The sequence below is a fragment of the Hevea brasiliensis genome, chromosome 8 (genome assembly GCF_030052815.1).
Source record: "Hevea brasiliensis isolate MT/VB/25A 57/8 chromosome 8, ASM3005281v1, whole genome shotgun sequence".
NCBI classification, from domain to species: Eukaryota; Viridiplantae; Streptophyta; class Magnoliopsida; order Malpighiales; family Euphorbiaceae; genus Hevea; species Hevea brasiliensis.
In genome coordinates, this window is record NC_079500.1 from 90,688,557 (window position 1) to 90,760,645 (window position 72,089).

At 32.6% G+C, this 72,089-nt stretch overlaps 2 protein-coding genes and 1 long non-coding RNA gene across 7 annotated transcripts; all 3 read left to right on the plus strand.

The window, feature by feature from the left end:
• Nucleotides 1–7,372: 7,372 nt before the first annotated feature.
• On the plus strand, nt 7,373–10,523 carry LOC110671762 (GATA transcription factor 8). 3 transcript variants are annotated; one of them, XM_058151618.1, is made up of 4 exons: nt 7,373–7,654; nt 8,188–8,253; nt 8,590–8,894; nt 9,298–10,523. In XM_058151618.1, the coding sequence occupies exons 3-4, from the start codon at nt 8,637–8,639 to the stop codon at nt 10,093–10,095; spliced, it is 1,056 nt and encodes a 351-aa protein (XP_058007601.1). In that variant the 5' UTR covers nt 7,373–7,654; nt 8,188–8,253; nt 8,590–8,636; the 3' UTR covers nt 10,096–10,523. The 3 variants fall into 3 exon arrangements, with proteins under 3 accessions (XP_058007601.1, XP_058007600.1, XP_058007602.1); XM_058151617.1 differs by having other exon boundaries at nt 7,482–7,994; XM_058151619.1 differs by lacking the exon at nt 7,373–7,654 and adding an exon at nt 7,685–7,815.
• Nucleotides 10,524–23,865: 13,342 nt separating this feature from the next.
• LOC131182346 (uncharacterized) lies at nt 23,866–26,000 on the plus strand. The gene is made up of 2 exons (XR_009150686.1): nt 23,866–24,463; nt 25,802–26,000. It is a non-coding gene; the product is annotated as an uncharacterized LOC131182346 (long non-coding RNA).
• Nucleotides 26,001–61,580: 35,580 nt separating this feature from the next.
• On the plus strand, nt 61,581–64,878 carry LOC110672583 (auxin response factor 18). Of its 3 annotated transcripts, none has more exons than XM_021835387.2 (4): nt 61,581–61,833; nt 61,996–63,103; nt 63,626–64,521; nt 64,608–64,878. In XM_021835387.2, exons 2-4 carry the CDS (start codon nt 62,030–62,032, stop codon nt 64,675–64,677), a joined length of 2,040 nt encoding a protein of 679 aa, XP_021691079.2. In that variant the 5' UTR covers nt 61,581–61,833; nt 61,996–62,029; the 3' UTR covers nt 64,678–64,878. The 3 variants fall into 3 exon arrangements, with proteins under 3 accessions (XP_021691079.2, XP_021691080.2, XP_058007603.1); XM_021835388.2 differs by having other exon boundaries at nt 61,581–61,822; XM_058151620.1 differs by lacking the exon at nt 61,581–61,833 and having other exon boundaries at nt 61,857–63,103.
• Nucleotides 64,879–72,089: the final 7,211 nt, after the last annotated feature.

The window sequence follows — 72,089 nt, forward strand, 5'->3', positions numbered from 1 at the left end:
TTTTGCTCCACTTTAATTTTAAATTAATTGAAAATTGAAATTAGATTAAATTTTTTTATAACCATTTTACTTTTTTAATATTTTAATTCAATTTAATTTTTTAATTTTTATTTGACTTATTAAAATTTAAATTTTAAATAATGTTTTAAATAATTTAATTTTTTATTATATATTGTAATTTTAATTTTATATATAATAATATTTAAAATATATAATATATTTTAAATATATAAAAAATCAATTTGATTTCCTCTAATAATATTTTAATTAATTCAATTGCCAATGACTGTGCCACAGCTGGTGTTTGATTTAGCAGCTGATGATTATTCGCTGTGAGTGGGCTCCACCGTAAACGCGGTAGAACTAGAATCTAAAATGTGTTCTTCCACGTTAGATCATGATCAGGGTGGGAAAGAATGTGGACGTTCCAACGTGCAAGCAAGATTTGGGTCCCACGTGAACATGGGCTCTCACTTGCATGCACGCACGTTGCATGTGCTAGTGCCACCCTCCCTCCGCTTATCTCGCCGGTGACTGCCACGTCACCGATCTTCCCTTAGCATACACATTTACCATAATGCCGCCCTACGAACCACAACCAAAAGGTGCAAAGCCCACTTATAGAAGAGGGTAAATTAGTCATAAAAATTTAGGAAGGTTGCAATGTCCTTTCGTCCATCGAACCCCATGTGTACGTGACAACCAACTTGTAAACGCAAAGATGGAAAAAAAATTAAAAATAAATAAATAAATGATGACAATGAGTGACCAACCAAGAGATGCTTAATATATGCTATAGAAACAAATTTCTAAACAAATCAAAGTGACCAAATTAACTTTCTAATATAAATTTGTAGCTAATATATATATATATATATACTCAAAATGTTTAGTCCATGTCTAAGGGGATTTGCCCTTAATCAAACCTACATAACCACTACGATTTCAATTTTTATTATGCACATACTCACAATTAATATCGAATGGGATGCGATTGAAGGTAAGTCCGTAAAAGTGTTAAGTGATTTTTTACGCAATGTTTTAAAATATATTTTTAGTCATATCTATTTATTATTAAAAGAGACTATCATCATTCATTTTTATTTATGACTTTTTAAAAGTTATTTTATCTAAAATTATCTATTACTTTAAAAGATTAAAAGCTTATTAGTTAATTAGATATATTTAATACAAGTTCGAGTTCTTATAAAAATGAGTTTAATAATTATTGAATTTAATATTTATACTAAGATATATACAAAATTACTTGAAAATTAATTAAAGTGTGTATAAAAATATATAAATTTAAATATAAATATTTAATCTAGATTATTAAATTCATTATTGTATGAGCTCAAGTTTACCGTAACTGCACCCCAGTTAATTTTTTCCAATCTTACCTTTATTTCTATTAGGTATAATAATTATTTTTATTATTTTATATAACTTATCTTATCACTTCTCTCTCTTAATTACAAAGAATTTTATTATAATTTCAGTGGTTGAAAAATCTTAAATAATAGATAAAAGTGAATAGCGGTAGTACAATATTTTCTGATAAATATATGATCAATTTATTTATTCAATATTTTTTTTTATATAAAGAAATAAGTGTTTTATTATTTTTATTACCTAAACTAACTCTTATGCGTGTAAAATTTACATTCCTATATATAGTCTAAGATCCAAATTCAATTATATTGTCGGAAAGCAATATACATCATTTTTTTAATGGATCATTCTTGCATTTTTTCAATTAATGCATGTTTGCCCCATAAGGGCCACAACCCCATGTGCTCTTTCCACAAGATTATATGTTCATGGCCACAATTTTTTTTTTTTTTTTTTATCTTGATCTATGAAAAGAAAATTATAAAAGGCCTTACCGACACATGGATGATTATGTGTGGGAATTTTTTAACTTATGAATATATTTATATTGGGACACATAGGAGATTTTGTACAAGGACAAGATCTTGATGGTGCAATTTTGAGGCACAAATGATCTTGATTCAAAGATGATGTTACTATCACAAGATGACAAGGTATATGTTGCAATGGTCCCTATAGGGGAAAAAAAAAGTCAAATTATTTTATCATGCATGTTTTATAGTCGAAATTTAGAATTAAAACCCATGTGAGTGGTAAATTTAATTATTAGGTGAATTAACTTTTAAAAATTATAATTTTTTTATTGAAATTTGTTAAGAATATAATGTTGCTTAAAGAATTGATTAAGCCATGCATACAAAGTTAAATGGTGACAACTTAACATATATTCTTGGGGATGCTTATCCTTCGCAACGTTTTTGCAATAGTTAAAAAGGGGGTGTTTTGATGGACACAACACCTATTTCCCCACTTCTCTTTGAAGGGAAGAAATAAATAGCCAATCATGTATTATTTTTATATATTAATCCCTATATACGTAAAAGTAGAATGACAATGTACGTGTACCACTTAAAAGTTAACACCCACCTACAAAAACCACTTTATTTATTTTATTCGAAAAATATTATAATAAAATAATTTTAAAAAATATATAATAAATTACTTTTTAATCTCTGTATTTTAATAAAATTAATTATTTAATTTTTGTATCTTAAAAAATATATTATTTAATTAATATATTTTATTTTATTAAACTGTTTAGTCCATCTGTTAATTTTTCTGTTAGTTAATATTGATCAAACTGTTAATTTGTCCCTTTATTTTAATGAAATTAATTAGTTAATCTTTATATTTTAGAAAAAAATATTATTTAATCATTATAATTTAACTCTATTAACTATTTAGTCCTATAATTATTTTTTTTTTATCTATGCTAGCTAATCTTATCTCCTTTATTTTTTTCTTATCTTTCCTTATTTCTCTTTCTTCATGTTTTTTCTCCTCTACGCTTGCACACCCTTCTCCTCTTTATTCTCTTTTTTTCTCCTATATGCTTGCACACCCTTCTACTCCTCATTCTCTTTTTTTATTTTCATATATTGATAAAAATAGTATAAGCTATTTACACAAAAAGTTAATTAGTTTTCTTAAATTTATAACTAATTAAAGGAAGTTATTTTCCAGTAAAAAAATACAAAAATGATGTCTAAGGAATTAGAAATTAAAAAAAATGTAAATTCAGATTTAATATCTACATAGTAAAATTTTTACTTTTATCCAATAATGTATTTTTTAAAATATATAGATTAATTAATTAGTTTTACTGAAATATATGGATTAAATAGTAGTATTTTTCAAAATATAGGGATCAACTAAATAGTTTTCTTAAAATAGAGTGATTAAATAGTAATTTGAATAACATAAATAATGAAAAATTTGACGATTTAACTAAATAGTTTAATGAAAGTAAAATATAAGAACTAAATATATATTTTTCAAAATACAATGATCAAATAGTAAGTTTTATTAAAATATAGAGATTAAATATTTTTCAAAAGAATTTTATATATATATATATATATTAATAAAAAATTGAAATAATAGGATTTGAAACTAGCACCTATTCTATAAGAGATATAATTTTAATTATTGTATTAAATTAGATATATTTTTAATAATCTTAAGTTTTATCAATTAAGAAATAACAATTTATTGTTTTCTATCAAATAAATAATTTGTAATTTTACAGTATTATTTTATCTCTTGTTCTGTTTAATTAACTAGTAATCATTTGTAAGTAAATTAACAAAATGTCACGTTAATATATCGTTAATAAGAGAAAAGACAGGATGATAAGTCAACTTTTATCTCTTAAATGATTAAACCCGAAAACACATTATACTTTTTTTAAAAAAATTACCTAAGGGGATGCAGGACTAAGTGTGGAGGATGCCGAAATTTAAATAATTATAAAATTATTATAATTAATAAAAAAAATTTATTCATTATATATTTGTTAAAAAAATAATATTTTATTATTTAAGAAAAATTCATGAACTTGTGACCCTCCTTAATTTTTTGAGAAAAGTAAAAAAAATATTAAGTAGTTTCACGTTTTAATATATAAAAGACTATAATTTAATATCTTATATTTTTTTATGTTACTAATATAGTCCAAACCGTAAGCAATTATTAAACATATGATACTGATATGACAATGCATGAGTGATATATTAATATCACGTATTCGCCATATAAGTGTCATGTAGAAGTCACATAAGCACCATATTCGTCATGTGTTATTACTTTAATATTGTATGTTCGTTATGTCAGTATCATTTAATGATAAATAGAGGGAAACATAGGATATCAAATTGATAAAAATTAAACCATAATATTTTATATATCTAAATGCAAAATTATAGAATATATTTTTTTTATTTTTTACTAATTTTTTAGGTGAATATTTTCTTCTAATTTGTTAATTGGGTTTTACCAAAAATTATTAATTTTGAAAAGGTGGAGAAGTCTTCTAGAAGGAAGTGATTGAAAGAGTGCAACCCAAGTTATTTAGAAAAGAATTAAAGAAAAGTGCATGAAGCACAATTTTCTTTACATATTGAACACTTTTAAACAGAGACAGAGAGTATTTTTGAAGGGATTGAGGCAGGCTTCAAAGAGTACATTTCAAGTTAGTTAAAAGACAGTGAAAGGATATTGAAGAGAGTGATTGAGGCCCATCATTTAAAAAAAAAAAAAAAAAAATTCTGTTGTGCAGTCACTTTTATTAATCTTTGTCTCAATTTAAAAAAATAATAATAATCTTTAAATATTATTAATTTATGTTTAAGAAAATTTAATATATAAAAAACTAATTCGTAAATAATTTAGATCCCATCTTAGTTCCTTTCATTTGGCTGTAAAGCCTTTACCATTTTGAGGACACTTGTGTTGTCTCCCTGCTTCACTTGGTCTTGTCTCAAAAGAAATTAAAAAAAAAATGCTTAGCTGGCATTGGAAGATTGAGGGTAAAATGGTAAATTTGTTTTGGTCAAAGGGGTAAAATGGTAAATTAAGAATTTTTTTTTACTTCATGGACAGGTACCAAATTTCCCTATACAAAGTTTATATCCCACAGTACTCATACCATTCAAAGAAAATTCAGTCAAATTGAACTTTAAAAAAATATATATATTAATTACAAAAAAAAATAATTATAATCAAAACGAATTAATTTATATTAACATAGATAATTACATAATTTTAATTAAATTTTTATTGTCTGCATAATTATTAAACATGGTTACTATTTATTTATTAATATAATATAAGCCCAATCAATAAATAACCAATTATAGTTTAAATTTTTCGTAAAATAAGTTTAATTTGAATTGATTTATTTTTTTAAATATTGTAATTATTTCAATTTTAATTAAATTTAGGAAATTAGGCGAAAGTGGAAATATAACTAAAGTGGACCACTAAGGCACCAGACAAGGATAAAATCTACACTGGATGTGATCATTGCACTATACCATCCCCATTATTTTTTCCTATTTTCCTACATAAAAAAAAAACTTGTATTTTATTTTTGAGAGCTCTTTATTTCCATATTTCATTGTACATGTCATTCAATGTAAAATAATAATAATAATAATTTTTTTTATTAGAAACTAGGTTCGTAACACCCTAGATAAATCTCACATCGGCAAAACACGGGAGAGATGCTGGGTTTATAAGTTGGTGGTTCGTAACTCCTAGTAACGCATTTTAAAATCGTGAGGGCTTCGATCCAGAGCGGACAATATCACTAGTGGGCCGGGCCATTACAGGGTTTGATAAATCTTTATTAAAAAAAATAAAATTAATAAGAACTTAAATTCATTGAGATTTTTAATAAAAAATAAAATGGAAGGGAGTGGGGATTTTTATTGTTCTTATTCCACTTAAAAATGCGTCAATCAAGTTGAGGACTTCAAAATTGCATCAGCGCAGCACTTAACGCTTCTTGCACACGGTTTTTCCCTTCAAATTTCACATGTTTTGGCATTAGTCAAATTCTAAATTGAATTATTTTTATTGATTTATTTTCTTTAATACTCTAAATAATAGAAAACATGAAAAATATTTTTTAAAATAATTTCATAAATAAAATAAAAAAATTATAAAAATTAGAAAAAAAATAGGTAAAATATTTTAATTTATTAAAAAAAGGAAAGGGAGGGGAAATTGCTTTAAAATTAAGGTAAAGACTTTAATTTAAATTGATGAAAGAAGCTTAACTGGCAAAGGAAATTCCAAAACCATGTGAAAACAAATTGACATTACAGACAGATTTTGACTTCCTTAAAATCAAAGCACCACCGGTACCGGTCCTGTACCACTACAACCTTAACCAACGCGGTAGGTTTTAATTTAATTAATTTTTTTTTAAATATTAAATTTAATTAAAGAGCGTGCATTCACGCTCTTCAGCTTCTGAGTTTCTCGAAATTTTTCTCAGCTTTTAGGAGAAATTTAAAAAAGAAAAAGGACTTACAAGCTGACAAATCGTGGTGTCTGAAATACGAACATGCATAACAGAGTTTCTGTTCTGTTTTCTTACTGTGTCGGTCCTTGAATAACCGAACAGATGAAATAGTAAAATATTAGAAATTTTATCATAAATTAATATTGTAAACATAATTAAAAATTTTAACATTTGTTTCTTAAAATTAAAATTCATTCTTAAGCCAATAAAAATTAAATAAATTACCCTTTTATTTTAAATTATATCAAAATTAATATATTTTTCTTCATTTTTAAAAATTAATAATTTAATATTTATATTTTGATTTAATTAAATTTAAAATTTCTTTATTTATATTTGAAAACAGTACATTTTAATTTTAAAGTGTCAAAATGAAGAAGTTAAACCACTTCAAGTTTTATAATTTTACTCCTATATTTATTAGAAAATTTTAATTTACTTTATTTTTTTTTTTAATTTAACTCAAAATTTAAATTTAAATTTAAATTTAAATTCAATTTAACTTAAAATTTAAAAAATTAAAATTTAAACATATTCATTTTTAGAATCAAGAAATTAAAATTTATATTTAATTAAAGAATCATGAAATTTAATTCATAAATTTTAATTTTTGAATTAAATTGAGTTTAAATTAAATTTTTTTATTAATTTAAAAAAATTATTCATGAAATGAATATTTTGTTGATGTTAAACCATTGATTTAAAAAAATAGAGGAAATTCATTTTAATGATAGGGTATTTTTATAATTTTTTAGATAATTAAAAAATAATTAAAGAGGAATTGAATAAAAAATTCAATTTAACATAATTAAAATATAAAAATTAAATTATTAATTTTTAAAATTATTATTTATATTAATTTAGAAATATGAAAAAATTAATTTATTAATAAAAAAGAGCAGTAAGAACATAGAACCCAAACCCGTGGGAAAATAAAGAGAGAGCGGTGGAGGGGTGGGAGGAGGAAGAGAGTGAGTGGGACCCGTGTGGGGGGAATTGGAGGAGAGAGAAATGAAGTCTTGAATATCAAGACAGTGAGAGTAAAAGCCAGCTAGCAATGAAGGTGGAGGCTCACCTACCATAATATCCCTCCTCCTTCCACCACTACTCATACTACTTGTACTGCTGCCACCCCATTTGCCCTTTCCTTCTTATAGAGCTCTCTCTCTTTCTCTCTCTTTTCTCTTCACTTCTACTCTTTCTACCTTCCTTCCGTTTCTTCTTCTGTGTAAGGTACTGATTTGTTGTTGTTAATATATGGTAGTCTTGTCTTTCACTAATGGACTCTGTTTTGTTTGGTGAGTCTTATGGTGGAGTAAGTTGGGGGGCTTATTATGAGGAAAATTCAGCATTTTGCTACTTGGAAAATTTATATTTTGAGCTTTTTAGCTCAGGTTTGGCTCTGCATTTTTGTGGGTTCTCTTCCAAATTTTGGGTTCTTCAATTTTGTGTAGTGTCGGCATGCATTGAGTCACTAGTATGAAGAAGGTTTTGGAGGTTTTGATGTTTGTTTACTGAGAAAACAAGGGAAAAGAAAAGGCCAATTACACCCACATATATTTTCCAATACAGAGTAGGAAAATTTTCTCTTTTCCTCTTTCACTTCCTTCGTCACCCTCTGGTTTCTTAGCTAACAGAGAGTTTTAAAGGAGGAAAAATAACTAAGCAAGTTCATTACATTGCATATAATATGAAAATTGGGAACATTTGGGAGATTTTTTTTGGATAACAATTTCTCATAATTGCATTTGCTTTGTGCTTTGCAGGAATTTGGGAGTAATTTATCTTTTCTTTGGAAAACAGAGGATTTTCCAATTGGGAAATTAACAAAGGTATGTTTCCAAATTCCCTTCAATTTTGCGTTTCCTTAAGAAAAAAGAAAAAGGAAAAGAAAAATCTTGAACTTAAATCTTTATAAAAGGTAAAGTAGATAATCATGCAGTTCTTGGTTCTTGCCCTTTTTGACCTTTCACAATTACTTTAATGGCCAGCTAGCTTGAGCTGCAGAACCCACCTCTAACATTTGTGAGAATTTACACAATCGAATTTGCTACATATTCATGGATTTTCACAGTTTCCTAGTAACCAAACAAAATTGAGAAAACCCCATTTCAATTCCATTCCTAATAATTGCACTCATAAATACCCTTTCCTCCTAAATTTTGCAGGAAAATAAAGAAAGAAAGAGACAATAGTCGCATTCTAAAGAAGAACCATGATTGGACCAGCAAATTTCATAGACGAGATAGACTGCGGCAGCTTCTTCGACCACATCGACGACCTCCTTGACTTCCCCACCGACGATATAGAGGCTTGCCTCCCTGGTCCCGACTGCACCACTACCAACAATAACAACGGGAACGCCAACTCGTTCCCGAGCATTTGGTCTACTCATTCAGACTCACTGCCGGGTTCCGACTCTGTGTTCTCTAATAACAGCGGCTCTGATTTCTCGGCGGAATTATCCGTTCCGGTGAGTATAAATTTAAATTTTTTTAGTGGTTTAATGTCTTCCGTTGGATTGCTTTGTGATGACGTCATGAGTGCTTTGCTTTTAATGTGATATTTGGTTTTTCGGTCGCCACTCATCACCAGGCTTGAAGTCCGCGTAATTGAGTTCAAAAATTAAGAACTGGGTGGGGTCATCTTGGGGGCTTTTTGGTCATTTCAAAATTTTTTTGTCGGCGCTGAGGTGGATTTAAATCAATTAAATAATTGATTCATTATTTGTGCAATGCCAATTAATAGTTCTAATTAGTCATTTGATTTAATTAATTAAGTACCAAATTTGGTTAAATTTCTTAATTAATTTTGGTGGGTTGTTGATATGATTATTGTTGGAGTTGTCTAATTCAATTTTTGTTATAATGTTACAGTATGAAGATATTGTTCAGCTGGAATGGCTATCAAATTTTGTTGAGGATTCCTTCTCTGGAGGAAGCCTCACAATGAATAAAGAAGAGTCCTCTTCCATCAACAATAACTCATCGCATCAACAATTTCAGACCTCCAGTCCAGTTTCTGTCCTTGAAAGCAGCAGCTCCTGCTCAGGAGAGAAAACTGTGCCGGAAATCATTGGTTCGGGTAGGCATGGGCGTGCTCGTAGCAAACGTCCTCGCCCTGCTACATTCACTCCCCGCCCGGCTATGCAACTTATCTCTCCCAGCTCATCTGTTACTGAGACCCCTCAGCCTGAGACTTTTGCTGCCCCTAAGGTCCCCTCAGATTCTGAAAATTATGCTGAGTCGCGACTTTTGATCAAATTGCCAAAGCATGTTGCCCCCGAACACAAGAAGAAGAAGAAGAAAATCAAGTTTACAGTTCCATTAGGTCCTGCAGAGACAACCCAAAATTCGCCACCACAACAAGCAGTTAGGAAATGTTTGCATTGTGAGATAACTAAGACACCACAATGGAGGGCAGGACCAATGGGCCCTAAAACTCTTTGCAATGCTTGTGGAGTTCGCTATAAATCCGGCCGGCTTTTCCCTGAATACCGACCTGCTGCGAGTCCAACTTTTGTTCCATCCTTGCACTCCAATTCCCATAAGAAAGTCCTGGAAATGAGAAGCAAGGCCGGTGAGAATCTTGGTATGGCTGGAAATGCTATAATGATGAGCAACTCGCCGGAGTTTATCCCAAACAATAGCAATCTTGCAATAGATTACATGTGAGGGAGGACATGGAGAACAGTGTTTCCAGTTGAAGCCTCACTATGCTGCCTCTTTAATTCCAGTCTTTGTATTATTTGCTTACTGTTGTTTCATTTCTTTGTTGAATGGTTTTTTGTACAGGGATGGAATGGGAGGAATTAGGAGAAATAGATGACCATATTTTAGCTAGTAGAGAAGGATTGTAAGAGACAACTGGGAGAAAAAAAGGGCTAGAGACAAATGGAAGGTTCAAGGACAGTAGAGTTTTAGGGTTTTAGTCATGGGTAGGTCCTAAAGGTTATTAATTACTAAGGGTCTGTGTCTGTCTCTTTTTTGCATTCTTTTTATTTCTTTTTCCCTTTTCTTTGATGGGTATTCTTTTTGCAGTTCAATTTGTTAGTAGAAAATTCTGAAATGAGTAATGGATTTTGAAAACTTATAATTCCTTATCTACAATTTTCTTCCATTCCGTGTTTCCCCATTTGCAGCAGACATCTTGGTTCCTCATCTGCTCAGTGCTTATTGCAATTGGGGACAATTCCCCAGAAGGGGAAGCTTTTCTTGAGCTGTGTTAGATTTTAACTGCTCAATTCATTAGCACAGATTAAAAATAAAACAGATTGCCTCAAAGATGTCATCTTTTCTTCTACTCTGATGGATTGGACATTCCATCTTAATCTTTGGTGAATTGCCTACATCTTGATTAGTTGGTAATTAACTTGTAATCCTTCTGATAGCTAATGGGTTATGATTAGTTGGTACAGAGCATCATAACTGTGGGTGCAAGAGGATGAAACCAGAACTCATCCTGAAGTCATTAGGAAGATTCAACTTTGATTTGATGGAAAGAAATTTAAAAAAAAAAAAAAAAAAAAATCTTTGAGTGCTCCGTCAGTGATTCCGTTTTCCTTACCTTCCAAATCAAAATCTAAATATAACCCAAAGCAAAACAATCAAGAAATCATTGATTGGATTGATATAATTGCAATGAGGTTGACCCAGTTCCAATTTAAGCCCAATGGAGCATGCTTGCTTAATCTTGGGTTATGCAATAGGTTGTTATATGAGGGCAGGGCATTTGGCAAAACGTCTCCATCTGACCCAACACTACCAAATTAAAGGTCATCATTGATAATAATTAGTATTACAGGAAACAAATCAACAAAGTAATCTACTTGATTGAACTTTGAAAGAAATAAATTTTTTATTTTTAAAGAAAGTTGGATTGAGCATTTAATCAACAAATCAACAAACACTTGTTCTACGTTATGCTTGATAATGAAACAGTTTGATGATGCAGACATTAAAAAGACAATATCTATGCACCAATTAAGGGTAGCTTAATCTTTACCTTTGCTTGGAGGGGGGTTTTTAAAGTAAAAGGAAGTTTCACAAAGTTTAAAAACCTTAAACTTGTGTTTGGGATAGTAGAAGATTTTTTGAAAATCAATCTCCATTTTTCAATGTTTTCTATTTAAAACTTTCAAATACTTGAAAAAAACCTTTTCTTTTCTTTCAAACATAAAAAATTATAAAAATTTGAAAAATCGTAAAAAATCCTATTTTACCATAGTCAACATTATAAAACCTTACTTTATTTTCTCCCAAACAGAGTGATAAGAGGGAGAGCGAGTGGAGAGATTTTAAGTTTGTGAGATATCTCGAGTATGAGTCTTTTTATGTATCTATTCTAAAATTATTCACCTTTATATTAAAAAAAGGAGATGATTACCTCCCGCTTGCTTTATATATTATCAATTATTATTCAATCTATTATGTTTTTTTTTTTTTAAATAATAATAATAAAAGAAGACATTATATATCTTAAGCTAGAATTATGTTTATTCTATCACCTACTTGGAAGCCTTAACAACCTACATTTTGTTTTCAATATTCAATTTGGGCTGATCAACAATATGAGTAAAGGTTATTTATAACACCTTAATGGTTAGTATGTAAAGTTGTTGATTTTGTAACAGAATATAAAAGTGTATTCTATGTGCCAAATTTTGTGGCTTTCTTAAGTGTTATAATTTATAGACATCATCAATAATATATAAATATATTTATTAATATTAAAATCATTTTTAAGATTATTAAATTTTGAATTCAAATTTTAATTAAAAATAATAAAAAAAAATCAGCAACTTAAAGCCCTCAAGTAACCCATAGTTCTTTCACAAAGCAAATAGCAATGAGTTTGTCTTAATGAGTAAGCAATTTTTGGGCCCATGCTATAATGGAATTAATATTGTATTATTCATGGTTTCAAATTTGAATGTATCCAATCATTAATAAATGATCCTAATTGAAAAGATAATCTAATAAAAAACTTAAAATATCCTAAAAAATTAATCCATTATCTTAAATTTTAAAAAATCTTTCACTATCTTATCAAACCTTCTCTCAAAATACACCTTCAAATATATATTTTTTTAGTATACTTCTTATTGAAATTTAAATTTGAAATCTAATCATTATAAAAATAATTCTAATATCATTAAATTAAAATTTATTAATTTAATTTTTTTAATTAAAAATGATAAAGTTTTTTTTTTACAGTAAATGATTATTCATTAAATAAGAATGAAATCTTCTTCAAATTGAAAGGCAGAAAAATTATACCCTTATGCATACAAGAACATCTAACAATGTCAATTAATTAGTTAATTATCATAATTAAATATTATTATTTAAATAAGGGTTATTTTAGAATGCATCAATTCAATATTATTCAAAAAAGTATTGAGACAATACACCTACCTAGTTAATTAAAAATGAAAAATATTTTTTTTCCTATTGTTATAAACATATACTTCCTATTTGAAATCTAAATCTGGAGTTTTATAAAAATTCAATATTAATTTATTTTCATTATATTCTCATGTTTAAAATGTAAAAATTTAATTATTTTTAATTTTTAAAAAATTATTTAAAAATATAATTATATAAAAATTCAATTAAATTATTTTCTTATAAATAATTTATTTCAAACGATAGCCATAATTCACACAGAGAAAATGAACTAAATGGAAGTGAGAATAATAAAACTGTTAATGAAGGTTGGAATTTGGGCCTCCTATCAAGATGGGTTAACCCATAAAAATTAGTATGGTCCTATTCCTAATATGGTTTTAATAATTTCACTGTCTCTTATATTTTAGATACAAAAATATATAATATCCATGCATTTGAGTTACTCTCCACTAAAATTTTAATTTTTTTAATTGAGAGTAAGTTGAATATAGACATATATTTAATAAACTCTTATTTTTAACTCCTAAAGATCTTTTTTAAAAAAATATTTAAAATATTGATATATTTATCTAAATAAGCATGTATTCTACAAACTTAAAAGTCTGTTTTTATTAGCTCTAATTAAATTAAAAAGAAGTAACCATTTATATTTTTTTTTTTTAATTTTCATCTAAGCAACAAAAAATAAATTTAAAAAAAAATAAAATTATGAGTGAAACACATCAAAAGGCATCTAAGTTAAATATTATGTTTGTCATTCGCTACTTTAGGTTTAAATGTAAGATAACTAGGGTTGAATATTGCATCCATCATTGATCTCCCAAGTCTAAATGATGCATACATTACTGGTTGAATTGATTCAATTTAATAAAATAAAATAAATATAATGTTTAAGTTTTAAAGAAAGTATTTTCAATTGATTTTAACGTAAAAAGAAAATACTAATTAGTCTAATTTATTTTTTAAATTTTTAAAATTTTTAAAGAGGTAAGAACACCGAAATTTGAATTTTTAATTTCCTGCTTTATTAAATATGCATTTGATTACTTAAATTATTGATTTGATGGCCAAGATATGATTTATTTTATTTTATAATAAATTAAAGATATAATTAAAATAATTCTGATAAAATAAAAATGTTAGAAATTGTGATTCAAATATATTTGTCAAATGTTATTAAAAAGTAATTTAAAAAAACTATTTAACTTTCATAAAATTTTCTAACTAAAATATATTATTTTAATTCAAAATTAGTTTTTAATAATTTTTAACTAATATATTAATAAGATATTATTCTTAACAACTTTAACAGCAATCCCAAAGATACCAAAAATGCTGCTAACTGCAGTTCAAATGAATTATTTATCAGGGTATTTAATATGAGATTAATAAATGGTAATTATTATTTATAATTTTTATTTAGATAATTAAAAAAATTAATTAATTTTTTATTTTATTAATATTTATATATTTTTAATAATTAAATTTAATAATCTAAATTAATAATTACTCTTTTAAAAAATTAAAATATACAAAAATAATATTTAATCTTTAATTTTTAGCCTTTTACTAAACACATAATAGAATAATACAAAAGTTTTACAAATGTTAATATTTTCAGTCTTTTTCTTAGAGTAAAAATATCATTTTTATTTATAAATAAAGCTATACAACATTTATAATAAAATCTTTTTTTTAAATTTAAAATATCAAAATTACATTATTTTTCATATTACTAATAACTACACTTTAATTCAAAATTAAAACTAAGGTACTATTCTCATCATGAAAATTCACCAAATTAAAGACATTGCATCTTTTTGTTTATTAGAAAATTTCATATAATCGATGTTTTACCATTATATATATATAAGTTTTTTTTATGTTGCCACATAAAATTATCAATTATGTCAAGTAACTATTTATTTATAAAATATAATTTATTTAATTTATTAGTTATTCAATTATTTTAAATTATAATTAAATTATTAATTCTCTAATTATGTATATGTAAGTTATGAATTATTTAATAGTTACGCTTTTAATATTACAATAAGTAAGTATTATTATAAGATAAATTATAATATATTAACATATATTTATTAAATATACATATAATTTTAATTAGTACATATATATAATTTTATTTTTTTATTATATTTATGCCTTTTTAGATAATTAATATTACTTTTAAGAATAATATTAATATTAGTAAATAAAAATAATATTTGAATATATTATATTTCTTTAATATATTAAGAGAATTTAACAAAATTGTAATATTTAAAATGATGAAATTAATCATATGATTGAACCAACTTCAAATGATTATATATTTTTAATTAATATTTTTATTAATATTTTTAATTAATATTTTTATTATAAAATTTTTATTAAAAAGTTTGAGGAACAAAAGTTTGTCTCTATAAAAAGTAATAAAATAAAATGTAAAATAATTAATAAAAAGTTTAAAAATATTATTTTATTTTCCTATATTGAAATTAAAAAATATAAATTAAAATTATTTATGTATCAAAATTATAAGTAAAAAACAAGTATGCACCAACAATTCCCTAATTTATATATTATCTATATAAAGTAGAAAGATTATTTCAAAAATTTGACACGTGACATTTTCTTTTGTAGTATTATAACGTGGCTTACATGTAGCTAGGGGTGAGCATTCAGTTCTTACACGTAGCTAGGGGTGAGCATTCAGTTCTTACACGTAGCTAGGGGTGAGCATTCAGTTCGAACTGAACCAAATCGAATTAAATTATAAAAATCGAATTATATATTTTAGAAATCGAATCGAACAAAAATAGATGAAAATTGAATCGAATCGAACTGTTCTATTCCGGTTTGGTTCGGTTCAAATTGATCAGTTTTGATTTTTTATTTTTTTTAATTTAGACTTGATTTTTAAGTTATTTGATCTAATTTTGACTTTGGTTTGAACATAATAACTATTAATCAATGAAATTAAACAATATATATATATATATATATATATATATATATATATATATATATATATATATAATTAAATATAATTCATAAATTCCCCATAAAAATAAATCAATTCAAAAATTAATTCGATTTGAATATATAAAATTACTATGCAGTTCGGTTTAACTGATTTTTTTTTCTCTTTAAAATCAAACTGAAGCGAAATACTTGAAATTTTTATAATATAAAATTGAACCGAACATATTGAATTTTAAAATCAAACTGATTGAACCGAATTAATTTGATTCGATTGTTCGATTTGAACCAAAATCTGCTCACCCCTAAATGTAGCATTCTTTTTCATAGTGTTTCCATGTGGTATTCTCCATTATATATAAGTTATAAATTATTTAATAGTTATCCTATTAATACTACAAGAATTAGTAATTTTTATTATAAAGTAACTTATAATATATTAATATATACTACAATAGTTACCCTATTAATACTACAATATATTAATTATGTAAATTTATATCTATATTATATATAGATAGACTTTAATAATTTATATTATAAAATCTTTATTAAAAAGTTTGAAATAGAAGTAATAAAAATAAAATTTAAAATAATTAATAAAAAATTTTAAACAATACATTACTTTTATATGTTAAAATTAAAAAAATATATATAAATTAAAAAATATTCTCAAGAGTTTGAAGCGTAGCATCTTTCTTAAAATATTATCACGTAATTAATACGTGGCATTTTCTTTCATAGTATTATCAAGTAGCATTCTTTATTATATATAATGATAAATTATTTAATAATTACTCTATTAATAGTACAATAAGTAGCCATTATTATAAGACAACTTACAATATATTAACATATAATTATATTCATTTTATATATAGATATATTTTGATAATTTCTGTTATGAAATTTTTATTACAAAGTTTTAGAAATAAAAATAATGAAAATAAAATTTAAATAATTAATAAAAAAATTTAAAATATTACATTATTTATATATATATATATATATATATATATATATTAAAATTGTAACAACCCTTAAAAAAAAAAAAAAAAAAATTGATTGATGGGAATTGGCGTGTGACAGTGGGTTTTCCCACTGTCACAGCAGCCATTTTTATAAAAAAAAAAAATAAAAAAAAATTCAAAAGAAAAACGGGAGGAGGACCCCCCCCATTTCTCTTCTTTCCCTCTCCTTCCCTTTCTTCTTCTTCTTCTTCCTTTCTCCGGTGACCGGCCGGCGACGTCCCAAGCAGCTCCCCACCGGCCGGCGACCCTCCGGCGACGGCCATAACCACCAGAAACGGCGGCAAGGGAGGGAGAAGAGAGAGAAAACGCGCGCACAGTGGGCAGCGGCTTTCCGGCGCGATTCCGGCTTCATCCGACGTCCGATCGAGGCGATTCCGGTGGCGTTGGAAAGCTTGTTCCGAGAGCTTTCTTTTGATACCAATTTTGAAGCAAATGGAGGTCGGATGAGTGAGATATGGAGGAGAGAAGTTTCGGGTTTTTCAAGCTTTTTCGTCAGATCTACGACGATCCGACCGTTGGATCGACGATCCGAGACCACATATGGACTGAGGAAGAGGAGAGGAGCATGGGGGTATGATCAGATTCGGAAAATGTTGCCGGCGACCGGCGGCCGGCCACCGTGCGCGGTGGTGCCGGCGGTGGCTCCGGTGAGCTATGGAGATGGTTCAACTTCCAGAGGCTTCCTCATAAATTTTTGGAATTTTTGAGACACAGATAAACTTCGGGTAAGACAATTCTTATTATTTCTCTGTCTGTGGAGCATAAATACAGTGTTTCTTAAACAGGAAAAATTGGAGAAAAATTCTAAGAAAAATATATGATGAAAGTAAAATTATTTGGAGATATTCTATGGTGTTAGTTGAATTTTTGGGTGATCGTAGAATATTTTTTGAGAAATATGGATGGATTTTAGTTATATTTTTAGCATGTGGGCATATAAGATTAATTGAAATTAAGATAATTAAATTTTATATAATTGGTTGGAGCTTGAGGATGGAGGTTTAAATATGTGAATATTTAATTGGGTTGAATTAGGAATATGTTAGCTGTTGGAAACTTATGGAATCGAGTAAAATTCTTGAATAAAATATTCATGGGTAATTAGAAAATTACAATTCATTTTGCAATAGCCTTATAATATTATTAAGGACCGCGGGGCAAAATTTTAGAATTTTTAGAGCTGTTTAAGTGGATTTTTTAAAAATGTCAATTATAGGGACTAAAACGTAATTTTTGAGATTTTAAGTATTGTCTGATTTGGAGGGCCCAGGAGGGGCCATGTGATATTGATGAGATGTGGTTGTGGAAATTGAGAATTTAGAAGTGCTATTTGAGCCTTTTTGCAGGTTGGGTAGGTCAGGGTATAGGAAAACTCACGATTTTCGGCATGAATTAGGCTGTCTATTGCCTCTTTAGAGTTTTATCTTAACTTAGTACTAATAAATTTATAATTTAATTATTAGGTGATCGAGGTCAGCTATTTTTCTGCATCCAGCAGCCACAATGGTCATCGGTGTACTGTAAGTAAAATATTAATTTTAATTGTAATTTCGATATTATTATATGTTCAGCATGCCCATGCATCACTTATATGTATATATTTATGTAGTTAAACTCTAGGCACGATTTATGTTGCATTCATAACTGTTGATGTGCCATGGATGTTGTTGTGGTAATTTGGAGCAGTGTGCATGCGTTGGCGTGCGTGTGATGTGGTGTGGACTATGGATAGGACGGGGCAGTCACGGCTTGAGTAATTCGCTGGGACCCGATCCTTCGAGGGGTACTCACGGCTTGAGTAATTCGCTGGGACCCTCGATTTGGTTATTAAGTGGAAGTCCGAGCTTGAGTAATTCGCTGGCACCAGGTTGGATTTAAGAGAGCTGTATAGGGGATCAGCTCCCATATGTTATGATTGATACTACAGGGTGTGTGAGTGCTCCAAATTACCTTTTTGATGCTATGATGTGAATATGATGTTGATGTTGCATTTCATTCTACAGGGTGCATTAGTTTCAGATAGTTATAGAGATTATGGTTAAAATTGATATTTTACTCTCTGAGTCGAACGCTCACTCCTGTTCAATATTTTTCCAGGCCACAGGAGGAGTTATTTTACAGAACAACCTGTTTTCTTCCTCGCAGGTTTAACATCAATTATTTAATTGTTTTACTATCTTTTTCTAAATTTAAAATATAGAACTCCGCATGTGTTAGAAATAGTGTGGACCTTGGTAGAGGTTGTGTTAATTTAAATTTTTAAGATTAATAAATGAAGATTTGTATGGTATTTAAACAGTTTGTAAGTGAGGTAACAGGGTTGAGCGGGGCTCCCCTGATTTTAGTTTCTGAAAATTTGTGGGCTAAGTTGGCCCGAAATGAAATTATAACAGTTTGATTTAAATTATTTTATATGCATATTGGGCCTAAATTGTGGGCCTGGTTATGGATTTGATGAATAGTTAGGCTTACTACGGGCCTCGGGGGCTTTAAGCTGGCCCAGGTCCTAGTGCCGGTCCGGCCCATAGGTTGGGTCGTGACAAATGTGGTATCAGAGCTTAGGCTCTAGATTCATGGGAAATAATATAATTAGGAGTGAAAAAGGAGTCTTGTTAGGATGTTACATGCGGAGTATAGGATTCTGTTTCGTCTTTTCCTGTAATTCCTTGTTTCTAGATTCTACGTTATACCTCGGGAAATATAAGATTACCTCAGTTAGTGTCTTGATTTTCGTGGAGTACACAGAAATGTGAAATAGAGTTAGTAGACATGTGAGATTTATCATGAGGATACGTACTCCAAGAAATGTTATATTTTTTGTCAGTATGGGTTTAAATGGTGTGCCCATTTCGTGCAAGGCACGAGTACATAAAGGTGAGTCTTGAAAGTACAGTTGCCCTAGATAAGGATGAGGATAACACTGCTGGCAGTCATCAGTGGATGACCCAGTTAGAATAAGTTTGTGATAATAGAATATTCAAGAGAGATAAGAGATTAGGAGACCTAGTCTGTCAGGACGTATCGTAGTAACTATACAATGTTCTCAATGTCTGCTCTGTAGTCAGACACAAGATCGACATGAGATTATTGTGTAGAGCTGCGTGCATCCCCGTGGTGCTCCATAATGAGGGTGTTTACTGATGGCCTCTGTTTTGGTACAAAGAATACCGCAATGCAGTTCTATATCTGCAGAGGAGTTGGGAACTCCTGGTTAAGAGTCTAGAGCTAGAATATCGAAAGGTTACAGTTAGGTGGTAACTAGAGTCAATGACTCGGTTACCCTAGCATGAGCTAAAGTTGCATTAAGAGTTGCCATCAGACCAGAGGTTTCGGACTAGTTGCAAAGTAAAAGTGACACCTATAGAGTGAGACCATCTAGTCTTCAGTATGGAATTTTGGATCATTTTTGCAGAATGACAGATGTTTTGCTTAGAACTTAGTGAGAATAGGATACCTTGTGTGTATTAGCAAGGTGTAAAGTGCAACCCTACTACCTAGGGACGGTCAAAACTATGAATTGATGATTCACAGAGATATGATATGATAGGAGAGTCATTAATTTGACATGGTTTGGGCAAGGTGGTAAATGTAGTACCTTTGTTGCAGCAAGTTAGGGTGTAGTCCTATCTTTTCAGAAGGGATCGAAAGTTATTACTAATGATGGTGACCAACCAAATAGTGGGTACATGGGACTGTAGAGTGTGGTAGAGAGTAGTTGGCTCGGGTATCCCGCAGAGGATACAAGTTTCATTATAGGAATCATATATAATCAGATCACGATGGATGTAAATCCTTTGAATTGGATGACGGGTTTGGGTGCCCGGAATCTTAAGTTTTGGCAAATTGAGTAAACATGGAAAATAATAATAATAATAATAATAATAATAATAATAATAATAATAATAATAATAATAATAATAATAATAATAATAACAAATAAATAAAATTACTGCAGAATCAGTTCTCGAGGTAGTAAAGGTATTATGTAAGCTAAAGGATAAGAATAGAAATCATACGATAAAGGTATGACCGCAATTTCCTGAGTTCTTTTCTAACTTCATATTGATCAAAATAATAGTATAATCTAATTATAATAGTGTTAAGAGAAATAAATTAGCAAAGATAAATTATAGAAGGCCAATGGATAGAAAAAGTACGTAATCTAAAGTTTGGACAATTGATTGCAGATGCAATATAATCTAAATGCCAGTGGGAATACCAGCTAGAGTGGTCAAAGGACCAAATCTGAGTAGCACATATATGTGATAACGCGGTAGAGACTCTGAAAGATATAGTCAGCAAGTACAGCTGTCATGTTAGGAAGAAGAATGAAACCAGGGATAGAATAGTCAAGTTGTATTTTGGGTAAGACAAAGGAAATGTATGATAGGTCAATCTGAAGGGCGCGTAATAAACGGAATAAAGTTAAGATATAGGGTAGACTCAGTGTTATTCTTGGCAAGGAGAATGACAAGGATGGAAAACCCAAAATGGGACCACATTAGTGAGAATAGTGATGGAGGTATGGAATAACATAATAATGAGTAAATGCTAGAAGGTGTGCGATGGTATTGCGGACTACCTAATTAGGTAGAGAAAAAGAAGTTAGTAAATAGTAAGTTGAATAAAAGTCAGTCTACGGGATCAAATAGGTATGATGAGTGGAAAGAATTATAGATAATGACACATAAGTTTTAGGTTAGACTTTTGAGATAGTGAGAAGGTAGTTAGAGGTTCGTTATGAATGTCAGGCAAACATTTTTAGTGTGATCAACAGAATCACTTTGCAGTGAAGTAATAACGACAGAACAACAGTAGGGGTAGAATGAAAAGTGACAAGTATGGATGGTTATAAATCACTAGCAAGTTCAAGGATCAAATTAATGACCATAGATAAGGGTGAAATTGGTGTTGGAAGAATTTATTAGTGAGAGAAATTTTTCAGGAATCAACAAAAGTTTAGGGCACAATAGAAACGATGATAGATATGAATCATAGGTCGAGTATAAGTAAAGTTAATAAAATATAAAATATTATGTCAGAAAGGACAATGGTACGGTAAAGGGTTCATGCAGATGATACCTTATAGGTAGAGCACAATTGTGCTAGGAGATAATGAAATTTGGAGAGAAAAACCAAGAAACATAGGTTAAACATTATTATATGGACAATCGAGCGTAGTTGAATATAAGAGTATTTTTCTTTCTTTTCAATTTTAGCTTGTGCTTTTGGTTCTAGAAGGTTATATAAGGAACAGAGACTGAGTCAAGGAGACCTAGTTATTTGAGAGTTTGGTAGGCACTAATTCATATACAATTTCGTGATATGAGAATGACAGTAAGTGCATACCTAATGTTAAGTATGAAAGGATGATCAGAGTAATGGCAGGAGTTAAATTGAGTTAGCTACTAAGGCTTGCGACTGTTTTAAACCATGAGCTAGATGAAGTACTATTTATGGATGAGTTTCAATAGATGAAATTGTTGCTGATGGATAATTTGAGGTTGAAGTTTAGAAAGCTATAGGCAGTATATGTGATTATATTAAGGAGAATGAACACATGAAGTATTTTATTTAGAATTAAGGCATGGTACACATTTCCCACAGCCGTGTTAGTTCAGATGGAACTTATAGTTTCAGGGGCTCCTATCCATCCAGGATGAGCAATTTCCTTCTGAGGTTAGTGGGGAATGATAATGTTCTGATAGTTAAGTTGGAAAAAGGGAATACAAAAAGAATTTTCTGTAGTTAATTATAAGTGTTACATAAGGTGAAGAATGTGCTGGTAGGAGTAAATCGTAAGGTTGGAATTCTCGAAGTAATAGAACTGATAATTAAGATAAAACTAAGAAATAAAATGAAAGTTAAAGTTGATGATGGGATGGACATCCTTGAAGGAAAAAGGTGTAAGGGTGAAATGGAATTAAGATTTAGGAATAAATGCAGTAGGTTGAAAGGATATCAACAATAGCAGAAATAGGAAAAAGGAAGTGGATGAGATCCAAAGGTTAGGAAGAAAGCTTGTAAAGCTAGTTATAATGACGAGGATAAGGAGGAATAGGTATGCTAGGACCACACTAAGAGATGTTTAAAGTAAGTTATTATAAGATAATAGATTAAGGGAGTAGTGGAGCCTCGATCTGAGTGCCAATGTGTCAGAAGTAGGCCACATACTAAGAAGCTAAAGGAAGAAGTCTAGATATTTCCATTCCAGAGAAGGAGTGAGAATCGATAAAGTTGCATGGATTGAGTTGTCAGGGAATATAAACACTTTGGTTACCTAGAAGGAGAGACCCAGTTCACTTTTCAATATTGATAAATAATACACTTGGCCCTTGGAGGAGACTCTACCTGACTGGTTACATAAAATGGACAGAGGTTGGTCTAAGTACCTTAGTAATGACACAAAAGGAGATTAAAAAATTTGAAGTATCATGGGAGGAGAAGATTTATAGGTATTGACCACTGAGATCATAAGAAGAGTGAAGATCTCGAACAAGATGCCTAGATTAGGTGCTACAGGAAAGCTACTCATAGGATACCATGGAACAAGGAACATAAGTTATGTCATTGGGGAAAACAGAAATTATTAAAACAAAGGAATGATGACTGAAGTCACCAAGAGACATGTTGAGGCGTAATAAAAGTGAGGTAAGCACCAAAGTCGATTGAAGTTATGAGACATCAAGTCAAGAACAGTTAAGTGTAGCAAATACTTGAAATGTCAGAAAAATGGTCAATGAATAGTAGAATCAGAGAGCGGTAAATGTCATATATAATATACGAAGAGTTCGAAGAATAAATGTTTTACCAATATCTGCATAGCTGGAGGAGTAATGATTGCACTTATTTCGATAATATTCTTTTCCATATCTCTTGTTTATTCGAAAATTCGAGGACGAATTTTTCTTAAGGGGGGAAGAATGTAACAACCCTTAAAAAAAAAAAAAAAAAAAATTGATTGATGGGAATTGGCGTGGGAAAACCCAGTGTGACATTTTATAAAAAAAAAAAAAATTTTCAAAAGAAAAACGGGAGGAGGACCCCCCCCCCCCATTTCTCTTCTTTCCCTCTCCTTCCCTTTCTTCTTCTTCTTCTTCCTTTCTCCGGTGACCGGCCGGCGACGTCCCAAGCAGCTCCCCACCGGCCGGCGACGGCCATAACCACCAGAAACGGCGGCAAGGGAGGGAGAAGAGAGAGAAAACGCGCGCACAGTGGGCAGCGGCTTTCCGGCGCGATTCCGGCTTCATCCGACGTCCGATCGAGGCGATTCCGGTGGCGTTGGAAAGCTTGTTCCGAGAGCTTTCTTTTGATACCAATTTTGAAGCAAATGGAGGTCAGATGAGTGAGATATGGAGGAGAGAAGTTTCGGGTTTTTCAAGCTTTTTCGTCAGATCTACGACGATCCGACCGTTGGATCAACGATCCGAGACCACATATGGACTGAGGAAGAGGAGAGGAACATGGTGGTATGATCAGATTCGGTAAATGTCGCCGGCGACCGGCCACCGTGCGCGGTGGTGCCGGCGGTGGCTCCGGTGAGCTATGGAGATGGTTCAACTTCCAGAGGCTTCCTCATAAATTTTTGGAATTTTTGAGACACAGATAAACTTCGAGTAAGACAATTCTTATTATTTCTCTGTCTGTGGAGTATAAATACAGTGTTTCTTAAACAGGAAAAATTGGAGAAAAATTCTAAGAAAAATATATGATGAAAGTAAAATTTTTTGGAGATATTCTATGGTGTTAGTTGAATTTTTTGGTGATCGTAGAATATTTTTTGAGAAATATGGATGGATTTTAGTTATATTTTTAGCATGTGGGCATATAAGATTAATTGAAATTAAGATAATTAAATTTTATATAATTGGTTGGAGCTTGAGGATGGAGGTTTAAATATGTGAATATTTAATTAGGTTGAATTAGGAATATGTTAGCTGTTGGAAACTTATGGAATCGAGTAAAATTCTTGAATAAAATATTCATGGGTGATTAGAAAATTACAATTCATTTTGCAATAGCCTTATAATATTATTAAGGATCATGGGCAAAATTTTAGAATTTTAGAGCTTGTTTAAGTGGATTTTTAAAAATGTCAATTATAGGGACTAAAACGTAATTTTTGAGATTTTGAGTATTGTCGATTTGGAGGGGAGGGGCCATGTGATATTGATGAGATGTGGTTGTGGAAATTGAGAATTTAGAAGTGCTATTTGAGCCTTTTTGCGGGTTGGGTCAGGTATAGGGAAACTCACTGGGATTTTCGGCATGAATTAGGTCATCTATTGCCTTTTAGAGTTTTATCTTAACTTAGTACTAATAAATTTATAATTTAATTATTAGGTGATCGAGGTCACTATTTTTCTACATCCAAAGACCACAATGGTCATCGATTATCTTGTGAGTAAAATATTAATTTTAATTGTAATTTCGATATTATTATATGTTCAAGATGCCCATGCATCACTTATATGTATATATTTATGTAGTTAAACTCTAGGCACGATTTATGTTGCATTCATAATCGTTGATGTGCCATGGATGTTGTTGTGGTAATTTGGAGCGTGCGTTGGCGTGCGTGTGATGTGGTGTGGACTATGGATAGGACGGCGATCCACGCTTGAGTAATTGGGACTGATCCTTCGAGGGGTAGTCACGGCTTGAGTAATTCTGGGACCTCGATTTGGTTATTAAGTGGAAGTCCGAGCTTGAGTAATTCGGGCACCTGGTTGGATTTAAGAGAGTCAGATAGGGATCACCCCATATGTTATGATTGATACTACAGGTGTGTGAGTGCTCCAAATTACCTTTTTGATGCTATGATGTGAATATGATGTTGATGTTGCATTTCACTCTACAGGGTGCATTAGTTTCAGATAGTTATAGAGATTATGGTTAAAATTGATATTTTACTCTCTGCGTCGAACGCTTACTCCTGTTCAATATTTTTCCAGGCCACAGGAGGAGTTATTTTACAGAACAACCTGTTTTCTTCCTCGCAGGTTTAACGTCAATTATTTAATTGTTTTACTATCTTTTTCTAAATTTAAAATCTAGAACTCCGCATGTGTTAGAAATAGTGTGGACCTTGGTAGAGGTTGTGTTAATTTAAATTTTTAAGATTAATAAATGAAGATTTGTATGGTATTTAAACAGTTTGTAAGTGAGGTAACAGGGTTGAGAGGGGCTCCCCTGATTTTAGTTTCTGAAAATTTGTGGGCTAAGTTGGCCCGAAATGAAATTATAACAGTTTGATTTAAATTATTTTATATGCATATTGGGCCTAAATTGTGGGCCTGGTTATGGATTTGAGGAATAGTTAGGCTTACTACGGGCCTCGGGGGCTTTAAGCTGGCCCAGGTCCTAGTGCCGGTCCGGCCCATAGGTTGGGTCGTGACAAAAATTATTAATAACTACGTGTTAATGCAATTCCCTATTTATGTGATATAATAGGCGGATCAACCATTAGAAGTTATATCAAACTGCAATTTTTTAATTAATATCATAATTGATTTCTCTCAAGAATTGAAAGTCTCATAATAAGAAGAACATAACTCCCATATAAAGAAGAAAAAAAAAAAACTCTTATATAAATAGGACAAAACTATCACTAGACAAGAGGTAACAAAAATATATAAAAAAAAATTTAAAAGTGGAAAGAAACGAAATAAATTAGATAAAATATTATCTTGATAAATAAATAAAAAGAAAATGACTTGCCCATTTTATCAAAAATAAAAGAGAAAAGAATTATAAAAAACATAATAAAAGAGAAAAGAGCTTACCATCAGTGAAAGATGGGGTAATTTTTATACTTTAATAAAAAAACTATAAATTTTAATTTTATTTTACAAAAATTACTCTAGCATGCTATGACAGGTTTTCAAATTAAAATGTTAAAAAAGCAATGAATTTTTTTTTTTATTTCTTTTTTCTCACATTCAAAAACATTAGTCATTTTAAATATCATCTGAACCTATCATAAAATTGTCGATGCCATCACAATGAGTTGTTTTCTAAAAATGAAAGAATTTACCTTCTATAGAAAAGTGTTGTTGAAATTGTATTTATAAACATGGTACTGTAACTTAGAAATTTTTTAATATACAAATCTATTATTACATATGAAAGGGATTTTTTATGAAATAAACTTAAAATTTAAAGTTTTTTAGTAGCAAATTAAAAAATTACAAAATAAAAGTAAAATATAAGATAAAATTTAGAGACAGGCTATAAAATTTACCCAACAAAAGATAATATACAGCAACTTCAAAGATTTATTTTTTTAATAAAAAAGTAAAAAAAAAAAAGGATGGGTAGGATTTTGAAAAATCACCAAAAATTTTCATAGTCTTATTTATAAAATAATAATAATAATAATTTTTTATACATTCTAAATAATAGAAAATGATTTATAATTGAACTTAGTATTGTAATTAAATGATAAAAAATAAATAATTTTTCAAAAACCTTTTTACACAACATGTTTCTGAAAACAATTCATTTCTGAAATATAAAATAAACCCTAAAATTTGCCCAATTTCTTTGATAATAATAAAATAAAAAAAATTATATAATCCTCTATACATTTTTTTTTATAAGTAAGAAGTGATTTAATTAATAGGAAAAGAGATTTTTATTCACAAGTTTGATTCTACCATTTGTTACTCTCTTAATTAATAGTAAAATTAATTTTAAAAATATAACAAATAATTCATTTTCATATAAAACTACAACAAAAATTATTTATAAAGGCATAAATATTTGTCTCAAAAATTTATTTACTTGTCTTTAAATTGTGTTCAGAAGAAATTACTGAGATCAGTTTGCTATTGATAGTTTGAAGCATCTATTATTTTGCCTCCATGTTTATCTTTCAAATTAAATATATTTATCTGATAATATCATTTAGAAACAAAAAAACTTTTTCTCTATTTGGTTGGTCTTCTTTCATCTTTAAGTTGTAAAAAATGGAAGATTCCAAATTCAACTTTCCTCAACTACCCATTACAAGATAATTCACTTTTATTATGAGAATAGAGATAGCTACCTCTCGTTATATAGCTCATAAATTGTCACTCAATCGATTGAGCCTCTATTAAATTTAAAAAAAAAAAAAAAACTTTTTTCCCTACAAATTAAATTTGTTACAACATTAATTTATCACTAACTACAAATAACAACTAATGTATTAGTTCTATTACCATAAAAATTCATTTTCAAAAATTTTCCAATTATAAAGAACAATTGTATTGGATTTTTTATGAGTTAATTACACGATTTTTTTTTAAAATCACATTGTAAGAAATTAGATTGTATCATTTATAGTTCATTTATTAAAATAACAAATAAAATATATTTTTTTATCACTTTCAAATTGTACTATATTTCAACATCTATCACTCCAACAAACGTTAGTACTAATAGAATACACATAGCAACATAAATGATTATTGTTAATGATTTATAAAAAAGATATGACAATAATCGTCGTTTTTGTTAAAAAATTTTTGCAGTAATAATTATTATTGTCAATAATTATTTTTTCTTTTACAATAATTATGATTTTATTATAAAATACCCACGATCATAATTTTATAGCAGTAATGTACAACAATTAATATATTACTATCATAAACTTATAACAGTAAATTTTATATATTTAACAATAAAAATTATTGTTGTTAAATCTAACATTTGTTATAGTGTATATAGATAAGAGAAAAAAAAATCTAAATTATATATTGAAAATCTATCAAATTAAACTTTTGGTTTTGGAAAACCAAAACCATGGGCAAAGATGAGGAGACCATAGTGATGAGAAGAGGGGAAAACCAGGGCCAAATGGGAGTTCAAAGCACAGCGGAAGTTAAATGAAGAGTTGCAGGGCCAAGGCAATGTTAAAGAGGGATTTGAAGCCTCTAACTGATGTTACGATAGTTGCCATGAGGAGAAAGAAAAAAAAAAATGTATATTGTTTTGGAAATTTAGTTTAGTTGATAAATTTAAGGAAACAATACTATTTATTCCATTCATTTTAATGAAATTAATTATTTAATTTTTTATATTTTTAAAAAATATATTATTTAATTTATCTATTTTTTAATTTATATACATAAATTATTTAGTCTTTCTCATTATTTTAAAGTAAAATTTTTTTTCTCAACTCAACCGTTTAATTCTTGTAATTTGAATAATATAACTATTTAATTCTCTTAATTTTAAATCTATCTTGTTCAATCACTAACTATAATGATTTTTTATCATTTGACTAATATAAAAGTTAATAAAATAGACTAAACAGTTTGTAAATTAAAATAAGAGATTAAATAATATAATTGTCACGACTCAACCTATGGGCTGGACCGGCACTAGAATCTGGGCCAACCTAAAGCCCCCGAGGCCCGTAGTAAGCCTAACTATTCATTAACCCAACTCTCAGGCCCATGTAACGGCCCGGCCCACTAGTGATATTGTCCGCTCTGGGCCGAAGCCCTCACAGTTTTAAAACGCGTCAATAGGGGTTACGAACCACCAACTTATAAACCCAGCATCTCTCCCGTATTTTGCCGATGTGGGATTTGCCTAGGGTGTTACAATCCACCCCCCTTATGGGACTCAGCGTCCTCGCTGAGGTTTGCCCCATCATCGCTCAAGGTTGCACGCGGAGCGGCTCTGATACCACAAATGTAACGGCTTGGCCCACTAGTGATATTGTCCGCTCTGGGCCGAAGCCCTCACGGTTTTAAAACGCGTCAATAGGGGTTACGAACGGCCAACTTATAAACCCAGCATCTCTCCCGTGTTTTGCCGATGTGGGATTTGCCTAGGGTGTTACAGCCCATTTAGGCCCAATTTCAAGAAATCAACCGGACAGAGTCCGGCCATAAAATGGACCTTTCAACGGAGAGTTTTTGACTCACCCGACCTGTAAACACAATAAATAATCAACTGGGGAGCTCAGCTCACCCTCCACATACTCATATCATCATAAAATAAATGGGAGCTCAGCTCCCTCATCCAATCCATCAAACTTGCATAAAATTATGCGTCTACAGGTCCAACATGATAATAATATTACAGACCCAATCAAATAAATACTTCTAACACATGCGGAAATTATAAGAGTTAATAAAATTACACAAATATTAATAGACAACCTGCGAAGGAGAAAAGCGGGTTAACCACAATAAAATCCTCCTATAGCCTGAAAAATAATAAACAAGAGTAAGTGTTCGACTCAGAGAGTAAAATATCAATTTTAACCATAATCTCTATAACTATCTAAAACTAATACACCCTGTAGAGTGAAATGCAACATCAGCAATAATTTCACATCATAACAGCAAAGAGGTAATTTGGAGCACTCACACACCCAGTAATATCAATCATAATATATGGGAGCTGATCCCCTATACAGCTCTCTTAAATCCAACCTGTGCCAGCGAAGAACTCAAGCCGGACTTTCGCTTAATAAACCAAATCGGGGTCCCAGCGAAGAACTCAAGGCGCGTCTACCCCGAAGGACCGGGTCCCAGCGAAGATCTCAAGCCGTGTCTACCCGTCCTATCCATAGTCAACACTACATCACACGCACACCAACGCACGCACACTGCTCCAAATTACAACAACAATATTTATGGCACTTTGACAGTTATGAATGCAACATAAAACGTGCCTAGAGTTTAACTACATAAATACATACATATAAGTGATGCATGGGCATGCTTGAACATATAATAATAGTGAAATTACAATTAAAATTAATATTTTACTCACAGACTTGACAGCGGTCACTGTGGCGGCTGAGCGGAGGAAGAAGGCTGTCCCGGCTCACCTGACAATTTTATTACAATCATTTAATAAATTTACTCAATACATACTTAAGAAAAGACCAAATACGTCCTAAGTCGTGCCGAAAATCCTGCAGAATTTCCCCTATACCTAGAACCTACCCAACTTGCAAAAGGGCTCAAAACACACTTCTATATTCACAACCCATATATCCACAACTCAATCACATCACACAGCCCCTCCTGGGCCCATCAAATCAGTCATCCATCACAATATGTAAAATTTCAATTTAGTCCTTATAATTGATCATTTTTGCAAAAATTGCCCAAATAAGCTCTAAAAATTCTAAAACTTTGCCCCGCGGTCCTTAGCAATATTTCTAAGCTAATGAAAAAAGAGTCATAATTTTTTGAGCTACTACGAATATTTTATGGATTTTTAATCCCATTTAAGTACTAGAAATTTACAAAAAAGGAAGGTTCGGGTTTACCTATGTCGATTCCGACTTCGGGGCGCGCTCGGGACGTCTAACAATGGTGGGGTAGCCAAAACCTCGATCCAATTCGGAGACTTTTCTGGTAATCGATCTGTCTGGCCGAAAATTCACAGACTCGGACAACTGTCGAATTTCCGTGAATTGAAGATACCTACACGAAGCCCACAACACGGGGGTTAGTACATAAATTTTACGAAATTTTCTAAGCTCATTAAATGCTCAGAAAAATACTGCGAAGTTCTGTGGGACCCATCGAAAAACGGTGTCGAAAAAATTTGAAATCTATATCACCGCGAAGCTCTCGATGAGTGGAGAGCTCTAGTACTCTCGGTTTTCTCGTGGGGTTCACGGTTTGCGAGAAATCTAGCCCAAAAGTCAAAATGGGCTAAAATTTCCCGGGCAAAAATTGGACAAACCGCTGGATGGATTTTGGTGTTCTTGGTGTCTATGAAAAGCTCTCGACGAGTAGATGGATTTAGACACAAGACCCGGTCCGATTGGTGGCCGGATCGGCTGAATTTTAGCCAGGAAGACGAAGCAGTGCGCTTGTGCGTCTTGTCGCTTCGAGGGCCTTTTTCCGGCGTTCCGGGCGGAGGCCGGCGAACTGGGGCGGCTGGGGACGGGCGCCGGCGGGCTAGGGTGGCAAGGGAGGCGGCGGAGCGGCAAGGGGAGGAGAGAGGAGAGAGAAAACAGGAGAGAAAGAGAGAAAGGAGGAAACGCGCACGGGAGAAAAAGAGAAGAATAAAGAGCCGGTCCGATTCGACTAGTCCGATTCGGTCGGTTCGATTTGAAATACAAAATTTTGAATTTTTAATCTGCCTTGGGACCGAAAACGAGGCCCAAAAATTTCGAAAAAATTCTAGAAAACTCAAAAAAATACGTAGAATACAAATATATTTTTAGTTTTGTCACATGGTCTTTAAATTAATTTTTAAAAATCATCAAAGTTTATATTTTCGGAAAATCAAACCCGGTTTCTAAAATTCGAAAAAATTTCAAATAATTTTCTAAAATTCAAATAAAATAAAATATCAATATTTACAAAAAAAAAAATAAAATTTGGAGTGTTACATTCTTCCCCCCTTACAGAAAATTCGTCTTCGAATTTTACACAAGGCAGAATAAAGTACAAGATTACACATTAAACAGATAAGGGTACTTGCTACGCATGTCCCGTTCTGACTCCCAGGTGCACTCTTCCACTGACTAGCTCCTCCACAAAACCTTAACCATAGGGATCTGTTTTGATCTTAGCTGTCTCACTTGGTAGTCCACTATGGCTACAGGTTGCTCCTCAAATGTCAAGTTTTCTTTTAGTTCTATTACATCCGGCTGTAGTACATGAGAAGGATCAGGAATGTATTTCCTGAGCATGGAGATGTGAAACACAGGATGAACATAAGAAAGGTTGGGTGGTAGCTCCAACCGGTAGGCAACTGCTCCAACTCTATCAGTAACCTCAAAAGGTCCAATATACCGAGGTGCCAACTTGCCCTTCTTTCCAAATCTCATGACTCCCTTCATCGGAGAAACTTTCAGGAATACATAGTCGCCTACTGCAAACTCTACATCCCTCCTTCTGGGGTCTGCATAACTCTTCTGCCTATTGAAAGCTGTTTTCAATCGTTCCCTTATTAAAGGAACTATCTCTGAAGTATACTGCACCGGGTCTACATCATGCACCTTCGCTTCTCCCATTTTCGTCCCACACAGAAGAGACCTACACTTTCTTCCATATAGTGCCTCATCGGGTGCCATCCCTATGCTGGAATGGTAACTGTTATTGTAGGCAAACTCCACCAAAGCTAGCTGATCATCCCATTGACCTCCAAAATCCAAAACACTCATGCGAAGCATGTCTTCCAGTGTTTGGATGGTCCTTTCGGACTGTCCGTCTGTCTGAGGGTGGAAAGCAGTACTAAAGTTCAACTGTGTGCCAAGTACCTCCTGCAACTTCCTCCAAAACCGAGAAGTGAACTGGGGCCCTCTGTAAGATATTATGGAAGCAGGAACTCCATGCAATCTGACTATTTCTCGAATGTAAAGCCGCGTACTGTGCCACAGAATATGTAGTTTTTATAGGAAAGAAGTGAGCTGATTTGGTTAAGCGATCTACAATTACCCATATCGAATCATATCCTCGTGTGGTACGAGGCAACCCAGTCACAAAATCCATAGTAATCATTTCCCACTTCCATTCTGGGATAGGGAGCTCTTGCAGCTTCCCTGATGATCTCTGGTGTTCAAACTTCACCTTCTGACAAGTCAAGCACTTGGACACAAAGTCTGCTATGTCTCTCTTCATGCCATTCCACCAATAGCTATCTTTCACATCATGGTACATCTTAGTGGAGCCTGGGTGGACATTGTACAGTGTATAGTGTGCCTCTCGCATAATTTCATTTCTGAGATTGTCCATATCGGGCACACATATCCTAGAACCTTGCATAAGGGCGCCATCATTGGCAAATCCAAACTCTCCACCTTCACCTTGCTGTATTCTTTCTATGATCTTCATCAATTGTTGGTCTCTATGCTGGGAAACTCTAACTCTGTCTCGCAAGTCTGGCCTCATTGAAAAATGAGCCAACAATACCCCCTCGTCTGAAAGATCTAAGATTAAACCTTGATCCATCAACTCATGTACTTTCTGAATCAACGGTCTCTTCTCTACTGAAATGTGCGCCAAACTGCTAGAAGATTTTTTGCTCAAAGCATCTGCTACTACATTGGCCTTCCCAGGGTGGTACTGTATGGTGCAATCATAATCCTTTAGAAGCTCCATCCATCTCCTATGTCTCAAGTTTAAATCCCTCTGTTGGAAGATGTACTTCAAACTCTTGTGGTCGGTGTATATCTCGCACACTTCACCATACAGATAGTGTCTCCAGATTTTTAGTGCAAAAATTACAGCCGCCATTTTCAAATCATGGGTGGGGTAGTTCTGCTCATGCCTCTTCAGCTGCCTTGAAGCATAAGCCACTACCTTTCCATTCTGCATCAAAACACACCCTAAGCTAACTCTGGAGGCGTCACAATACACGGTGTATCCTTCACCACTCATAGGTAGTGTCAACACAGGGGTAGTGGTTAGACACTCCTTAAGCTTCTGGAAACTCTCCTCGCAGTCATCTATCCAAATGAATGGAACATTCTTCTGAGTCAACTTAGTTAGGGGAGCCACTATCCTGGAAAAATCTTGCACAAAACGCCTATAGTAGCCAGCTAGGCCCAGAAAACTTTGCACCTCAGTGACTATTGTAGGCCTAAGCCAATCAGTTACAGCTTCAATTTTCTTGGGATCCACTTGAACACCTTCACTAGACCACGTGTCCCAAGAATGAGATGCTTTCTAGCCAAAATTCACACTTTGAAAATTTGGCATATAGCTAGTGCTCCCTCAAAGTCTGCAACACCATTCTCAAGTGCCACACGTGTTCCTCCTCGGTCCGAGAGTATACCAAAATGTCATCTATGAATACGATGACAAAACGGTCCAAAAATGGCTTGAACACCCGGTTCATTAAGTCCATGAAGGCTGTTGGTACATTAATGAGTCCAAAAGACATCACCAAGAACTCATAATGACCATATCTTGTCCTGAATGCTGTTTTGGACACGTCCTCATTCCTGATTCTCAACTGATGGTAGCCTGATCACAGGTCTATCTTGGAAAAGAATCTATCCCCTTGGAGCTGATCAAACAGATCATCGATCCGAGAAAGTGGATACTTGTTCTTCACAGTCACCTTGTTCAGCTGTCTATAGTCAATACACAACCTCAATGACCCATCCTTCTTTCTCACAAATAGAACAGGAGCACCCTAGGATAAAGTGCTCGGACGTATAAAACCCTTGTCCAGAAGCTCCTGTAGTTGCTCCTTTAGCTCTTTCAATTCTGCTGGCGCCATCCTATAAGGCGGCATTGATATGGGGTTTGTACCCGGCACAACATCAATGCAAAACTCTATTTTCCTTCCTGGTGGCAACCCTGGAAGCTCCTCAGGGAAGACATCCATGAATTCTCTGACAACAGGAACATTTTCCATGCTGACACCTTCTACAGATGTATCTCTCACCAATGCCAAATACCCTTGACATCCACGCCTCAACATTTTTCAAGCACTAATTGCTGACACCAAATTATATGGAGCCACGCTCCTGTCACCATCAAAACTAAACTCTTCCACACTAGGTATGTGGAAATACACCTTTTTGTTCCTACAGTCTAAAGTGGCATAATGAGTTGCCAACCAATCCATTCCCAAAATTACATCGAAATCTATCACTGGTAGAGGAACTAAGTTTGCTGGGAGGATCTTTCTATCCACTACTACTGGGCTACCCGGAAAAATCATATCTACATCTATGTTGTCACTAAGCGGGGTAGCTACAGACAAAGGGCATTCTAAAGTGGTAGGGTTTCTACCCAACCTCATGGCAAACACAGGGAAGACAAATGAGTGCGTAGCACCCGGATCTATCCAAACACGAGCCTCATAGGAACAGACTAGAAGAATACCTACCACAACTGCATTGGAAGCCTGAGCATCCTGGTGGGTCAGGGTGAAAACCCGAGCTTTACCCCTACCCTGAGTGGCAGAATCCTTATACTGACTTCTACCTCCTGATCTGCCTCCAAATCCACGTCCCCCTTGTCCTCGCCTGGCCATCGAATCGATCGCCGCCATACTGGAAGCACCAGGATATAATTGTCGAGGAACATTTGCAACAGAACCTTGTGACCCCATCTGTGACTCACTGAACACGGGACATTCCCTAGCAAAGTGACCTGGTTGGCCACACCTGAAGCATACTCCTGAACCCATCATACAAGGTCCTGAATGTCCTCTTCCACATTGTGCACAAGGTGCCAAGGAAGATCCTGACCTAGACCCAGAACTGCTGTACCCCGAACTGTGACCACTGCTGGATCCGTACCCTGGTCTGAACTCTCGAGATTTGTGTCTAAAACCACTCTTCTTGTTCCTACTTCTTCCTCTGTAATTACTCTGGCCACCACTATCCGAAGCACCCATATGGGGAACACCTGAAGAACCCTCTGCTCTGTTTTTCTTTGCCCTTCCGCTGTCATCCACAACACCACATCAAAAGACTAATCCGACATCATGGCTAGGTTTGCATACCTTCTGTCAAGCCCCTTTAGGAATCTCTTCACCTTCATAGTTTCTGTAGCTACTGCTGTAGGGGCATACCTGCTCAATTCCAAAAATTCTGTAGCATACTCATCTACAAACCTGCCATTCTGTCTTAAGGCCTCAAAGGCCCACTGCTTTTGATCTCTGAAACTTTCTGGTACAAACCAGTTGATGAACAGTTTCACAAACTAAGTCCACGACAAACCCTCCATTCGAGGTAATATGTAGTCATTCATCCTTTGTCTAGGCATAGGCCCCATGACATGCTGCATACACTCTATAAGTCTTCTATCAGCCAATTACAACTCTGTTCCTGCTTGTCTGCAGGAATCCAAAAACCGATATGCATCGTCTGACACATCATAAGTACCAGGCACCAACTTCTTGAAATTGATTATCTGTTTGTAAGGTTCTCCTCTTGGTGCAGTAGACTGCTGCTGCTGTGGAGGGTGGACTATATACTGCGCCATCATATCGATGGTTCTCTGCAACCCAACTAGAGTAGCTGCCATTGGGTCCATGGGACCCTGTGCCATAAAAAACTGATTCTGAACTGTTGGCAGCTGCTCTTCTACTTGAGCAGCTCTAGGCCTCCCACCCCACCTCCTCGGGGCAGGCGCCTCATCCTGTGCTGACACCTCGTCAGGCACATCTGGTTCTGGTGCAGTGGCAGCTCTCTTGCTTCTACGCATTTTCCTGAAATTCAGCAGCATTAGCCCACAAAATTCAAAACAGCATGTTACACAGCTCTATAGACTCATATTTATACATAATTATATGAAGTAGAAACTAGAAGCAAAGATGACAATGCAAGATGAACATGGACCCTATTTTCCGCATGTGACTCCTAGTAGACTCTTCCCAACATTTTAGATGAACATTCCCTAAGAATCTAGAGCCTAAGCTCTGATACCACATTTGTCACGACCCAACCTATGTGCCGGACTGGCACTAGGACCTGGGCCAGCCTAAAGCCCCCGAGGCCCGTAGTAAGCCTAACTATTCATTAACCCAACTCTAAGGAGCATTTAGGCCCAATTTCAAGAAATCAACCGGACAGAGTCCGGCCATAAAATGGACCTTTCAACGGGGAGTTTCTGACTCACCCGACCTGTAAACACAATAAATAATTAACTGGGGAGCTCAGCTTACCCTCCACATACACATATCATCATAAAATAAATGGGAGCTCAGCTCCCTCATCCAACCCATCAAACATGCATAAAATTATGCGTTTACAGGTCCAACATGATAATAATATTACATACCCAATCAAATAAATACTTCTAACACATGCGAAAATTCTAAGAGTTAATAAAATTACACAAATATTAATAGACAACCTGCAAAGGAGAAAAGCAGGTTAACCACAATAAAATCCTCCTGTAGCCTGAAAAATAATGAACAGGAGTGAGCGTTCAACTCAGAGAGTAAAATATCAATTTTAACCATAATCTCTATAACTATCTAAAACTAATGCACCCTGTAGAGTGAAATGCAACATCAGCAATAATTTCACATCATAACAGCAAAGAGGTAATTTGGAGCACTCACACACCCAGTAATATCAATTATAATATATGGGAGCTGATCCCCTATACAGCTCTCTTAAATCCAACCTGTGCCAGCGAAGAACTCAAGCCGGACTTTTGCTTAATAAACCAAATCGGGGTCCCAGCGAAGAACTCAAGCTGTGTCTAACCCGAAGGATCGGGTCCCAGCGAAGATCTCAAGCCGTGTCTACCCGTCCTATCCATAGTCAACACCACTTCACACGCACGCCAACGCACACACACTGCTCCAAATTACAACAACAACATCCATGGCACTTTAACAGTTATGAATGCAACATAAAACGTGCCTAGAGTTTAACTACATAAATACATACATATAAGTGATGCATGGGCATGCTTAAACATATAATAATAGTGAAATTACAATTAAAATTAATATTTTACTCACAGACTTGACAGCGGTCACTGTGGCGGCTGGGCGAAGGAAGAAGGCTGTCCCGGCTCACCTGAAAATTTTATTACAATCATTTAATAAATTGACTCAATACAAACTTAAGAAAAGACCAAATACGTCCTAAGTCGTGCCGAAAATCCGACAGAGTCTCCTCTATACCTAGGACCTACCCAACCTGCAAAAGGGCTCAAAACACACTTCTATATTCACAACCCATATATCCACAACTCAATCACATCACACAGTCCCTCCTAGGCCCATCAAATCAGTCATCCATCACAATATATAAAATTTCAATTTAATCCTTATAATTGATCATTTTTGCAAAAATTACCCAAATAAGCTCTAAAAATTCTAAAACTTTGCCCCGCGGTCCTTAGCAATATTTCTAAGCTAATGAAAAAAGAATCATAATTTTCTCAGCTACCACGAATATTTTATGGATTTTTAATCCCATTTAAGTACTAGAAATTTATGAAAAAGTAAGGTTCGGGTTTACCTATGTCGATTCCGACTTCGGAGATGCGCTCGGGACATCTGACAATGGTAGGGTAGCCAAAACCTCGATCCAATTCGGAGACTTTTCTGGTAATCGATCTGTCTGGCCGAAAATTCATAGACCCGGACAACTGTCGAATTTTCCCGAATTGAAGATACCTACATGAAGCCCACAATACGGGGGTTAGTATACAAATTTTATGAAATTTTCTAAGCTTATTAAATGCTCGGAAAAATACTGCAAAGTTCCATGAAACCTACCGAAAAACGGTGTCGGAAAAATTTGAAATCTATATCGCCGCGAAGCTCTCGAAGAGTGGAGCGCTTCGGTACTCTCAGTTTTCTCGTGGGGTTTCACGGTTTGCGAGAAATCTGGCCCAAAATTCAAAATGGGCTAAAACTTCCCGGGCAAAAATTGGACAAACCGCTCGATGGATTTCGGTGTTCTTGGTGTCTATGGAAAGCTCTCGACGAGTAGATGGATTTAGACACAAGACCCGGTTCGATTGGTGGCCGGATCGACCGGATTTCGGCTGGGAAGATGAAGCAGTGCGCTTGCACATCGCGTCTCTTCGGGCGCCTTTTTCCGGCGTTTAGGGCGGCCGTGGCCCAGGCGGTGGGGATGGTCGCCCGGTAGGGAGTGGCGAGGAGGCGCGGCAAGGGGAGGAGAGAGGAGAGAGAAAATGGGAGAGAAAGAGAGGAAGGAGGAAACGCGCACGGGAGAAAAACGGGAGAAAAAGAGAAGAAGAAGAAGAAGAAGGAGCCGGTCCGATTCTACCGGTCTGATCCGGTCCGGTTCGATTCAGCCGGTTCGATTCAGAATACAAAATTTTAAATTTTTATTCTGCCTTGAGACAAAAAACGAGGCCGAAAAATTTTGAAAAATTTTTAGAAAACTCAGAAAAATACGTAGACTACAAATATATTTTTAGTTTTGCCACGTGGTCTTTAAATTAATTTTTAAAAATCATCAAAGTTTATATTTTCGGAAAATCGAACCCGGTTTCTAATATCCGAAAAAATTTCAAATAATTTCCTAAAATTCAAATAAAATAAAATATCAATATTTACCTAAAAAAATAATAAATTTAAAAATTTGGTGTGTTACAATAATTTTCAAAATAAAGAGACTTAATGGTTAATTTAGTTAGTTTTATTAAAATATAATTAGTTTCTATTGATATTTGAAATTAAAATCTCACAACTCTAAAAAATTATTATAGTATCACGAGTTAACGTTCTTTAATCTGTGTCTATATTTTTTTTAGTGAAATAAAATTGTAAGTAAACATTTTGCCCGTAAATATTTCAATTGCCCATTAAAATTTTATTTCCAAAAATTGAAATATTTATTTCGTATCGTTGAAATATATATCTTTTGAATTTGATACAATATTTAAAAAAAAAATAAAACAACAACTAAAATTTATTAATTAGTATCTATTTTAATCGATATAAAAAAATTATTATGAATTAAGGCAAATTGCATCATATTTAGAGACATATTATAATTATTAGCAAAATAAATTTTTAGAGATATTATAGCCTTATTCGATAATATTAATTCTTCTAATAACTGTTAATTATTTTAATAACTGTCAGTTATTTTATAAGTGATTAAATATTAATCGTTAATGTTTAATTATTTATATAATGATTTAAAATAAAAGAGTTCAGTAAAAATAGTGACATCATCTTTTTAACTCCAGTCAAAACGCTTCTTCAATCTTTAAAAATTAAAAAAAATAACTTTTTTATAAATCATTCTTTTAATCTCTAAATATTAATATAAATACTATATTATTAAATTATATAAAAAAATATTTTACCTTAAAAAGTATTACCGAATAGTTTCACGTTATCTGTCCCTAATAATATTTTTATTCTGGTGTAAATATTAAGATTACCTCAAAATCCTATAATTAAATTTAAGAAATTTATAAAAAAAAAAATAGCCAAACCCTAGAATGGGATTGCAACAAATAATAAAAAAAATGGAGTGCTATTGGCATTAATTAATTAGGAAACATCCATTAATAAGGGTTGACCGAAGCTGTGTTTGTTAAACCATCTTTGGGTTTACGAAAGAGAAAAGACTCATAAAAATGACAACCAGAGCGCATTTAAGATGAAAGCAAGCCCGCCGGCTGCGGCCACCGGAGCGGCGTACGAGCAGCCTCCGCTAACGTGCCGACATGTGTAGCTATCAAGCAGTGTTAATGCTGCAATTCAATGTCTGTCTTTAGAATCTAATTAATGATATCATGTCAAAAAAGAAAAAATTAATGATATCATGTTTATTTGAAAAACCTCAACTGTATTTTTTATTCATAGGGAGAAGTTTCACTATTAATCTTTTAAAAAATTTAAAATATTTTATTATTAAAAATTATAAGTTAAATATTCAATTATTAATATACCTATTTTAAATTTAAAATTTATTACCTCCTGTATTAGAATTAAAAATGACAATAAATTGAATTTTTGTGGGCATTCGAATCAGTAAAATTCTAAATAGAATAAGTTTTGATAATATATAATTGAATTTAGAATGAATTTAAGCATGTTAGATATTTATTATCCGAATCTATTTATATAAATAGTTAATTAAATATAAATATATATTTTTTATAATAATTTTTATAAATTTTATTTTATATAAAATAAAATTAAAATATTTTATAAAATTATTAAATTTTTAAAATATAAATTATTAACAAAAATTATTTTTTATATAAATTTTTAATTAAAATATATAAAATTAAATAACCTCAAAAATTTTTCTCGATAATAATCATCGAATTTAAATTATTAAAAATATATTTTAATTAAATTAAAAATAAATTTATAGTTTAAAAATATTAATTAAATTTAAATTTAAATATAATAATTTTTATGGGTATTCACCTATTCTCTTACCTAGTTGAAACCTCGTAGATGGGCGATATATAAAATCTTATTACGAATCTCCCTCTCTCTCTAGACTCAAATGGAAATACCCTTTTTACCCAAATTTTTTCTACCATTATATTCTAATTAATTGGTTTTTTTTTTCTTTCTTTTTGTCAAATCATAGAGTGGTGGCTTATTAGCCAATTTCCACTACATATTGTTCTTAAAAAAATGAAACAATTCCGAGCATAATCATTTAGGACTGGAATTAAAAAAGCAGACAATTGAGAACAAGTGCATAAATTTGTGACTGGAAATAGTAGTTACAAGCATAATTAACATAATATTTTTTTAATTAATTATATATAATATCTAATGATTTATATATATTTATATCATAAAAATACAGTGATAAAATTAATAAAATATCTATTTTGTTATGATTTGTTTATTATGTATGTCTTAAAATTAAACATAACAAGAACGTTCTTATAAAAAAGAAATTCTTTTAAATTTAGAGAAAAAATAATAAAAATTTGATTAAATGAGAGTGATTAATTTTATTAAATTTGGAGTCAATTACATTTAATAGCTCACGTAAGTTAACATTCAGTCTATCTCTAGGGTTCTATTGCTAGAAAATTTTTCATTCCTTTTTGGTTATTACATATAAAATTGATTAAAAATAATAAATATAAATTCTTTCAGTAATACAAATATATTTAGAATAAGCACATTTTTATATAAAAAATATTAAACAGTTATTTCATTAGATTTTTGTTGAATTTAATTACTATTTTAAAATGTAAAATCTTTATTTTTTTAAATTTTTTGATAACTTGTAATTTATCTCTTATTATTATCTTTTATCATGTAATTAATTATATTTATTATAACATTAATAATATAGTTTTTCATTTATGAGACTTGTTAGAATCGAAGATGGACTTGCATTTATAATAAAAGCATAATTACACTTTCATTATTATTAAAAAAGAAAAAAAATAAAAAATGCAAGATAAAAAGGTTAAAGAGTAATCGACTAAATTACTATTTAACTTACCTAATTATTCAGTGCATAAATAGTTATTATATTTAATAAAAATAAATAGTAAAATTGGGAGAAAAAATAGTTAATGCTTATTGGTTTTATAAATGCATGGATGATTTTGGATGAAAGAAAAATTCAAATACGATAAATATATAGATGGACAAAGGGAATAAATTAAACATTTAAATTTTATGTAAAATTTAAATAAAAAAATTTACAACATATTTTGAAAAATAATTAAAATAAACATTAACAGATATTTATCAAAATATAAATAATTTAATTTCATAATTCATCAAATATAAAAGTCAACATAAATTTGATAAATAAAATTATAATCACATCCACGAAATGAATAAAATAAATTTGTTATGCACCTACATATATTAGATATAATTAAGGTTAATTTCTAAATTTAACTATCACGACCTGATTTCCATGGCCAGACCGGCTGTCACGACCCAACCTATGGGCCGGACCGGCACTAGGACCTGGGCCAGCCTAAAGCCCCCAAGGCCCGTAGTAAGCCTAACTGTTCATTAACCCAACTCTAAGGCCCATTTGGGCCCAATATCAAGAAAACAAACGGACAGAGTCCGGCCATAAAATGGACTTTCCAACGGGGAGTTTTCGACTCACCCGACCTGTAAACATAATAAATACTCAATTGGGGAGCCCAGCTCACCCTCCACATACTCATATCCTCATAAAAATAAATGGGAGCTTAGCTCCCTCATCCAATCCATCAAACATGCATATCATTATACGTTTACAGGTCCAACATGATAATGATATTACAGACCATAATCAAATAAATACTTCTAACACATGCGGAAATTCTAGGAGTAAATAAAATTACACAAATATTGATAAACAACCTGCGAAGGAGAAAAGCAGGTTAACCAAAATAAAATCACTTTGTAACTTTGAAAAAATATTGAACAGGAGTGAGCGTTCGACTCAGAGAGTAAAATATCAATTTTAACCATAATCTCTATAACTATCTAAAACTAATGCACCCTGTAGAGTGAAATGTAACATCAGCAATAAATTCACATCATAGCATCAAAAAGGTAATTTGGAGCACTCACGCATCCTGTAGCATCAATCATAACATATGGGAGCTGATCCCCTATACAGCTCTCTTAAATCCAACCTGGTGCCAGCGAAGAACTCAAGCCGGACTTTCGCTTAATAAACCAAATCGAGGGTCCCAGCGAAGAACTCAAGCCGTGACTACCCCTCGAAGGATCGGGTCCAGAAGAACTCAAGCCGTGACTACCCGTCCTATCCATAGTCCACACCACATCACACGCACGCCAACGCACGCACTATGCTACAAATTACCACAACAACATCATGTCACTTTAACAGTTATCAATGCATCATAAATCGTGCCTAGAGTTTAACTACATAAATATATGCATATAAGTGATGCATGGCAGTGAACATATAATAATATCGAAATTACAATTAAAATTAATGTTTTACTCACGGACTTGTGGTGGTCACCGAGGCGGTGGCGGAGGAAGAAGGTTGTCCCGGCTCACCTGACAATTTTATTACAATCATTTAATAAATTTGACTCCATACAAACAAGGAAAAAGACCAAATACGTCCTAAGTCGTGCCGAAAATCCGGCAGAATCTCCCCTATACCTAGGACCTACCCAACCTGTAAAAGGGCTCAAAACACACTTCTATATCCACAATCCATATATCCACAACTCAATCACATCACACAGCCCCTCCTGGGCCCATCAAATCAATCATCAATCACAATATGTAAAATTTCAATTTAGTCCTTATAATTGATCATTTTTGCAAAAACTGCTCAAATAAGCTCTAAAAATTATAAAACTCTGCTCCGCGTTCCTTAGAAATATTACTAAGCTATTGCAAAAAGAATCGTAATTTTCTAAGCTACCACGAATATTTTATGGATTTTTAATCCTATTTAAATACTAGAAAATTACGAAAAAGCAAGGTTCGGGTTTACCTTTGCCGATTCCGACTTCGGGAACGCACTCGGGATGTCTGACAATGGTGGGGTAGCCAAAACCTTGATCCAATTCGGAGACTTTTCCGGTAGCGGGTCTGTCTGGCTGGAAATTCACAGACCCGGACAACTGTCGAATTTCCGCGAATTGAGGATACCTACACGTAGCCCAATAATAATATATAAAAAAATCAGGGGTATTACATTCTTCCCCCCTTAAAAAAAATTCGTCCTCGAATTTTACACAAGGCAGAATAAAGTACATGATTACACATTGAATAGATAAGGGTACTTGCTACGCATGTCCCGTTCTGACTCCCAGGTGCACTCTTCCACTGACTGGCTCCTCCACAAAACCTTAACCATAGGGATCTGTTTTGATCTTAGCTGTCTCACTTGGTAGTCCACTATGGCTACAGGTTGCTCCTCAAATGTCAAGTTCTCCTTTAGTTCTATTACATCCGACTGTAGTATATGAGAAGAATCTGGAATGTATTTTCTGAGCATGGAGATGTGAAACACGGGATGAACGTGAGAAAGGTTGGGTGGTAGCTCCAACCGGTAGGCAACTGCTCCAACTCTATCCGTAACCTCAAAAGGTCCAATATAGCGAGGTGCCAACTTGCCCTTCTTTCCAAATCTCATGACTCCCTTCATTGGAGAAACCTTCAGGAATACATAGTCGCCCACTGCAAACTCCACATCCCTCCGTCTGGGGTCTGCATAACTCTTACGCCTCGAAAATTTGTTTTGATCGTTCCCTGATTAAAGGAACTACCTCTGAAGTGTACTGCACTAGGTCTACATCATGCACCTTCGCTTCCCCCATTTCCGTCCAACACAGAGGAGACCTATACTTTCTTCCATATAGTGCCTCATAGGGTGGCATCCCTATACTGGAGTGATAACTGTTGTTATAGGCAAACTCCACCAAAGCTAGCTGCTCATCCCATTGACCTCCAAAATCCAAAACACTCATGCGAAGCATGTCTTCCAGTGTTTGGATTGTCCTTCAATTTGTCCGTGCATGCGAGGGTGGAAGGCCGTATTGAAGTTCAACTGTGTGCCAAGTGCCTCCTGCAACTTTCTCCAAAACCGAGAAGTGAACTGGGGCCCTCTATCAGATATTATGGAAGCCGAAACTCCATGCAATCTGACTATTTCTCGAATGTAGAGCTGGGCGTACTGTGCCACAGAATATGTAGTCTTCACAGGCAAGAAGTGAGCTGATTTGGTTAGACGGTCTACAATTACCCATATCGAATCATATCCTCGCGTGGTACGAGGCAACCCAGTCACAAAATCCATAGTAATCATTTCCCACTCCCATTCTGGGATAGGGAGCTCTTGCAGCTTCCCTGACGGTCTCTGGTGTTCAAACTTCACCTTCTGACAAGTCAAGCACTTGGACACCAAGTCTGTTATGTCTTTCTTCATGCCATTCCACCAGTAACTATCTTTCACATCATGGTACATTTTGGTGGAACCTGGGTGGACATTGTACAGTGTATAGTGTGCCTCTCGCATGATTTCATTCCTGAGGTTGTCCACATTGGGCACACATATCCTAGAACCTTGCACTAGGGCGCCATCATTGGCAAATCCAAACTCACCACCTTCACCCTGCTGTACTCTTTCTATGATCTTCATTAATTGTTGGTCTCTGTGTTGGGAAACTCTAACTCTATCTCGCAAGTCTGGCCTCACTGAAAAATGAGCCAACAAGACCCCCTCATCTGAAAGATCTAGGATTAAACCTTGATCCATCAACTCATGTACTTTCTGAATCAACGGTCTCTTCTCTGCTGAAATGTGTGCCAAACTGCCAGAAGATTTTCTGCTTAAAGCATCTGCTACTACATTGGCCTTCCCAGGGTGGTACTGGATGGTGCAATCATAGTCTTCCAGAAGCTCCATCCATCTCCTCTGTCTCAAGTTTAAATCCCTCTGTTGGAAGATGTACTTCAAACTCTTATGGTCGATGTATATCTCGCACACTTCACCATACAGGTAGTGTCTCCAGATTTTTAGTGCAAAGACTACAGCCGCCATTTCCAAATTATGGGTGGAATAGTTCTGCTCATGCCTCTTCAGCTGCCTTGAAGCATAAGCCACTGCTTTTCCATTCCGCATCAAAACACACCCTAGGCCAACTCTGAAGGCGTCACAGTACACGGTGTATCCTTCACCGCTCATAGGTAGTGTTAACACAGGGGCAGTGGTTAGACACTCCTTATCCTCATCATTATAACTGACTCTATCGAGCTCTCTTCCTGTCCTTTGCATCTTATCCACTTCCCTTTTCCTATTTTTGGTATTGTTGGTATCTTTTCAACCTGCTGTACTTATTCCTTAATTTTAGTCCTATCTCATCCTTACACCTTTTCCTTCAAAGATGTCTATCCCATCATCAACTTTAACTTTCTTTTTATTTCTTAGTCTTATCTTGATTACTAGTTCCATTACTTCGGGGATTCTAACCTTACGATTTTCTCCTACCAGCACATTCTTCACCTTTTGTAACACTTATAATTAACCATAGAAAATTCATTTTTGTAACCCCTTTCCCAACTTAACTATCAGAACATTATCATTCCCTACCAGCCTAAGTAGGAAATTGCTCATCCTGGATGGATAGGAGCTCCAGAAACTATAAGTTCCATCTGAACTAACACGGCTGTGGGAAATGTGTGTCATGCCTTAATTCTAAATAAGATACTTCACGTGTTTATTCTCCTTAATATAATCACATATACTGCCCACAACTTTCTAAACTTCAACCTCAAATTACCCATCAGCAACAATTTCATCTATTAAAACTCATCCATAAATAGTACTTCATCTAGCTCATAGTTTAAAACAGTCGCAAGCCTTAGTAACTAACTCAATTTAACTCCTGTCATTACTCTAATCGTCCTTTCATACTTAACACTAGGTATGTACTTACTGTCATTCTCATATTAGGAAATTGTATATGAATTGGTGCCTATCAAAATCTCAAATAACTAGGTCTCCTTGCCTCAGTCTCTGCTCCTTATATAACGCTCTGGAATAAAAAACACGAGCTAAACTTGAAAAGAAAGAAAAATATCCTCTATATTCAACTACGCCCGATTGTCCATATAATAACGTTTAACCTATGTTTCTTAGTCTCTCTTCAAATTTCATCATCTCCTAGCACAATTGTGCTCTACCTATAAGGTATCATCTGCATGAACCCTTTACTGTACCATCGTCCTTCCTGACATAATATTTTATAATTTATTAACTTTACTTATACTCGACCTATGATTCATATCTATCATCGTTTATATTGTGCCCTTAACCCTTGTTGAATCCTGAAAGATTTCTCTCGCTAATAGATTCTTTCAACACTAATTCCACCCTTATCTATGGTCATTAATTTGATCCTTAAACTTTCTAGTGATTTATTACCATCCATACTTGTTACTTTTTATTCTACCCCTCTTGTTGCTCTGTTGTTATTGCTTCCTTTGCAAAGTGATTATGTTGATCACACTAAAAATGTTTGCCTGACATTCATAACGAACCTCTAACTACCTTTTCACTATCTCAAAAGTCTAACCTAAAACCTATGTGTCATTATCTATCATTCTTTTCCTCTCATCATACCTATTTGATCCCTTAGACTGACTTTTATTCAACTTACTGCTTACTAACTTCTCTTTCTCTACCTATTTAGGTAGTCCGCAATACCATCGCACACCTTCTAACATTTACTCATTATTATTGTATTCCATACCTCCATCACTTTTCTCACTAATGTGGTCCCATTTTGGGTTTTCCATCCTTTTCATTCTCCTTGCCAAGAATAACACTTAGCCTATCCTATATCTTAACTTTGTTCCTTTTATTAAGCGCTATTTAGGTTGTCCTTTCATTTATTTCCTTTGTCTTACCCAAAATAGAACTTGACTATTCTATCCCTGGTTCCATTCTTCTTCCTAACATAATAGCTGTACTTGCTAACTATATCTTTCAGAGTTTCTATCGCGTTATCATATGTCTGTGCTACTCAGATTTGGTCCTTTGACCACTCTAGCTAGTACTTTCACTAGCATTTAGATTATATTGCATCTGCAATCAATTGTCCAAACTTTCAATCTGCACTTTCTTTATCCATTGGCCTTCTGTGATTTATCTTCACTAATTTATTACTCTTAACACTATTATAATTAGATTATACTATTGTTTTGAATAATTTGAAATTAGAAAGGAACTCAGCAAATTACAGTCATACTTTTATTGTATGATCTCTATTCTTATCCTTTAGCTTACATAATACCCTTACCACCTCGAGAACTGATTCTGTAGTAATTTTATTTATTTGTTATTATTATTATTATCCATGTTTACTCAATTAGCCAAAACTTAAGGTTCCGGGCACCCAAACCCGTCATCCAATTCAAAGGATTTACATCCATCGTGATCTGATTATATATGATTCCTATAATAGAACTTGCATCCTCCGCAGGATACCTGAGCCAACTTCTCTCTACCACACTCTCTAATCCCATCTGGCACTATTTTGTTGGTCACCATTATTAGTAATAACTTTCGATCCCTTCTGAAAAGATAGGACTATACCCTAACTTGCTGCAACAAAGATACTACATTTACCACCTTGCCCAAAACCATGTCAAATTAATGACTCTCCTATCATATTATAGCTCTGTGAATCATCAATTCATAGTTCCGACTTTCCCTAGGTAGTAGGGTTGTACTTTATTCCATACTGATACACACAAGGTATACTATTCTCACTCTATAAGTGTCACCTTTACTTTGCAACTAATCCGAAACCTCTGATCTGATGGCAATTCTTATTGTAACTCTAGCTCATGCTAGGGTAACTGAGTCACTGACTCTAGTTATCACCCAACTGTGACCTTTCAATATTCTAACTCTAGACTCTTAACCAGGAGTTCCCAACTCCTCTGCAAATATAGAACTCTGTTCTGGCATAACTGTACCAAAACAGAAGCCATCTCAAACACCCTCATTATAAGCACTACAAGGAAGTACGCAGCTCTACACAATAATCTCATGTCGGTACTATAATCTGCAGCTTACAGAGCAGACATCGAGAACATTGTATAGTTACTACGATACGTCCTGACAGACTAGGTCTCCTAATTTCTTATCTCTCCTGAATCTTCTATTATCACAAACTTATTCTGACTGGGTCATCTACTGATGACTGCCAGTAGTGGTATCCTCATCCTTATCTAGGGCAACTGTACTTTCAAGACTCACTTTTATGTACTCGTGCCTTGCACGAAATGGGCACACCATTTAAACCCATACTGACGAAAATATAGTATTTATTGGAGTACGTGTTTCCAAGGTAGATCTCAATAAGTTTGCTAAATCTATTTCATGTTTCTATGTACTCCACGAAAATCAAGACACTAACTGAGGTAATCTTATATTTCCCAAGGTATAACGTAGAATCTAGAAACAAAGAATTACAGGAAAAGACGAAACAGAATCCTATACTCCGCATGTGACTCCTAGTAGACTCTTCCCAACACTTTAGATGAACATTCCCTAAGAATCTGGAGCCTAAGCTCTGATACCACATTTGTCACGACCCAACCTATGGGCCGGACCGGCACTAGGACGTTGGCCATCATAAAGCCCCCGAGGCCCGTAGTAAGCCTAACTGTTCATTAACCCAACTCTAAGGCCCATTTGGGCCCAATATCAAGAAAATAAACGGACAGAGTCCGGCCATAAAATGGACTTTCCAACAGGGAGTTTTCGACTCACCCGACCTGTAAACATAATAAATACTCAATTGGGGAGCCCAGCTCACCCTCCACATACTCATATCCTCATAAAAATAAATGGGAGCTCAGCTCCCTCATCCAATCCATCAAACATGCATATCATTATACGTTTACAGGTCCAACATGATAATGATATTACAGACCATAATCAAATAAATACTTCTAACACATGCGGAAATTCTAGGAGTAAATAAAATTACACAAATATTGATAAACAACCTGCGAAGGAGAAAAGCAGGTTAACCAAAATAAAATCCTCCTGTAACCTGAAAAAATATTGAACAGGAGTGAGCGTTCGACTCAGAGAGTAAAATATCAATTTTAACCATAATCTCTATAACTATCTAAAACTAATGCACCCTGTAGAGTGAAATGCAACATCAGCAATAAATTCACATCATAGCATCAAAAAGGTAATTTGGAGCACTCACGCACCCTGTAGCATCAATCATAACATATGGGGTGATCCCTATCTGACTCTCTTAAATCCAACCTGGTGCCAGCGAAGAACTCAAGCCGGACTTTCGCTTAATAAACCAAATCGAGGGTCCCAGCGAAGAACTCAAGCCGTGACTACCCCTCGAAGGATCGGGTCCCAGCGAAGAACTCAAGCCGTGACTACCCGTCCTATCCATAGTCCACACCACATCACACGCACGCCAACGCACGCACACTGCTCCAAATTACCACAACAACATCATGGCACTTTAACAGTTATCAATGCATCATAAATCGTGCCTAGAGTTTAACTACATAAATATATGCATATAAGTGATGCATGGGCAGGCTGAACATATAATAATATCGAAATTACAATTAAAATTAATGTTTTACTCACAGACTTGTGATTGGTCACCGAGTAGTGGGCGGAGGAAGAAGGCATCGCTCACCTGACAATTTTATTACAATCATTTAATAAATTTGACTCCATACAAACAAGGAAAAAGACCAAATACGTCCTAAGTCGTGCCGAAAATCCGGCAGAATCTCCCCTATACCTAGGACCTACCCAACCTGTAAAAGGGCTCAAAACACACTTCTATATCCACAATCCATATATCCACAACTCAATCACATCACACAGCCCCTCCTGGGCCCATCAAATCAATCATCCATCACAATATGTAAAATTTCAATTTAGTCCTTATAATTGATCATTTTTGCAAAAACTGCTCAAATAAGCTCTAAAAATTATAAAACTCTGCCCCGCGTTCCTTAGAAATATTACTAAGCTATTGCAAAAAGAATCGTAATTTTCTAAGCTACCACAAATATTTTATGGATTTTTAATCCTATTTAAATACTAGAAAATTACGAAAAAGCAAGGTTCAGGTTTACCTTTGCCGATTCCGACTTCGGGAACGCGCTCGGGATGCCTGACAATGGTGGGGTAGCCAAAACCTCGATCCAATTCGGAGACTTTTTCGGTAGTGCATGCGGAAATTCACAGATCCGGACAACTGTCGAATTTCCGCGAATTGAGGATACCTACACGTAGCCCAATAATAATATATAAAAAAATCAGGGGTATTACACCGGCACTAAGACCTAGACCAGTATAAAGTATCTAAGATCCGTAGTAAGTCTCACTATTTTCAAACCCATAACTAAGGCCAAAACCAAGGCCCAACATGCAAATATAATTAAAAAAAAAATATTATGTTTTTATTTGGGTCAACCCAACCCAATGATTATTAGAAATCAAAATTAGGGAAGCTCAGCTCAACCCTAATACCATCATGCATAAACTATTTAATATCATGATAAATTTTCATTAATTAATACCATAAATACATAACCCAATGTGACAGTGGAGTTCTAGTTATTAACAAATAAATAAATAGTTACAATATATTATTAAACTAAGAAGCACAATCTGCGGAGGAAAAATGCAAGTTAGACTTGAAGAAATAAATATGCTCTCTTGCAATCTGGAAAAAAAATAGTTGAACAGGAATGAGCGTTGTTTAGATATTGATTATACGTGCAATTTCTATAACTATCTAAAACTAGTGCAATCCTATCATGAAATGCACATTTATCATATATAACAATTAATTCACGCAATATTCGCACGAGAAGTTAATTTGGAGCTACTCACACACCCAGTGTATCACACACACACACACACACATATAGGAGTTGATCTTTTATACAACTCTCTTAATCCAATACCTGCTAGCAAGGTCAACTCAAGCCGAACTTTCACTTAATAATCTAAGTGGGGGGGTTTGCGAGATCAACTCAAAGCAGTACTCACCTCGACTTATTCATATATAAGATTCGGATCCTAGCAAGTCAAGCTCTAGCCGCAACTACCCATCCTATCCATATTCACACCATACTCACGCCAACATACACACAGAGTTTCAAATTATCCTCAGGACGACAATCACAAATAAATAACAATAATTAAATATGTAACAACCAAAATGCCCCTAATATATTAACTATACATGCACATAATTAAATATTTATAAAATGCATGAACATACCAAATATATAATTAATATTGAAATTAAAAAAATAATCAATATTCAACTCATAGACTGATCGACCCATTTACAGCTGGTCCGGCTGGAAAGAAAAAGACGGCTAGTACCGATCATCTAAATATACACACTGACCTCTATAAAAAAATTAACAAAATTAAATAATTAATTCAAACTATAGAATTAAAAGAAATCTAAGGTCTTACCAAAATTTTGACAGAATCTCTCCTATAATTGGACCTAAATCTCCTACAAGAAAACGAAACAACAATAATTAAAATGCCAATTTGGGACCTACAAGAATCCAAATCTAAGTCTAATCCTTCAAACTCTAGCTCAGGTCCTTAACTTCTCTACAGTCTAAATATTTATTTTCAGCACTTCAAAAATTATAAAAATATTTCTGGAGGTCCTCTACATCGTCTTTATATTATTTAAAATTATTTTAATTAATTTTACGAAGCCAAAAATATTTTACAGATTTATCTAGCTAAGCTTAACTAAGGTAAAAATTACACAACTTAAGTTTGGGACTACCTTTGCAAATTCTGCTACCTAAGATGTGTTCAGGATTTCTAAAAATGTCAGGATCGATTATAATATTGACTATGTTTCAGGATGAGCCGCTGAGTAGGGATGAGCATTATTGAGTTCAAATCGAATAAACCGAACCGCACTGCCTTAATTCGATAATTTGGTTCAGTTTTTAAGATAATTCGGTTCAGTTTTATATTATAAAAATTTTAGTTATTTTAATTTGGTTCGATTTTGAAGAGAAAAAATCAGTTAAACCAAACCGAATCGAATCGAATAGTTTTATTATTTTTGAATTGATTTATTTTTATATATAATTTATGAATTATATGTAATTTTATATATATAAATTGTTTAATTTCATTGATCAATGGTTATTAGGTTCAAACCAATGTCAAAATCAGATCAAATAACTTAAAAATTAAGTATAAATTAAAAAATAATAAAAAATAAAACCGATCAATTTCATCCAAACCGAATTGAAATAGAGCGATTTGATTCGATTCGATTTTTCATCCATTTCGGTTCTGTTAGATTTCTAAAATATGTAATTCAATTTTCATAATTTGATTTGATTCAGTTCGGTTCGGTTTGAACCGAATACTCACCCTTATCGCCGGGCAGTTGGATCAGGCTAAAAACTCAGTCTCAGGCGCCAGTGAGTCATCATCTATCCGATCACACCTAAACGAAGCCCAAAGATTATTAATAATTATCATATAATTATATTTAATTTTTAGGCATCAAAAAGTAAAAAATCTCATCAAGTGATCTGGACCGTCTGATAATTGGCTTTTTCAAGCGGTGTCTGATTGGAGCAAGGTCAGTCCCATCTCAAAGGTTTCGTCACTCTGAGTCCATCAGTGGTCTCGAATCATCGATCCAAAGTTCATATTATCCTAGATCTGAACGAATAACTTGAAAACTCTAAACTTCTCCCCTCTATAACTTTTTCCTCTGATCACCATTTGCTGCAAAATTGGTATTAAAAGAAAGCTCTCTGAATAAGCTTTCCAACGCCACTAAAATCGCCTTAATCGAACATCGGAAAAGCCGAAATTACTCTCGGAAATTGCTACCCCTGTGCGCACATTTTTCTCTCTCCTCCCTCGTTCGCTGCTGCTTTGACTAAAAGGTTGCTCGCCTGCATCGACCAGGGTGGGGTGACTCCTCACCGGCTAGCCATGGTGGCTGGTGGCTCGCTGCCCACGAGAAAAAGAGAGGGAGGGGGAGAGTGACGGGAAGAGAGGAGGAAAAAAAGAGAGAAAAGGGAGGAGGGGGGGGGGGGGGAAAGAGAAAAAGGGCTGCTGCTCACTCCCCTTTCATCCTTTTTTTTAAAATATGAGAATGGATCTAGACAAGCATTTGTTTATATTCATTCCTAGAAAAATTTCAAATAAATCCTTGATCTTTATATATTTTTCAAATAAGTCGCAAAATACTAATATATATACAATTAAATAATAAATGAATTCAATAAATAATATTGATAATAATATTCAAATTAATAACAATAAATCAAATCTTGAAACTAAGGTTAAAAATAATAAAACTATATATTTTGTTAATTGGCTTAACATTAATATTTAAAACTAATCATTTAAATTAAAATTGAATTATTAAATAATTTATAAAATATGTTTTGAAATAACATTAAATATATATATAAATGAAAATTTTATAAAAATTATAAATTTATTAAATAATATTAAAATAATATTTAAATATTATATAAAAAATATAAAAATTTTTATTTTTTTTAAAAAATCAGGTTATTACATTAACCATATCTTTAATCGATGAAGCAAAAGATTAAGAGCTTGAGGTATCCAATAATAATTAAATCAAAATTAAATTAAATCGATATTAAAACAAAATGTATAAATAAAACTTTTATTAAAATTCATATATATTAAAACTAATCAAAATTTACTAACATTTGAAGAAAATTAAATTTTAAAATAAATTTAGTAATTTCAAATTATAAATTAATATGATAAAAAAATAGTTATATTAAAATTTTATATTTTAATAAATGAAATTTAAATCAATTTGATAATTTTACATTAATTTTTTTTTTACAAAATGTAATTACGATAAGTTTTTGTAATTATCAATGTAATAATATTATACAAACATCATATAAAATATGAGCATTTAAGGGAAAATTATTATCTGGTCATTATATTTTAATAAAATTAATTATTTAGTCATATTATTTTAAAAAATATATTATTTAATTTATATATTTTACTTTTGTTAAACTATTTAGTCATTTTATTAAATTTTTTATTAGTTAATATTTATTAAATTATTATTCAGTCTATTTATCTTAGTGAAACTAATTAGTTGGTCAATATATTTAAAAAATTATTATTATTTAGTCCTTTTATTTTAATAAAATTAATTAGTTAATTCTTTATTATATAGAGATGAATTTTAAATTTATATTTTTTTAATTATTTAAATATTTTCATTTAATTACTTCGATATTATTTTTATATTTTTTAATTAAAAAATAAAATTTTAAATTATCAGCTTAATTATTTAGAGATATATAAGGAAATAATTAATGTTTTTATGCTTATAAATTGTAATAATTTTTTATTAAAAAATAAAAAAAATAAAAAGAGTGTAAAAAAAAAAAAGAATATGAATACAAATGAAAAGAAATATGAGAGAGGGAAATAGAGATTATCTTACTCTTTGAGATCAATTTTTAAATATAAACTTTAAATTTTTATGTATATATATATTTTTTTTAAAAATTATATTCTACATTATTCTTACTTATTAATCTTATTAAAAAATAATTTATAAATAAGAAATATATATTTTTAAATCTTTTGATCGGATCAATTTGATCCAAAATTGATGTATTTAAAAAGGAAAAAAAAAAAAAGGAAAAAGTCAAAGAAAAAGTCAGAAAATAACAATTCTTACGCCGGTGATTAAGAAAAAAAAAATCACTAGCTCCATAAGTAACGACAGAGATTCTGCCGAGCGGCCCACACCTTCCGTCCCCGTGGACCCACAAGTCATGTCCCATCACATCACTGACGACAATCACACAGCTCGGTGGGGTCCCACTTAAGCAGATCAATCTTTGAAACTCGTCCGATCTCAGTGAGCTTCCGTGACGGAAATTCTTTACCCGTACGGCGCTGGATTTGTCTTCTAGCTGTCACGGTAGCAAAAAGCTGAGGCCGGTTAACTTTTTTTATAATTTTTTCTTACCGTTTTGAGTTTTACCCTGTGGCGTATTATTAGTTGGTAGCAGGAGCGGACGCTAGTGTTTGTTTCTCTGACAGTTACAGTATTGTCAGTGAGAAAGGAGTCCGATTATTTCAATGACAGATAAGGACAATCTAAGGGCATTTGCCTGCTTTCAGTTATTCTTTTTCTAGGGCATGTTGCTTTCAGCACCCCACTAATTCACCATCTCTAATTTTATAAAATTAAATAAAATAAAATTTTCTTTTTTTTTAATTCACGCATATTTATTAATCAATGAATTTTAAAGATTCACGTGTAAAACTATGAAATTTTAAATTTTAATTTTAATTTGAATTATTTTTTAAAAATAATGATAAATTATCATTAAATTAAATTAGTAGTTCAATAATTTTTTAAAATTAAACAAAGAATTTGATAATTTTTATTAATTAACTATACAATATAAAAATAATATTTTAATATTTTAAAAAATAATTAAGTAATTACACATTTTTATTAATTAAATTAATTTGAGCATAAATTTAAATTTATGAATTAAATTGAATCAAAAATTTAAAATAGATTAAATTAAACCTCCACCATAAGTTCATGAGGTAGATTGAACCTTAAGCCATTTATCTATTAGTCACTCTTTGATTTTCCATTCAGTCCTTCTTCAGGAGTTACCTTAAAGGATCGGTGTTAATGGCATTCGAGTGGTCTTTTTAAGTGGCCTAATGATCGGTTGATAGATTAGGATTAGGTATCCTCTCCATCTGATTCGATAAGGATTATTACCTTTTATATACAGACGTGATACACTGTAAATACAAAAATGATAATCACTACGTTCACGTGTTATCAATTTATCGAGTGGATATTTTCATATGTATCATTATTATTAATATTATTAAAAGAAAAAGAAAGAAAACATGAGAAGCACAAAATTTGTCGGCAGAGTGTGACAAGTAACTAACATGAGTGATGCTGCTTGTATTCCACATACCTTACCCTTATTTTTCTTTATGTTCTTAGTTTGATAAATGATTGGACTAATCTATACACGTGTGAATACATATATATATATATATATATATATATATATATATATATATATATATATTATTGCTTATTTGTTGATTTTTATTTCTGGGGTTTGATTTCTATGGGAAATCTTCATGGTATAATTGGAGAGTTAAATCAATGATAAAGGCTATTTTTTATTATCCAATAATCTTTTTATCAAATTGAACTTTCGCTTATGTTACTGAAATCAAAACACGTATAATCATTATTTTTTAGGTGAAATGATGTGGTTAAGAGAAAATCTATAGTTAATATATTTATGAAAACAATTTTAAAAATAGTAAATTCATTTAATTTACATATGTTATTTTTAGTTGATTACACTTAGGTTACGTTTAATGTAATGTAATATAATGAAATCAATTATATAACATAATTAAAATTTTAATATAATATAATTGTTATTATATTCCTCTGTTTGATTGTAAAATTAAAATATAAGTAATATAATATAATGATAATTTTTATTTTAATATTTAATTTATTTATAATGTTAATAAGTAATTATTGTAGGTAGTTGAGTGGTGACGATGGTAAAGTGGTGGTGGTGAGTGGTGACAAGGTAAGGTAGTAGTCAGGTGATAGTAGATAGCGGTGATAGTGGTAGGGTGAGGAGTGGTGGTAGTAGTGGCTGCATGGTGGTAGAGGTGATAATGATAATAGCTAAGTAATGATAATGGTAGTCAAGTGATGAGATAGCGATGATAGTAACAAAATGATGATGGTGGTGACGGTGACAATACTTATTATAGTAGTAATGATAATCAAGTAGTGGTGATAGTGATAATATTATTAATAATAAATTAAAAAAAATAAAATATAATAACCATTATGTTATTTTAAGTATAATTAATCATATTATGTAATTATTTTTTCATTACGTTAAATTTTTTTTTTGTGTTAATTAAATATACAATGCAATCATGATTATATTACAATTTTAATTATTTTATACTAAACATGACCATACATCAAATCTTCCTTCCTTTTAAGCAAGAGTCGATCCTGAGTTTGCCGATCATCTCCCCTGTGATTAGTTCTTCCAGTCAAGAACAACTAATGGGATTTATTTTGTGCGTTGAGGCTATTATGTGGCTTGTGCCCATACGTAATCTCCCTCTTCTGTCTCCACCTCCTTTATTTTGCTCTGCTATTGAAGAAGTTGCCTCCAACAGTTTTATTTTGAGTGATTTATCCCAACAACCATTAATTTTCCATTTTCGATGAAGAAAAAAAAGGAGAACATCAAAATTAATTGCAACAGACACTAGTAAATTTTGTCTCCTTATAAATTGGTTGCCATCAAAGGCCCACATTAAGAAAGACAATAACTCTGGACAATTATCTTCATGAGAGGGTCCAGAAAAAACGAAAATCATAATAACAATGGATTCAATTTAATTTTTTTTTTTAATAAAAATCATACAAAAATTAATTAAACTGCTTGGACCAATAACACTAAGAAATAGCTAAAGAAAGGTTGGAGAAAACCCCATCAACCTAAACCTTGTTGAGAGGTCACTTAATAAAAATTAATTAATTGGTGGGTCAAGTGGGGTGAAGTTTGTTGGAATGGGTAAGCTCATAAGATGGACAAATGTTGATGTCTTTATCAATGTTGGTTTTCACTTCTAACTCATGTCCATTTGTTGTTTCTATATGTCTGGTTAAAGGGTCTCTTTCAGGCTCTTCTGGGTCTTTTAAGAGATTCTCTGGAATGTTTTTATCATTTTTTTTTTAAATTATGTTTTTTTTCTTAATTTAAAACCAAAATATATCATTAACTTTGAGAGATTACAGTGAAATTTATAAATCCTCCACAGAATGAAACTTGATCCCTTAAACTCATTAGAGTGTACCAATATTATTTTTTTTCTTTAGTTGGAAGAGATATAAATTAAATTATTTTAAAATAGAAATAGAAATTTATAGGGAGAAAAATTGAATTTTTCCTACTTGGGTGCCACTATTCATTGCTGGAAGATAAAAGTCATCATTGAATGCATTACTTGAGCAATAAAATGGCATCATTTCTTTTGAAAACCAGTGGTGTCCACTTGTTGCTCCTTTTTGCATATTGGTGCAATGTCTATTTCACAACAATTAATCTTTAGACAAAGATTTAACAGAAAAAGTCAAGCATTTGCAATACTTTTGCATCCATATCACCATCACATTAAGAATTTCTTTTATATTAATATTTAAATTATTATTGATAAAAATATCATTTTAAATATGTTAATTAACATTATTAAAAATTAATTTTAAATTAAAAATAATATGTTTTAAATATAAAAAAATAAAAATAATTAAACAATTTTTAAATTATTTTTTAAACAATGTTTAGAATAATGCTGTTTTAAAAATTATGAAAGATTTAAAAAAAAAAAATTAAAAACTTACTTTACTTACTTTAAAAATTGAAAGTAAGTATTCACTTTTTAAAAAGTGGAAAGCTTTTCTTTTTTTATTTTTTAAAAAGTAAATTATTTATTTTAAATTAAGTAATTTACTTTCTAATAAGTAGAGTTTTTAGAAAATAATTTATTTAAAATAAATATGACCTTAATATCAAGTCACGATGAAATTAATAAAGGTGTTTATATTGTTTTGATATTAGAATTTCATAAAAAATTTAATTTAATTATTTTTTTATTAATTTGCATGTTTATAATGAAAGAATATACTTTTTTTTTAATTTAAAAATTTATTTTAAAAAATTAAAAATCAAGTATTGCGACCATATAAATGATTTTTTTTTTTTAAATTAAAGTTTCAAAAGTTCTTTAAGAAAATTCCCAAAAGTTAATTTAATTAACCCTGATATCTCAAGGGTAAAACAGTCATGTCAACATAATTGTCGGAGCTCCCGTTTTCCACATTTGCCCTCCTCTGATCACCGTAATTACTATGACCAATTCTTGTCCATCCGACCAAAAAATCAGGAACACGCTTAACAACCAGTGACAAGAAGAGTCTTGGTATTGACCAATGACCATGGTTAATTTAACTTAATCCCAAGGTTCGGTTCAGATTTAACCGTAGTTAATCCCGCAAAGTTAGGGCCTCGGTCGACATGAACTTAACCCTAGTCAAATGTACATGGTTAGGATTAGGGTTTGCCTTGATTTCAGAGCTGAATCACCCGCGATATTTTGACATTGTTTAAGCCAAAATCTCGTTTTAGTGGATTTTGCAGTTTTTAATTTGTATAAGTAATTCTTATTTATTAAATAAATTCTTTTTTTCCTTTTTTAAATAATTTGTATGTTTCTTTTTTAATTTATATATTGCAGATCCATCCCACTCGCCATGTGCATAGCGTGTATGTCACCCCTAGACCACTTTTTCCCCCTCCACTTGGAAATATTCTATATTTTATTTGAATATTCTATCCATAAGATGAAAATTTATTTTTATTATTTAAAATAATTATTGACAAATAAAATATTATTTTTAATAAAATAACAAGAAAACCTTCTTTTGAGAAATTCATCTCACATTTCTAAGAGTAACAAAGAAAAATAATCTAGACGTAATTTGCACGCGCCGACACAAGAGTAAATGGCAAACTAAAACTAGTGTTTCGTGTGTTGACTGTTGAGTGAATTTAAAAAAAAAAGAAATTGAGATCTGAGAAAAAAGAAAAAAAAAGTAAAAATGGGAAAGCAGAAATAAAGTCTTTGATTGGATCAATTTCACCTGAGTATTTGTCTGTGGTGGTGGACTTGTGACCCAAAACCATGGAAGAATAACATATTGTTTTTATAACACATTCACATTCCTACCTCTTCAAAAACCAACATCCTATCTTTTCTCTTTCTATTTCTCTTTAAAGCTTCAATCTTTTAGTTCGACTCTCACTCTCTCTACCTTTCCATTTCCTCTTCCTTTCTTTCCTCTCCCTTTCTTGGCTTGCTTTCCTGGAAGGATATTGAAGTTCTGAATTTTGTTGGGTTTTTCTTGGAGGTTTGAAAGGTTAATTAAAGGTGCTTTTTTTGTTCTTTTCTTTTTTGTTATGGATGACACGTTTTTGGGTTTTTTCTCATAGATTTCGTTTTTGAGAAATTGTTACACAATCTCATATTTTGGTTTTTGGGTTTTAATTTATTTGTTGAATGATGATGTATTTGTCCAAATTTTTTTTGTAGGTGTTCTTCTAATCCTGTAATTGAGTATTAGCAGATGATTAGAGACTTTGGAGTTATGAAATCCCAAAGAGTTGCAGAGAAGTGCTTAGATTCACAATTATGGCATGTTTGTGCTGGTGGCATGGTCCGAATGCCTCCTGTGAACTCTAAAGTGATCTACTTTCCTCAGGGGCATGCTGAACACGCCCAAGGAAATGTAGATTTTGGTCATTGCAAGATTCCTGCAATGATCCCTTGCAAGGTATCTGCCATCAAGTACTTGGCAGATCCTGAAACTGACGAGGTTTACGCCAAAATTAGGTTAGTCCCTTTGAGTGACAGAGATATGGTGTGCATGGAGGATGGTAGTGATGATGGTTTGTTTGATGGAAAGGCTTCTCAAGAGAAGCCTGCTTCTTTTGCCAAGACATTGACTCAATCTGATGCTAATAATGGTGGTGGGTTCTCTGTCCCTCGTTATTGTGCTGAGACTATATTTCCAAGGTTGGATTATAGTGCTGAGCCTCCTGTGCAGACCATTCTTGCCAAGGATGTGCATGGTGAGACTTGGAAGTTTAGGCATATCTATAGAGGAACTCCCAGACGCCATTTGTTGACTACTGGTTGGAGTAATTTTGTGAACCAGAAGAAACTTGTAGCGGGGGATTCTATTGTGTTTTTGAGGGCAGAAAATGGGGATCTTTGTGTGGGGATTAGGCGTGCCAAGAGAGAGATTGGTGGTGGAAATGAGTATCCATCTGGGTGGAATTCGTTTGGGGGTTATTCTGGGTTTTTGAGGGGAGATGAGAATAAATTGATGAAAAGGAATGGTAATGGCGATATGAAGGGGAAAGTGATGGCTGAGTCTGTTATTCAGGCTGCAACTCTTGCAGCCAATTGGCAGCCCTTTGAGGTTGTTTACTATCCAAGAGCAAGCGCCCCAGAATTTTGTGTTAGGGCCTCAGCTGTGAGGACTGCAATGCAGATTCAGTGGTGTCCAGGGATGAGATTCAAAATGGCATTTGAGACAGAGGATTCATCTAGGATTAGCTGGTTCATGGGAACTATATCTTCTGTTCAGGTTGCTGATCCCATCCGCTGGCCTAATTCTCCATGGAGACTTCTACAGGTATTTAATATCCTGATTTAGCATTTAGAGATTGTGATATTTGTAGATCTTCTATTCCTTGAATCTCCTTGGTTTTAACTTCTTAGTGATACTGGGGCACGGATTTATCTTTCTTTAATGGATAAATTTGGTACTACATGATGCTGTTGCTGTGATCTGCATTGCCTATCAGCAAATCTGAAATATTTCTCACTGCTCCAACATATTAACTTTCCTTAAATTTTTTAGTAGTGGAATTCTTTTGTAATTCATGCTATGGTATTCTACTAATGAGATCTTTGTGATTCTTTGTTTAACCCTGGCACTATAAATCATGATTACGATTTTTGCTGAAAAGTTCTTTTGTCAGATCACTGAATTGAATAAATTATGTGGATATTGAGATTGACTCACTGCATTGGATTTAATATGCATAATTTTCATGCTTAATGAATTTATTATCTACTTGTAGTGTTAAACTACTCGATTCTGAATGTAATTTTTCTTTCTAAATATCATTTTCTAATAAATATCATCTTTCAGGTATCATGGGATGAGCCAGATTTACTCCAAAATGTAAAGCGTGTTAGCCCATGGCTGGTTGAATTGGTATCGAACATGCCCGCCATTCATCTCTCACCCTTCTCACCTCCAAGAAAAAAGTTGAGATTTCCACAACCCCCAGATTTTTCCTTAATCAGCCAATTTCCAGTGCCATCATTTACCGGCAACCCTCTCAGTTCGAACAGTCCCTTATGCTGTGTCTCAGATAACATTCCTGCAGGCATACAGGGAGCCAGGCATGCTCAATTTGAACTATCTACAGCAGATCACTTCAACAAACTGCGGTCGGGTCTGTTTCCATTTGGTTTCCAGCAGCTCGATCAAGCTGCACCAACTTCTAGAATTCCCAGTCACAACTTCATGGGCAGTAATGAAAACGATGAGAAAATATCTTGCTTGTTAACAGTTGGAAATCCCACACTGAGCTCGAAGGAAAACAGTGAAACTAAGGCACAACATATTGTATTGTTTGGTCAGCTCATTCTCACAGACCAGCGGAGTTCTCAAAGCTTTTCTGGTGATACAAATGGAAATAGTTCATCGGATGGAAATCCAGAGAAGACAGCAAATCTTTCTGATGGTTCTGTTTCTGTATTTCAGCAGAATGGTCTGCAGGAAAATTCTTCAGATGACAGGTCTCCCTGGTACAAAGATCACCGGAAAACTAATCTTGGCTTGGAGACTGGTCATTGCAAGGTGTTTTTGGAATCAGAAGATGTGGGTCGAACTCTTGACCTCTCAGTCATTGGCTCATATGAAGAACTGTATGGAAAGTTGGCAAACATGTTTGGCATCGAGAATTCAGATATGCCAAGCTGTGTGCTTTACCGAGACGTGGCTGGTGCCACAAAACACACAGGAGATGAGCCCTTTAGGTAATTCTTATAATTTTCTTTTCAATCCTTTTTGTTTCTTTGTTATAAAGTTGGCTAAGAGACTTTATTTATGATTGTCATGGCAGTGAGTTTTTGAAGACAGCAAGGAGGTTAACCATTCTTACGGATTCAGGCAGCGACAACATAGGAAGATAGAGAACTGAGGAACTTCTATTAAAATGTACAGTTTGTGAACCCTTTCTTTTACTTGTAACTTTCAACTTATTTTGTTACTAGGGAGCTGTGGGAGAAGCCTACTTCATCCAATTTTGGAATATTGTAGTTCACTTCCTTTTGTTGAACAGCTTAACTTGCTTTCTCATGAAATGAGTTTTAATATTTATATCAATTGGTGAAGCCTGATCTCAGCATGCATGAAATGAGTTTGCAGAAGATGTTCTTCCGAGAAGAGTTCTCTTTATTTTCTGTTTATGGTGCACTGGAATATCAGCTACTTGTGTTTTGTGTGCAACTGTACATTTAAAGGATTTCCCACACACGCCAATGAGCTTTAGCTCAGTGATACTAGAGTCATTTTAAGGATTTTAAGGCCTCGAGTTCAGGTCCTAATGGGAGCCAATTGTGAAAAAAAAAAACAAAAGGATTTGCTACACAGTGGTGGATGGATTATAACTTGTTTGCCTTCCACAAGTCTCTGCTACTGAGGAAATGCATATCTGTAATGCAGCTGTTTCCATTGGCATATTAAAACAGAGAAAATTTAACTAGTCTCAGAAGAATATGTTTGGATCAAACCAAAATAAAGAATAGAACTACATAAAAACTCCAAGATGAAACTCCATATGAACACTTATGCCTTAACATGGTTTTGAGAACAGGGTTTTTCACGTTCCATTGGGTTGACTCTCTATGAGTTTTGCATTGCTTAGATCTAGATTTGGATCCTACATGGCCTGAGGACATTAAAAAAATAAAAAAAGACTTGGATCTTGCTGCGAACAGAGCATGAAGGTTCTAAGAATTTCTGGTAATGTCATGACATGATGGATCAACCAGCCAGGTGTGGAAGATCCAAACATGGAACATATGCCAATAAAAATTGTTTGCAAGTCAAATCTAATACTACTTTAGGGTCTAAGTTACAATTATTAATTTAATGTCTCTCACTAATGCATGTCAATTAAATTATGTCCTTCTGGTGCACATTGTTAGAGACATTTATGACAAGCAAATTGCTGTTTTTGAAAGCAAGTTCCAGCTGAGTTCAGCAACGCAAGTTTCTGAGTAACCCCATTAAAGAATTGTCTTATAATATTCATAGGTATATAAAGAAATCATGCCTACCTATATCTTAATGAGTAATATATTAATACTTTTATTTATATTTTTATACAATTAGAATAAAAAACTATATCAGAAAAAAAAGGCAGGAAATGATGATCCCAAGATGACTCTTTGCATCTTCTAACCATCATATTTATGCTTTTATATGTATCATTTACAAGTCAAAAAACAATTCCTCGTAATTTCCTTTTTTTCAAAGAAAAATTAAATAATTTATGGTGGGATGGGAGATTCATTCAACCCGAAAGGTTTTATATTTGAACCTCTTAGCGTTCTCTTAGTATAATGACATATTTACATTTAATTAACCTTCTTAATGAAGTATTTTAAACTTTGATCCTGATATGAGTGCGGTGGGACATTTTTAGATGTATATGGGTGTGAAAGGCACAATGATTCTATTGAATTTGATCTCGATATAGATTTGGTGAGATGTTTCTAGATATATATAAGTATGAAAGATATAATAATTCGCATAATTTTCTTTTTTTAAAGAAAAATTAAATAATTTTGGATGAAAAGGGAGATTCATTCAGCCTGAAAAGTGTTCATATTTGAATCCCTAAAATCTTGGTATAGTCGCATATTTACGTTCAATTAATTTCATTTATAAAAAATTCTTAAACTTTGATCTGACATGTGATGGGATACATGTAAATGTGATATTTTACTAAAAAATAAAAATTAAATTGAAGAAAAAACTAACAATATTCAGATTTCTTTAAACACATAGAGCTCCTAAATGGGGAGGATCAAGATTTTCCAACCGACGAAGCGGTATATTAGCCGCAAATGTTGAGGGTAAGGAGATAAAGAATCGGGATTTGAATCATTATCAAGATTTTAACCATGGTTAAGAGCTTTCAAGTCAATGGAGCCACCCTTGTCCCTGGTTTTTATTATTATTTCTTTAATTTTATTTAAAAAATATCAAATAAAATTACACTAAGCAGACAAAGATTCGTAAGTCATGGAATGGCATGCTACCCTAAGGCTGCCTTGCCTCCATATCTTATTTCTAAAATTGCATTTGACTTCCAAATATTTCAAGCTTATGAATTACTACTTTGCTGTATTTTCTTGGGATTCCAAGAAAACAACGTTGGATATTTAACAAATACATATATCAAATAGCTTGCAATGAGGGGTTTTAATCAAAGATTAAGTTTTCTCTTGATTATTCACGTAGAACCTGTATATAATGAGTAAAGGTTAGGGTAAGAAGAGAGATTTTTCATTATAGGATCTTCGATGATTAAGTTAGAAAGCTGGGTATGATGAAAATTGATTTGAACATTGCGAGAAAGAGAATTCTATTTGATTTGTCTCTCTGATTTGAAGTTGGTTGTATAATTCTCAACTCAATAGATTTTCGATTTGTGGTGAAGATATATAATAGAAGGAAAGTGTTCTGAGCTAATAATTTAGTGACTAAATGCTTACTTGTGGATATAAGAAATTCACATCATAATAACAATTGTTCAAAGAATATATATATATATATATATATATATATATATATATATATATATATATATAGGCTAAAGAAAAGTCAACATATGTAAGTCAAACAAGAGGCTTTGAATGAAGATATGAAACAATGGCGATTAAAACTCCAAGAAGCAAGCCCCATTGTTTGACACCAAGGTCATCACACATCACACATTCGTCATGTCTGCCCGCCCGCACGTGATCTCATTATAATATATATATATATATATATATATATATATATATATATATAAAATTCCCGACATTTCCCTTTTTATTTATTTATTTTTTTCACTCTCTTCTCCCTCACGATCTATTCCAAGTTGTTTCCAACTTAAACTTCAATACTAAAAAATTAATCAACTTACTATTTCTTAATCAGATAATTATCACACATGGTGATTTAATTTTATGAATATTTTTATGAAAATTATTAATTTTAATTTTTTTATAAAATTTATTAAATTTAAATTTAATTAAATAAAAATTATTATAATCGAAAAATAAATTTTTTAGGTTAATTTTTTAATTTTTAAACTATTTTACAAATAAAATTGCTTAACTAATGGTTGCTTGTAAAAAAAAAAAAGAGAAAATAGAGATATTTAATAGCAAAGAGAGTAGCTAAATGCATTTTATACATCTCATTTTCTTTTTTAAGAAGCTAATAAAATAAAATAATTTTATTTTTAAAATAGTTGATAGGTTAGCTGTAGAAAATATTTAAGTTAGGTGGCAGGAAGAATTAGTTGTAGCTGTTAGGGGTGTGCAAACGGTCGGTTCGGTTTCAAACCGAACCGAACCGATAAAACTGAAAATCGAAAATAAAAATTTTAAAAATCGAACCGAACCGATTGATAAGAGAAAATCGAACTGAATCGAACTGATAAATATCGGTTCGGTTCGGTTTTAAACCGATCCAACCGAAATTTATAAAATTTCATATTTTTAACATTAAATCTAAATAATAAAAACATAAAAACAAAAAAAAATTAGAAATCAAAACTCAAAAATCTTAAGGTTCGATTCGGTTTTCTTTGATTTCAGTTCGGTTCGATTTGATTCGATTCAATTTGATTCGATTTTTTTATTTCCTATATATATTAATAATTTCGGTTCGGTTCAGTTTTTTTAATTTTTTTATGAAAATAACCGAACCGAACCGATTAATCCGAAATTATTAAAATTATAAACCGAACCGAACCGATTAAATTTTAAAATCGAACCGATTGAACCGAATTAATCGGTTCGGTTCGATTTTTCGGTTTAAAACGAAAACTGCACACCCCTAGTAGCTGTAAACAATTTTTGCTAAGCTGGATATAAGTTATTACAAAGCTGTTGTAGCCTCTAGAAGAGTTTGTTGTGACTTCTAGCCACGCTTGCTGTATATAAGAAAAGACAAACAATCAATGAAGTATTCTGAGTAGTTCATTTCTGCATTTTTTCTTTCTTTGTTTTACTTTGTATCACAACATGGTATCAGAGCATTTTGTTCCTGTGTAGATAATGGTTTTTTTTTTTTTTTCCTCATTGAAATACCTAATATACCTGAAGTATGGAATCAGAGAATACAAGCGAAGTCCCTGCAAATACAAGCGCAACCCCAGTGAATATGAATGAAGTTCCTGCAGATCAATCTTTGGAAGAAGCATTTTGTCTGCAAACATCTAATAATCCAAGAATGATTCTCGTTAGTGCACCGCTGAAAGGCACAAATTATCTTTCATGGAGTCGCTCGAGGGTAATAGCGCTATTTGCAAAGGACAACCTGGGATTCGTTGACAATAAGATTCAAAGACCTGATATGAACTCTCCTATGTTTGAAAGGTAGAGACATGTTGATTGTATGGTGTTTTCTTGGATATTAAACTCAATTTCAAAAGATCTAGTTGATGCGTTCTTATATGTCAATACTGCAAGAGATTTGTAGAAGGAATTAGAACAAAGATTTGGGGAAAATAATGGTTCCTTGCTATACAACATTAAACTTGAGATTAGTAATTTTACTCAAGCGAATATGTCTCTAATGGTCTATTTCACTAAGCACAAACCAATGTGGGATGAGTTACAATGCCTAAAATCATTTCCTGCGAGTACTTATAGATATACTTGTGGGGCGTCTAAGGCTATGGCTAATTATGATGAAGATGACAAACTTATTCAGTTCTTGATGGGACTTGGAGAAGAATATGATCATGATAAAAATCAGATATTGCTCACAGAATCTTTGCCTAATGCCAGTAAGGCTTTTTCATTGGCACAACGTGTAGAAATTAAAGACAAAGGGAGGTTCACAATTCAATTGTAGAAGCGAGTGAAAATGTAATGATGATTGCTGAGGGAGGTTTTCAGAGAAAAGAGTTTGGAAATAGCAAGAATCAATTTACAAAGAAGGGAGATAGGAAAGATGATCGTCATTGCACTTATTGCAATAAACTAGGACATTTGCGTGATTCATGTTTTAAACTCTATGGGCATCTAGACTAGTTTAATGAACTTACGTAGAAGAAGTTTAATAAGCTACAAGCATACATGATAACACATGACACTCCATTGGATAATATGGAAGTTGATACTATCAAGAAACCAAATGAGTGGGAAAAAGGATTCTCAAATGTTGTGCAAATGGAGGCGGACAAATACATGAAAGGCAAGATGAGATGAACCTTGTCAAAATTTTTCTGGTTCAGCTAGATTTGCAAATATGTGTACTGAATATTGCTTTTTTAGTTCTGAGAATAAATGGTCAGGTGAATGGATAATTGACGCAGGTGCATCCACCCATATGATCTCTAAACCATCCTTTTTTTATTCTAACCAAACACTTAACACTTCCACATACGTACGCCTACCAGATGGATCTATGCAGAATGTTGAAAAGATAGGCACAGTAACCTTGAAATCAAATATAAAATTAACAAATGTTTTTAATCTACCTTAGTTTTGATATAATCTTTTTTCCATTAATCAATTAGTTAAATCTTCTCCACTCATTGTTACCTTTTATCCTACCCATTGTTTGATACAGGACCGATGGACTAATGCGGGAGTTGTTGTTGGAAGAATGAGGGGAGGCTTACATCGTTTGGACAGTGCAACACTATCTCTACCCATAGAAGTTGCTTCTCAACCCATAGCTATCACACCTACTCCTGATTTTCATACTTGTATGTCATCAAACAATGTGTGTATTGCTATAAATAAAAACCCTATGACATACCATTTATGGCATTATCGATTAGGCCATGCTTCAAAAGTTTCTATATCTCATATTTCCACAATTTCATCTGATGTCGATATTGCTGATTGTGACATATGCCACCTATCAAAGCAACACAGGCTACCATTTCAGATTAGTCAATCACAAACAAAGGCACCATTTCAACTGGTGCACATTGATCTATGGGGACAATACAACGTGAAATCAATAACAAATGCTAGCTGCATGTTAACAGTAATTGACGACTACAGTAAAGCAACCTAGAGATTTCTTTTACATAACAAAGCACAAACTTACATAGTTCTTACTACCTTTCTCAACATGGTTCAAACACAATATCAAGTAATGGTTAAGGCCATTAGAAGTGACAACGAAAGTGAGTTTCTCAATTCTGCTTGCATTCAACTATTTCAGTCTTGAGGTATCATCCATTAGAAAATGTGTGTCTACACCCCATAACAAAACAGCGTTATAGAACATAAATATCAACTCTTACTTCAAGTTGCCCGCTCTCTAATGTTTCAATCAAGCGTACAAAATAAATTTTGGGGAGAAGCAATCCATTGCCACGTTTATCATCAACAGAATACCATCCAAAATTTTGGACTGGAAAACTTTGTTTCAAATACTTCATGGCAAGATCCCCAACTATTCTTTTTTTAAGACTTTCGGATGCTTATGCTATGCCACCAACACTATACCTCAGAAGTCAAAATTTGCACCTAAAGTGTAACATCCCTAATTTTCAAATAATTATATATATATATATATATATATATATATATATATATATATATATATATATATATTACCCTGGTATTGTGGACTTCGCGTATGTATTTTCATTTCGTGGAAATTCAATCGTCGCCCGAATCTGCAATTTCGGACTGAGCAGATAAGCTGCTGAAATCATTTCAGAACTAGATCAAGATTATAGGCTATCCCATCATTTTCAGACGTTTTGGACGCGTTCCAGTCGTCAGATTTGGCATAGGTAAACTCGAACTCTACATTGCTCAATTTTTGCCTTGTACTGGGTTAGAATAAAATTTATAAAATATTCGTGGATGATAAGAAAATTACGATTCATATTGCAATAGCCTTATAATATTGTTAAGGATCGCGGGGCAGGTTTATAGAATTTTTAACGTTAGTTTGGATAGTTTTTGAAAAATATTAGTTTTAAAGTCTTATAATTGAGTTGTCTGATGTTGTGATTATTGCTTGGTTTGGAGGGCTTAGGAGGTGTCATATAATGATGATGAGATATGGGTTGAGTTTAGAAGTATTATTTGAACCATTTTGCATGTTGGGTAAGTCATAGGTATAGGAGAGACTCTGCTGAATTTTCAGCACAACTTAAGGTGTCTTTGATCTTTTCTAAACTTGTATTGAGTCAAATATATTAAATAATTGCAATGAAATTGTCAGGTGAGTCGGGACATTCTTTCTCCTCTGTCCAGCCGCCGTAGTGACCTCGGTTCAAGTTTGTGAGTAAAATATTAATTTTAATATAATTTCGATATTATTATATGTTCAAGCATGCTCA

Excerpts from the sequence above, each read along its gene's own strand:
- LOC110672583 (XM_021835387.2), top strand. The coding sequence starts at position 62,030 with ATGATTAGAGACTTTGGAGTTATGAAATCCCAAAGAGTTGCAGAGAAG. Across the intron at positions 63,104-63,625 it reads CTCCATGGAGACTTCTACAG|GTATCATGGGATGAGCCAGA; the intron begins GTATTTAATATC and ends ATCATCTTTCAG. Across the intron at positions 64,522-64,607 it reads ACAGGAGATGAGCCCTTTAG|TGAGTTTTTGAAGACAGCAA; the intron begins GTAATTCTTATA and ends TTGTCATGGCAG.
- LOC110671762 (XM_058151618.1), top strand. The coding sequence starts at position 8,637 with ATGATTGGACCAGCAAATTTCATAGACGAGATAGACTGCGGCAGCTTC. Across the intron at positions 8,895-9,297 it reads CGGCGGAATTATCCGTTCCG|TATGAAGATATTGTTCAGCT; the intron begins GTGAGTATAAAT and ends ATAATGTTACAG.